Source organism: Leptodactylus fuscus, chromosome 1, assembly GCF_031893055.1.
Source record: "Leptodactylus fuscus isolate aLepFus1 chromosome 1, aLepFus1.hap2, whole genome shotgun sequence".
NCBI lineage: Eukaryota > Metazoa > Chordata > Amphibia > Anura > Leptodactylidae > Leptodactylus > Leptodactylus fuscus.
The window spans coordinates 224,603,913-224,672,914 of NC_134265.1; the positions used below are offsets into that span (position 1 = coordinate 224,603,913).

The window sequence follows — 69,002 nt, forward strand, 5'->3', positions numbered from 1 at the left end:
GAAAATGGTAGAACTACAAAGTACACCCGGTCCCGCAAAAAAAGACGCCCTATACATCCCCGTACACGCACGTATAAAAAAGTTACGGCTGTCGGAATATGGCGACTTTTCAAAAAAAAATTTTTTTAACACAGTTTTACCTTTTTTTAAGGGGTCAAAATGTAAATAAAACCATAGAAATTTGGTATCCCCAGCATCGTAATGAAACACAGAATACAGGGGACATGTCATTTTGGTTGCACAGTGAACGCCGTAAAACCAAAGCCCGTAAGAAAGTCGCAGAACTACATTTTTACTTCAAATCCACCCCATTCAGAATTTTTTCCCTGCTTCCCAGTACATTATATAGAATAAATAATGGCGGCATCATGAAGAAAAATTTGTCCCAGGAAAAATTAAGACCTCATATGGCTCTGCGAGCAGAGAAACTTATACACACTACGAAAACCTTACCCACGCCTGTATATACCCACTTCTACAATCACCGCAGACGAAGTCGCGGGTACCAGCTAGTATATATATATATATATATATATATATATACTGTGTAATGCTGTGGAAAAACCCCGGCGGCAACACATCAGTTTTTCCCACAGCGCTTATTGCAGAAACTCTGCAGAGGTTTCCTCTGAGGACTTTGCTGCATCTTTTATACCTATAAGGACACCGCCAATGTGTCTGTAGGTATAAATGACATGCTGCGATTTCCAGAACCACAACAGTTTTGGAAATTGCAGTGTGTCCACTGCGTGTATTTTTCTGCAATGTGTGGATGGGATTACACACACTATATACCAACACACTTAGGCCTGGTTCACATCTGCGTTCAGTAATACATTTGGGGAGTCCGCATGGTGACCCCTTGAACAGACTACTGAACGCATTAGCAAGCGGTGTTCAGTGAAAGCACACTGACCCCATAGATTATAAAGGAGTCCGTGTACTTAATGCGCGGTGTCCATACGGAACATGCGGACAGAAAAGTACTTAATGATCTACTTTCCTGTCCGCATGTTCCGTACAGAGACCGCGCGGAAAGCACATGGACTCCATTATAATCTATGGGGTTCTTGTGCTTTCACTGCACACCGCTTGCTAATGCTTTCGTAGTTCATTCGGGGGGGGGGGCCCAAGCAGACTCCCCGAATGGATTACCAAATGCAGATGTGAACCAGGCCTTATACATATACCACTCACACCTACACATTATTATAGCATATTGTATATACATACCTGTATACAAACATGCAGTACTCACACAATATACAAGACACAAACTTTAAACAAATGTACACATATATACATATTAAATAGACAGATTTTACCAAAATAATATACTCACATTTTCCAGAAGAGTGAACCATCACAGCAGACTGTTTCCAGTCTTCCCCACACGCTCCGATGTGAGAGACGACTCACTGTGAGGAGGAGGGGGAGGGAGGAAGTCCGGGCAGCACAGCAGGTCCTCACAGGAAAGCAGCTATAGCTGCAGCAGGTCAGTGAGAGGATTACAAGCAGCCATTATAGCTCATTCTGAAGCTGCTCGTGGTGTCCTCTGATATGTACTTTCCCTATATATCAGGAGGACATTATGTACAGCTTCAGCATCAGCTAATGGGGGCCCCGACCAATGTATCTGCATTAGTAAAATGAGGACTTAACAGTCGGGGATCAGGGCCCACCAGGGAATTCACCGGTTCCCCAGTGGGCCAGTCCAACCCTGCCTTCAAGTATGCCAGTAAAACCTTTTCATACTACAGCTTATATCCTGATGTTTTGTCTGGACTGTTTGGCTATACCAGTACTTGCTGTAGGGACAGGACCAGAATGTGTTTTGGTACTTAAGTATATTTATAATTTGGTATTGTGTTTTGTCAGTATTGGCAATTTATTGGTAAAGTTATCAATTTATACTGATTGATTTGTGTTATGTGTCTTTGAACTGGTTTAAGCCCCTTTTTAATCTATTTCATCAGTTTTTTTTAAATATTTGTTTATGTAGCTATGTTGCAGCTTTAGAATATTGAACATTACTGGATCAGTATTTAAACTCACATCAAGTTTTTGTGTTGTTCTAACTGTTTACTATTTTTAATATAGAATAGAGATGAGCGAACAGTGAAATATTCAATATTTGTTATTCGTGTTGAATAGCCCCTCAATATTCAACTATTCGAACCAATATCGAACCCCATTATAGTCTATGGGGAAAAACGTTCGTTTCAGGGGAACCCACAATTCAACTCAGGAGGGTCACCAAGTCCACTATGACACCTCAGCAAATGATGCCAACACCTCTGGAATGCAACTGGGACAGCAGGGGAAGCATGCCTGGGGGCATCTAACAAGCCCAAGTCACAATTTTACCCCACCATCACAGCATATCAACTATACACTTTCCACACTCAAAAAAAACTATCAAAGTGGGAAAATACCTGGAAACCTTCTTTCCTCCCCAATTGGATGGACAGAAACCCAAATTTTACGCTAAAGAAACATTACTAAGCACCCCTTTAAATCACGTTGCTCATGATAACCACAGATGGAATAGGCAATGGGAAATCCAATAGTACCCACCCTTAACTGTCAGTGTGTGTGTGTGTGTGTGTGTGTGTGTGTGTGTGTGTGTGTGTGTGTGAGATGTGGTAAGACCTTCAAAAATTCACTTTTCTGGCCCTTAACGTGAGCCCTTCCAAATTAAGTTAGAGGCCCTTAAGCTGAGCTACCAGCAGAGATTGAGGCCTTTTAGGTGACTTCTGCCTTTTACCAGCAGAGTTTTAGGCCTTTTAACTTAGTTCAGCCTTGCACCAGCAGAGTTTTTTGCCCTTTGGGTGAGTTGAGCCTTGCACCAGTAGAGTGTTAGCCCCTTTTAAATTGTTAGCCCCTAAAACGGTGGTTCCAGAACCATCACTCTTGTGTGGGATTGATGCAGTGGATTGGAGTGAGGAACCAGACATTGACCTTGATTTCGATTGGGAAATTGATAACATTTTGGCATCAAGTCTTGGGGGTAACTTTTATTTAGAGGACCGCAAAGGTGGAGAATTGGCTGCAACCACTACTACCGGTAATGGTCCTCTAATATCGGACTCTACATTACCTCTACAGGGTTCTGATCAGGTGTTAATGGTCCAAACAACACTGGACTATGTAGATGTAGATCAGAAACCACTTTCCCTTTCGCTACCAGATTTAACCAAGCTTAATCCTGCTGAGAGGGAACCCCTAAAGAAAACCTTGTCTTCCAAGACATGTTCTGGAGCTGTGATTGAGCCGAATCTAAACACAGAGTCCTTTGGAACTGAAAAAAATCACCAGCAGTATTTTCTTTTTTTAATGTAGATTGTGAGCCCCATATAGGGATCACAATGTACATTTTTCCCTATCAGTACGTCTTTTTTGGAATATGGGAAGAAAATCCATGCAAACACAGGGAGAACATACAAGCTCCTTGCAGATGGATTTTTGCCCTTGGCAGGATTTGAACACCAGGACTTCAGCTCTGCAGTGCTAACCACTGAGCCATCGTGTGACCCCTACCAGCAGTGATTTTGGCCCTTAGGGTGAGTTGAGCCTTGCACCAGCATGTGTCCCGTAACATCAAGCGGTCCCTAAGTTCTGCGCTTTGCACAAAGTTCCACTTGACCACCGACACGTGGACAAGTGCATGCGGCCAGGGATGCTACATCTCAATCACGGCACACTGGCTGAATGTAGTTGAGGCTGGGACTGGGTCGCAAACTGTGGTGGCCTGCCTTGTCTCCCCGCCCAATATTCCTGGCAGGAGTGCTGAAACACTCCTGCCAGGAATATTCCGCCATTAAATTGACCCCAGCTACGAGCTGGAAACGTTGCAACACTGGCGTGGGGAGACATCAGCAGGCCGTGCTGAAGCTCATCAGCTTGGGGGACAGACAGCACACCGCTTCCGAGGTGAGGGATGCCATCCTGGATGATATGGCAATGTGGTTTCCACTGCTGCACCTGGGCCCGGGCATTTTTTCGTGTGTGATAATGGCCGTAACCTGGTAGTGGCTCTGGAGCTTGCCAGCCTCCAACACAGTCCATGCCTGGCCCACATTTTCAACTTATTGGTGCAACGGTTTTTAAAAACAAACCCCAATTTACACGAACTACTGGTTAAAGTGCGGCGCTTGTGCGCCCACTTTGGCAAGTCTACAGTAGCTGCTGCTAGCCTCAATACACTCCAGAAATGCCTACATCTGTCTGAAGCACCAGCTGTTGTGCGAGGTCACCACACGCTGAAACCCTAGATACCATGTGTTGAGTAGGGTGTGTGAGCAGCAGAGACCTTTGATGGAGTTCCATCTCCAAAACCCAAGGGTTCATCAGTCAGCTCCCTCAGTTTCTGCACCATGAGTGCCCATGGGTGGCAGACTTATGAGAAAACCTATCCCATCCTTTCCACTGGACACTTTACAAACTCACTAGAACCTCTGTGAAAGTGGATAAATCATTTGAAAACTTCTTTCCTCTACATTAATATGGGCAGAAACATAACTTTAAACCGAAAGAAACATGCGCTCATCACAATTCCTGATATGATAGCTGCGTTAAGCAGGGTGCAGGGTACAACGCAGACCAGGCCCAAACACCAGGAACAGGTGCTACAATGGCTAGCGGATAATGCTTCCAGCTGCTTTTCCACCAGCCAGTCAGCCACTACCTGCAGTCGTGTTTATACCCAAGAGTCTGCCCCTCCTTCCTCCCAACATGCCCAGTCTTCCTAACGAGTCATCCTACCCTTGCCCCCTCCCAGGATCTATTTTCAGGTCCTTTTACTGTCTCTCCCTCTGTTGAACCACTTCCCGAATCGCAGGAGCTACCAGACAACTTTGTGTGTCCTGATGCCCAAATACTGGAGCATCAGCCATTTCCTACCAATTTTGTGGTTGTGGACCCGCAACCAGCGTTTCTCGGCCTCAGTGATGATGACAAGACACTGTTGCCATCAGGGCAAGCTGTGGTTATGTGCGATTTGCAGTAAGAGGAGAGTGAGCAATTGGAAGATAAGTTGGTGGACGGCGAGGCCATGGACAGGTGTGATGTCTAGTGGGGAAAGCAGTGTAGATGTGGAGGTAAGCTAAGCAGGAAAAAAGGTGGCTAAAGGCAGAGGCATGGACAGGGGTGAGGTCTAGGGGGAAAGCAGTGTAGATGTGGAGGCAAGCGCAGCAGCAAAAAAGGTAGCTAGAGGCAGAGGCATGTCCAGAGGCAGCAAGGCAAAAGATTTTCAGTGTACTAGCCACTTGCGCAAAACTACTCGCCCATGTTGGCAGAGATCTTGCGTGTCTTTGAGGAGTCCATGAAGAGGGTCAGCTGTGACGACACATTAGTGAGTATAACAATCACAGTCCTGTGTGTGATGCAAGAATCCCTCATCACCATCAGGGATAACGCATTGTACGCTGAGGAGTTGGGCATAGGAGCAGAACCATTCCAGCAGGATAGTCAGTGCACACTCCTGTCCACTTCACAGCATATATTGATGGAGGAAGAGGAGGATGACAAAGTGGCAGATGATCTCATTGTCACACAGGAGGCTAGCGGCATCCCCTGGCTAAACTACTGCCATTGAGGGGCCTAGTGTCACCAGGAGGGACACCGGGAGTACCTGGCCGACCACAGCCCTGTCCTCTCTGATCCCTCTGCACCCTACACTTAGTGGTTCTACAAGTTGGATTTGTGGCTGGAACTTGCGCTAGATGCCTTGGAGGTCCTTTCCTGCCCTGCCGCCAGCGTGCTATTGGAAAAGTTCTTCAGCGCAGCTGGTCGCATCATCACGGATAAGCACAGCCGGCTGTCAGCTGACAGTGCTGACCAGCTGACTTTCATAAAAATGAAAAGCCAATGGATAGACCCATCATTTACTTGTCCACCAGTGTTAAGCACCCCGACATGAAGTTTCATGTGTGTGCTCACCCTCTATAATTCCTCCTCCTCCTCATACTCCTCCACCATGAGCGGTGCACAATTCTGCTCCTACTAGGCTCAATCCACCCTGATTCCCCCCAACTCTGCTGGTTAGAAGCTCATTAGAAGTCAGGCCAAGTAAGACACTGGCACACATGGCTGACTTGAAGTCAGTGACTTCATGTTGGGTTGCTTTTCAAGAGATAAAGGCATAGTTCACATCATGGAGAGCAAACAATACTGGATTTTTGCAAACCTTGGCCCCCGGTATAAGTAAAAAATCTCGTCCTTTGTTCTGGTAGGGGAGAGGAAAAAATCTTATCTTCTCTTACATCAGCGTGATACACACAAATGACAATTGGTTGGCTGTGGTTGGTTCTTTATTTCTGTGTCTCTAAGATAGGGCACCCTCTTGCTCATTTGCTTCAGGCCTCTGTTTCTCAGCTTTGCTGCCCTTACATACACACTCTGTTACTATTGAGAGGAAAGCTCGACTCCTCTCCCTGCAGTATAGCACTGAAAAGAGCTGTTGTTTTTCTTCAGTTTTTCCCTGCCTACTAGAAGCTAATCCCTCTCTAGCCCTCAGAAGCTCTCTCTCTCCGTCTCTCACCGCAAATGTGACAAAGATGGCGGCCACTATTCTTATAAATCCGAGGTCACACGTTTTCGGCAACCAATGGATTTTTTCAAATTTTTTTCAATGCCTACGTTGTCGTGGTTCCTGTCCCACCTCCCCTTCACAGTTATTGGTGCAAAAAATGCGCCAGGGAAGGTGGGAGGGGATACAAATTTTTACTGTGTTTGCCGCGTGGTGTTAGGAGTATTTAGGTTCATTACTTTCTATTTTTCTTACCTGGGGAGTTTTTGGCTGCGCAGTGTCTGGGGTGGCATCCTGGCGCTGCGGGGTTGTCCTGTCGTGGGTATTGGTGCACACCTTCTGACTTGCACGCGCGCACTGCTGGTAGGCAGCTTTATTTCCTGGTTGATTAGTCTGTCCTCCCATTTGCACCTGGGAGGAGTGGTCTCTACTCTGTATTTAAACCCATGCCTCCCATGGTTCTGTGCTGAGTGTCGCTTTTACAGAGCTAGGCCTTAGCAGGAGGAGTAGGTGGTTATCTTGGATAGAGGAAGTTCCGTGGTTGGTTTTTGGGAGGTTTGGGTGAACGAGTTGGTTTGTGTGTTTTCCCTTCTGTGTTCACCAATCCTCCCTCTGTGTATAATTGACTGTGTGAGTGAATTGCCTTATCCTTTGATTTCTACTCAGTTTCCCTGTGTTTGTTTCCTAGTGTAAGGTTCCTTCCCATATTGGTTTGGGGGAATCCTTTCCCACATTTTTCCTGTGTGCTGCTTGTGTTGTTAGTCAGCGCACACCCTTGTCAGTCCCTGTCAGTAGCAGCTTCACTTGTTCGTTAGGGGTGACCCCCTTTAGTCTCCAGTCCCTAGAGATCTTATAGGGCATTCCTTCTCCCACTTCCCTCTAGGCCTACGGTATCAGTGAGAGAGGAGCTGTCGGGGTCAGGCTTAGCCTGAGTACAGCCGACCCACACCCGTGGGTAGCTAGTGGGAGTAGTGCAGGGCGAGATTCCCTACTGCTATTCCTTAGCCCCGTTGCAGCTACCTGGACTGACATAACAGTACACTCAGCCGGTAAAAAAAAAAAAAAAAGGTTCGTTTGCATTATGACGGACCTGAAACAGTTGTACCAGGCGGTGCAGCAGATTTCCACTGAGATGGAGGGGATCAAGCTATGAGTGGATGCCATCCAAGCTTCTAGCGTATCTCAGTTACAGCAGTTGGCTCAACACACAGCCTCTCAGGTGGAGGGCATACAGAGGCAGGTGAGTAGCGCCCCTGTGGGTCGGCCTCTGGAGCCAAAAGTCAGCTTACCTGAACCCTTCCGAGGTAAGAGGTCAGATTTTTTCCGATTTCAAAAGGACTGTCTTTTGTATTTCCGGCCGTTTTCCTCCGGTTCTGAGGTACAGAGAGTTGGGATTATTATTACTTTATTGAGAGATGATCCCCTCATCTGGGCACATTCGTTACCAGCCGACTCAGCTTGCTTACTAACTGTAGAGGCGTTTTTCTCCACAATGGGGTTACTGTATGACGACCCAGACAGGGTACGCACGGCTGAGTATAACCTACGACGTGTGGTGCAAGGGGATCACGCTATAGAGAAATATTGCACAGAGTTTCGTAGGTGGGCAGCAGAAGTACACTGGAATGACCCCGCTCTACTTAGTCAGTTTGAGACAGGGCTCTCGGACCAGGTTAAAGACCATCTAGTTTCTCACCCTGTTCCGGGAGATCTAGATGAGGCCATGCAGCTGGCAATTAGAGTTGGACGGCGCCTCCGGGAGCGTGGAGACAAGAGTCCTGGGGGGCTTAGCCCTCCTCAATTCTCTGTTTTTAGAGAGGACCCGGGGGACCAACCCATGCAGATTGGGGCCACTGTGCGAAGTGCTAGACCCAAGAGTGAAGGGTCCCGCACAGTACGCTGTTTTGTGTGTGGAGGGATGGGACATGTAGCAAGGGTATGCCCCTCCAGAGAATGGTTCGCCAAGGAGAGTAATAACCCCAGGTCTATTGAGGGTAAAGGGAGAAAACCTACTAAGGAGGGAGGTGTGCATATTTCCTGTACTCAGACTGCTGGGTTGACCCTTGAAGGATGGGTAAATGGGCAGAAGTGCCGGATTTTGGTTGATTGTGGTTCGGCAGTCAACCTTATTGACTCAGAGTTTTGTGAGCAATTAAGGGTGAGTCCTTTGGTCTTGAAGTCTCAGATACCGGTGTGGGCTATTGATAAGACCCCTCTACAGCAAGCTGTCATCTCCAAACAGGTGGAGGGTCTGGAGTTTATTGTGGGTGGCCACAGGGAAGAGATTGACTTGTTTTTGTTGTCTAAGTTACCAGCACAAGTAGTGTTGGGGTGGCCCTGGCTGAAGCAGCATAACCCTATTATCAATTGGGAGACCGAGTCAGTAGTTTCTTGGGGGCAGGGGTGTAATGGTCGATGTCTGCCCATATCCGTTATGTCTTTGTCTATAGACAATTTGCCTCAAGAAATATGTGAGTTCAGGGAGGTCTTTGAGGAAAGGGCAGCCAAGACATTACCACCACATCGCACCTATGATTGCTCGATTAAATTTATACCAAATGCAGTGCTACCCAAGACAAGGTTGTACAATCTCACTATTCCGGAGAGGGAGGCGCTCAAGGAGTATATTGAGGGGAGTCTAGAGGTGGGGCATATTCGCCCATCTAAGTCCCCAGTAGCAGTGGTGTTTTTCTTTGTAAAGAAGAAAGATGGAGGGTTGCGCCCTTGTTTGGATTTTAGGGAGATTAACAAAATCACGGTGCGGAATCCCTATCCCATTCCGTTGATCTCGGATCTATTCAGCCAGATTACGGGAGCCCGCTGGTTTAGTAAAATAGATTTACGTGGGGCGTATAACTTGCTGAGAATCAAGAAGGGGGATAAGTGGAAAACAGCGTTTAACACACCCCTAGGACACTTTGAGAATCTTGTGATGCCTTTCGGTCTAACCAATGCGCCTGCTTTTTTTCAGAATTTTATTAATGATGTACTAAGTGCCGTCATAGGGAGGGGGGTTGTGGTCTATCTGGACGATATACTCATTTACACCCCGGATTTGGAGACTCATTGGGAGAAAGTGAGAGAGGTTTTAGATCTCCTGAGGGTTAACCAATTAAGTGCTAAGCTGGAGAAATGTGTGTTCGCGGTCAATAAATTATGTTTCCTTGGCTATATCCTATCGGAAAAGGGATTCGAGATGGACCCTGAGAAGGTCAGGGCAGTCTTGGAGTGGCCGCGACCCGAGAACCTAAAGGCGGTCCAACGGTTCTTGGGGTTCTCCAACTATTATCGCCAGTTTATCAAGGGATTTTCTGAGGTTGTGAAACCTATCTCGGACTTGACTAAGAAGGGGACTGACTGTGCTAAGTGGTCGCCAGAGGTGCTAGCTGCGTTTGAAGAACTGAAGAAGCGATTCTCGTCCGCTCCCATTTTGAGACAGCCGGATGAGAGGTTGGCCTTCCGAGTGGAGGTGGATGCCTCCTCGGTGGGGGTGGGAGCAGTACTTTCTCAGGAGTTCGAGGAGGGCACGCATCCCTGTGCCTTCTTTTCTAAGAAATTCTCTGCCTCTGAACGGAATTATGACATCGGAGATAGGGAACTACTGGCAATAAAACTAGCGTTCGAACATTGGCGTCATTTCCTGGAGGGGGCCAGAAGGCCAGTCCAGGTATTTACTGACCACAAGAATTTGGTTTATCTTGGGTCGGCGAAGAGATTAAATGCACGGCAGGCCAGATGGGCTCTATTTTTTGCGCGGTTCCATTTTACCGTGACTTATGTGCCGGGTTCAAAGAATGTTAAGGCTGATGCTTTATCCCGGTATATGTCGACTGAGGAGGAACGAGAGGCGCCTGCCACTATCCTTGGGGATGGAGTGGTGGTAGCAGTATTGGGCGCGAAATTGGAGAAGGCCTTGATCGAAGCGCAACACGCTGCACCTTCCAAGATACCTAGAAACAAGCTTTTTGTCCCAACTACTTTCCGACAAAGTCTCCTGAGGGAGTGTCACGAGTCGGTTCTTGCTGGTCACCCGGGGGTTTCAGAGACCATGAGATTGGTGTCTAAGAATTTTTGGTGGCCAGGGTGGAGTAAGGATGTCTTGCAGTTTGTTCAAAATTGTTCGGTCTGTGCAAGAGCCAAGGCGTCGCATACCCGTCCCCACGGTCTTCTACATCCATTGGAACCTCCTAAGGCACCTTGGACTCATCTGTCTATGGATTTCATCACGGGCCTTCTGGTGTCTAAGGGTTTCACGGTCATTTGGGTAGTCGTTGACCGCTTCACGAAAATGTGCCATTTGATCCCGTTTTCCAGGCTGCCATGTGCCAAGACACTATCAGAGGCGTTTATTAAAGAAATTGTAAGGTTGTATGGTCTTCCTGAGGAGATCGTTTCGGACAGGGGACCGCAATTTGTGGCTAAATTCTGGCGGGCTTTTTGCAGCAGGTTGGGAGTTACACTGTCGTTTTCCTCCGGGTTTCACCCAGAGTCTAACGGACAAACAGAGAGGAAGAATCAGGATGTGGAACAGTTTTTGAGGTGTTTTGTTCGAGAGAACCAGAATAATTGGGCTGCCTTTCTTCCCCTGGCAGAATTTTCCCTAAACAACCATGATTCCAATGCCACAGGTACCACACCTTTTTTTTGCTCCGGTGGTAGACATCCTGTTTTCGGAGTATTTTCTTCCATTTCTTCCCCAGTTCCGGAGGAGGAGCTATTTTCTAAAAAGCTGCAAGGGCTATGGTCCCGTATCCGAGAGAATCTGGTGTGGGCGTCGCACCAGGCTAAGGTCCAGGCGGATCGGAAGAGAGGAGAGTTGCAGTTCTTCCCTGGTGAGATGGTTTGGTTGTCCACCAAGAATATCAGGTTGAAGGTTCCTAGCAAGAAGCTGGGTCCCAGGTTTGTGGGTCCTTTTAAGATCATCAAGATGGTAAATGAAGTGGCGGCGCAGCTGCAACTACCTAAAAGGTGGAAGATAAACCAGGTGTTCCATGTCTTCTTGTTAAAGAAGGCCAAGAAGGGAACGTCTCCAGTTAAGGTTCCACCAGTTTCTGAGTCCGGGGAGTATGAGATATCCCGAGTTCTGGATAGCAAATATGTTCGGGGGAAGCTACAGTATCTGGTGTCATGGAAGGGATACGGTCCTGAGGATAATTCTTGGGTCCTGGAGTCGGATATGTCAGCCCCCAGACTCGTGGAGAAATTCCACAAGGAGTTCCCGAAGAAGGATGCTCCTAGAGAATCCAGAGTCTTCTCCTTGAGGGGAGGATCCTGTTAGGAGTATTTAGGTTCATTACTTTCTATTTTTCTTACCTGGGGAGTTTTTGGTTGCGCAGTGTCTGGGGTGGCATCCTGGCGCTGCGGGGTTGTCCTGTCGTGGGTATTGGTGCACACCTTCTGACTTGCACGCGCGCACTGCTGGTAGGCAGCTTTATTTCCTGGTTGATTAGTCTGTCCTCCCATTTGCACCTGGGAGGAATGGTCTCTACTCTGTATTTAAACCCATGCCTCCCATGGTTCTGTGCTGAGTGTCGCTTTTACAGAGCTAGGCCTTAGCAGGAGGAGTAGGTGGTTATCTTGGATAGAGGAAGTTCCGTGGTTGGTTTTTGGGAGGTTTGGGTGAACGAGTTGGTTTGTGTGTTTTCCCTTCTGTGTTCACCAATCCTCCCTCTGTGTATAACTGACTGTGTGAGTGAATTGCCTTATCCTTTGATTTCTACTCAGTTTCCCTGTGTTTGTGTCCTAGTGTAAGGTTCCTTCCCATATTGGTTTGGGGGAATCCTTTCCCACATTTTTCCTGTGTGCTGCTTGTGTTGTTAGTCAGCGCACACCCTTGTCAGTCCCTGTCAGTAGCAGCTTCACTTGTTCGTTAGGGGTGACCCCCTTTAGTCTCCAGTCCCTAGAGATCTTATAGGGCATTCCTTCTCCCACTTCCCTCTAGGCCTACGGTATCAGTGAGAGAGGAGCTGTCGGGGTCAGGCTTAGCCTGAGTACAGCCGACCCACACCCGTGAGGCAGGGACCGGGATAGCTAGTGGGAGTAGTGCAGGGCGAGATTCCCTACTGCTATTCCTTAGCCCCGTTGCAACTACCTGGACTGACATAACAGCGTGGTATTCGATTGGAATCGAATACCTCGAACGGCCTGATATTCCATCGAATACCAATTCAATCGAACAGCGTTCGCTCATCTCTAATATAGAATATACTTGATTATACAAATACTTTAATATTTTGTTTCAGTATTTGAACGCCAAAACTAGAAGAAGATAAAGAAATCTTTTCAATATACTTGTTCTCTTTCACAGTATATTCCATGCCTGACAAATAATGACCTAAGTACTGCATTGTGAGAGGGTCTGGAAGTGGTGTTCCGAGAACGGCTACATAGTGTACACCTCAATGTCATGTTGTCACACTTAATGACGGTAATCATTTGCTAGTGACTCTTGTGATTGTCATGTGATTTAAAGAAAGGAATTTCTCCGCTAATGACCTATGTGAAAGGTACGGTAATAGAAGCCAGCACAATAAAGACATTTACATTGTTCCACAGTAAATGCAAATGTAATTTAACTGTGGTGTTTGCATTGTACTGTACATAAATATTATTCTCACTATGTCATGTTCTGTCCAATGAAATTATACCGTGAGACCAACACCCACACAGCTCTTATATAACGGTGGAAAACAGCAGGGATATACAGGGATAATAGTGATGCCAAACAACTTGTATTACAGATATATGTCCTAGAACTTAGAGACTCAACCTGTGGTACATGTGTAACCGAGCAAGTCACAAGACAGTAGTTCTGGGAAATGGGAGAACTTTAGTTGAGGCTCAAGTTATTTCCACATGCATGGTTATGGGAAATTTCCAAAAAACATATCTTACATCAGCGTGATACACACAAATGACAATTGGTTGGCTGTGGTTGGTTCTTTATTTCTGTGTCTCTAAGATAGGGCAACCTCTTGCTCATTTGCTTCAGGCCTCTGTTTCTCAGCTTTGCTGCCCTTACATACTCACTCTGTTACTATTGAGACTGTTCCTTGTGGTGGCTTGGTTTTTTTTTTGTCAATTATTTCAGTGGGGTTCATCATATGTGAAATTATATGTATATTTTCCTAATGTAAATATAAATCTGATAATGTTGCAGAGGGTCAGCAATGCACTTCAACAAAACAACTTTCTCTAAAAGCACCTTCTTGGTAAACAACCATCCAAATAGCCTTTTTTTATTTGATGCCATAAATAATTTCTCTGGCACCTAAATCAATTTACAGACCAGAGGGTATTGCCCATTGCAAATGGATTTAGGCCAGAATAAAGGTATCTTATTTATCTATGGTTCCTCCTGCAACAATACAGTATATTTATAACAACCAATCCTTGTTTCAACTCCAATTCCCAGTTTAGCTGTCAGATATCCACATGATCCTGTCAGAAGACACATACTAGGAAAAAGAAGCAGTGCATTCACTGACTACTTCAATACATTGGCATGTAGCCTCATATCAAATGTCCATCTATCTTAAAGACAAGGCCCTGACTGTTCCCTAAGGAGAATGAAGTGAGGCCAGACACGTGCAGATCTCTCCATTAACTTGTACAGGAGTTGGGGAAATAGCCAAGCAGACAGCTTTAGGTTATTTCCACAACTCCCATAAATTGAATTGAGAGATGCCCACATGTACGGCCCCTCACTATTCCTCCCGGGAAAATGTGAGGCCTGATTCTCAAGTCAGATATGGGTCCCATAGGTGGGATCTGTATCTATTCAACTATTTATGGCATATGCTATGTATATAGTCATAAATACCGAGGTGGGTAGACCGTTTTAAATCTAGCAAGGTTAAAATTAACAATGAGGTTACAAGATATTTCCATAGGTATTTTGGCTTTTTGCAGTTGGAAAGATATATTGTGAAAACTGCATTCATGTTTGGCTGCGTTTATTGGTGTAGCACAATAATGTATGACGCAAAAATAAATAAAACATTTTAATAATGTACAGTATATATCATTGAACTTGTTAATTCATTTTTTGGCTCAATGTCTCTCAGGATATTCTATTTCTTAGAGAGCGCTCACACTACTGTTGGTGTCCGCTCAGCAGTGTCTGTGGCTATTGTCCGTACAAGATTTTAGCAATGGACACTAGCTGGTCCATTTGCAATTCCATTCATTTCAATGGGATTTTATCATGTGTTCTTTAGTGTCCGTTTACAACCATGTACATTTTTTGAAACGGACAAAAGAATCCTACATGCAGGACTTTTCTGTCCATTTGAAAAAAACGGACAGTAAGTGTCCATTTTTTTTTTTAACATTGAGGTCTATGGTCAATGGACATATAACAGACAGTAACTGATAGCCATCAGGTACTGTCCATTTGTGTCCGTTACGATAGGTGTCCATTTTTGTTTTTTTTAAACGAACACCTTCATAACAGAATCCCATGGTAATGTGAACCCTTCCTTATTTACCATTGTGTGGTAATAGTTGTGTGCTCTGTTAGGGCCCCTTCACATGGCTGATACGCTGGCTGCTTTAGAACGTGTAAACGTTCCGTAGCAGCGGTGTCTAAAGCAGTTCCCATTGTTTTCTATGGGAGCCGGCATACGTGCGCTCCCCATAGAAATTAATGGAAAAAGCAGCCCATTCATTTCTATGGCGAGCGGGCGTCTGCCGGCTCCCATAGAAAACAATGGGAACTGCTTTAGACGCCGCTGCTACGAAATGTTTACACGTTCTAAAGCAGCCAGCGTATCAGGCATGTGAAGGGGCCCTTAGTGTCCCTCGCCTAGTATAGGATTGACCTCTACTTGTGTATTAGTCCAAGAAAGGACAAAAGGCATATGATATGTACTGTATATGAAGTAGTAGGCATGGAGATTGGGTGTCAAAGGAAAGTGCAGGGAAACATATTAATAATAATGGCAGCAGCAGACCATGCCATATGTTCTAGGACAACAGCCTGCTATAAGTGGTAGTGTGGACGTTGATGATTTGCCTCTGCTCTTAATCCTCTTTTATGGCATCTTTGTTATGTACTGTAAATACATGCTGTGTATTTCTGTATAGGAAAATTGGTAAAGTTTTTTTTTTTTTTTTTGTATGAGCAGTCATGCCCCCATTGATCAAAAACAACAAAAAAGAATGCTGAGCGGCACAATAGTGTGATACTATTACCAAAAATAAGAATTGGATATGTGTGAATGAGGGTAAGGCCCAATTGGCCTCTTACCTTAGTGGGTTGTAAGTAGTCCCAACCACTGATAACACCTAATTGCCCACTCAGGGTGGCAGCATCCTTGTCCTTGTACGTCAGCAAGACGTCAATGAAATGAAGATACCAGATAAACAAAGACCTCCTTTAGCTTTGATCGGAAAAAACGCGCTCTTACAGGTCAATGGGCGTCAATTAAATCAGTGGTTACGATAAAATTGGTTTTATTAATGGATAAAAGCACAACACGTTTGGGGACTTACATTCCCTTTCGCAAGTGCAATAAATCGAGGATATGACTCATATAAACTTATAGAGTGCTTATTACAGGAGCTCTGTAAGTTTATATGAGTCATATCCTTGATTTATTGCATTTGAGAAAGGGAATGTAAGTCCCGAAACACATTGTTCTTTTATCCATTATTAAAACCAATTTTATCGTAACCACCGATTCAGTTGACGTCCATTGACCTGTAAGAGCGCGGTTTGTCCGATTAAAGCTAAAGGAGGTCTTTGTTTAGCTACCCCTGGTATTTCTGTAGCCCCATTGATGAGCAAAACAGGGGCCCTTAGTCTCCCATTGTGTCCATTCATTTCATTAACAGTGTCAAAGATAGCCAAGTGCTGTATTTCAGCTATCTCTGCCACTCTCATTGAAATTAGCTTGGAGCAGTGCCAATCACCACTCTACTCAGAATGAAGGACTAAAGTCCCCCGTTCTTTTAAATATCCTATGGATAGGGTATACTTTGTTTAGTGGGAAAAGCCCTTTAATATTCGTATGCAGAGGCACAACTTAAAGCTCCTGTGCCCTAATGAAAAATCTGTATTGGTGGCCCCAGCTAACCATGTGTTTTAATACTGGTGTCTTCTTATGCTGTAGATAATCTTTTGGAGCCCATCAGGCTGAAGGATTCAGTAATGACTGATACCTCTGCACCTCAATAGCTACACCCCTGCTTATTTGTACATGCAACGTAGCAGTTTGATGCAAGCATTGATAGTATTAATAGTTGTATCGTTCTTGGCAGTCTCTGATACAAGTTCAGATATCTAATAATTGCAGGCCCTGCCTCTCAATAGTTATAACTAGAGATGAGCGAACAGTGTTCTATCGAACTCATGTTCGATCGGATATTAGGCTGTTCGGCATGTTCGAATCGAATCGAACACCGCGTGGTAAAGTGCGCCATTACTCGATTCCCCTCCCACCTTCCCTGGCGCCTTTTTTGCTCCAATAACAGCGCAGGGTAGGTGGGACAGGAACTACGACACCGGTGACGTTGAGAAAAGTAGGCAAAACCCATTGGCTGCCGAAAACATGTGACCTCTAATTTAAAAGAACAGCGCCGCCCAGGTTCGCGTCATTCTGAGCTTGCAATTCACCGAGGACGGAGGTTTCCGTCCAGCTAGCTAGGGCTTAGATTCTGGGTAGGCAGGGACAGGCTAGGATAGGAAGGAGAAGACAACCACAACAGCTCTTGTAAGAGCTAAATTCCAGGGAGAAGCTTGTCAGTGTAACGTGGCACTGACGGGCTCAATCGCCGCAACCCAGCTTTCCCAGGATCCTGAATGGAATACACTGTCAGTGTATTCCCGTATACCCGATATATACCCCCGATACCCGTTCCAATGGTGTGCCCCCCACCTTCACCCCAGAAATACCCTGCAAGTCCCCTAGCAATAGAATTGGGGCTATATACACCCACTATTTTTGCTACTGCCATATAGTGCCATTGTCTGACTGGGAATTCAAAGAATATATTGGGGTTACGTGCACCCACAATTTTTACTACTGGTATACAGTGCCAGTTTCTGACTGGGAATTCAAAGAATATATTGGGGTTATAAATACCCTCATTTCTTGCTACTGCCATATAGTACGAGTTTCTGACTGGTAATTCAAAGAATATATTGGGGTTATAAATACCCTCATTTCTTGCTACTGGTATATAGTGCCATTGTCTGACTGGGAATTCAAAGAATATATTGGGGTTACGTGCACCCACAATTTTTACTACTGGTATACAGTGCCATTGTCTGACTGGGAATTCAAAGAATATATTGGGGTTATAAATACCCTCATTTCTTGCTACTGCCATATAGTGCCAGTTTCTGACTGGGAATTCAAAGAATATATTGGGGTTACGTGCACCCACAATTTTTACTACTGGTATACAGTGCCAGTTTCTGACTGGGAATTCAAAGAATATATTGGGGTTACAAATACCCTCATTTCTTGCTACTGCCATATAGTGCCAGTTTCTGACTGGTAATTCAAAGAATATATTGGGGTTACGTGCACCCACAATTTTTACTACTGGTATACAGTGCCATTGTCTGACTGGGAATTCAAAGAATATATTGGGGTTATAAATACCCTCATTTCTTGCTACTGCCATATAGTGCCAGTTTCTGACTGGGAATTCAAAGAATATATTGGGGTTACGTGCACCCACAATTTTTACTACTGGTATACAGTGCCATTGTCTGACTGGGAATTCAAAGAATATATTGGGGTTATAAATACCCTCATTTCTTGCTACTGGTATATAGTGCCATTGTCTGACTGGGAATTCAAAGAATATATTGGGGTTACGTGCACCCACAATTTTTACTACTGGTATACAGTGCCAGTTTCTGACTGGGAATTCAAAGAATATATTGGGGTTACAAATACCCTCATTTCTTGCTACTGCCATATAGTGCCAGTTTCTGACTGGTAATTCAAAGAATATATTGGGGTTACGTGCACCCACAATTTTTACTACTGGTATACAGTGCCATTGTCTAACTGGGAATTCAAAGAATATATTGGGGTTATAAATACCCTCATTTCTTGCTACTGGTATATAGTGCCATTGTCTGACTGGGAATTCAAAGAATATATTGGGGTTACGTGCACCCACAATTTTTACTACTGGTATACAGTGCCAGTTTCTGACTGGGAATTCAAAGAATATATTGGGGTTACAAATACCCTCATTTCTTGCTACTGCCATATAGTGCCAGTTTCTGACTGGTAATTCAAAGAATATATTGGGGTTACGTGCACCCACAATTTTTACTACTGGTATACAGTGCCATTGTCTGACTGGGAATTCAAAGAATATATTGGGGTTATAAATACCCTCATTTCTTGCTACTGGTATATAGTGCCATTGTCTGACTGGGAATTCAAAGAATATATTGGGGTTACGTGCACCCACAATTTTTACTACTGGTATACAGTGCCAGTTTCTGACTGGGAATTCAAAGAATATATTGAGGTTACAAATACCCTCATTTCTTGCTACTGCCATATAGTGCCAGTTTCTGACTGGTAATTCAAAGAATATATTGGGGTTACGTGCACCCACAATTTTTACTACTGGTATACAGTGCTATTGTCTGACTGGGAATTCAAAGAATATATTGGGGTTATAAATACCCTCATTTCTTGCTACTGGTATATAGTGCCATTGTCTGACTGGGAATTCAAAGAATATATTGGGGTTACGTGCACCCACAATTTTTACTACTGGTATACAGTGCCAGTTTCTGACTGGGAATTCAAAGAATATATTGGGGTTACAAATACCCTCATTTCTTGCTACTGCCATATAGTGCCAGTTTCTGACTGGTAATTCAAAGAATATATTGGGGTTACGTGCACCCACAATTTTTACTACTGGTATACAGTGCCATTGTCTGACTGGGAATTCAAAGAATATATTGGGGTTATAAATACCCTCATTTCTTGCTACTGGTATATAGTGCCATTGTCTGACTGGGAATTCAAAGAATATATTGGGGTTACGTGCACCCACAATTTTTACTACTGGTATACAGTGCCAGTTTCTGACTGGGAATTCAAAGAATATATTGGGGTTACAAATACCCTCATTTCTTGCTACTGCCATATAGTGCCAGTTTCTGACTGGTAATTCAAAGAATATATTGGGGATACGTGCACCCACAATTTTTACTACTGGTATACAGTGCCATTGTCTGACTGGGAATTCAAAGAATATATTGGGGTTATAAATACCCTCATTTCTTGCTACTGCCATATAGTGCCAGTTTCTGACTGGGAATTCAAAGAATATATTGGGGTTATAAATACCCTCATTTCTTGCTACTGGTATATAGTGCCATTGTCTGACTGGGAATTCAAAGAATATATTGGGGTTACGTGCACCCACAATTTTTACTACTGGTATACAGTGCCAGTTTCTGACTGGGAATTCAAAGAATATATTGGGGTTACAAATACCCTCATTTCTTGCTACTGCCATATAGTGCCAGTTTCTGACTGGTAATTCAAAGAATATATTGGGGATACGTGCACCCACAATTTTTACTACTGGTATACAGTGCCATTGTCTGACTGGGAATTCAAAGAATATATTGGGGTTATAAATACCCTCATTTCTTGCTACTGCCATATAGTGCCAGTTTCTGACTGGGAATTCAAAGAATATATTGGGGTTATAAATACCCTCATTTCTTGCTACTGGTATATAGTGCCATTGTCTGACTGGGAATTCAAAGAATATATTGGGGTTACGTGCACCCACAATTTTTACTACTGGTATACAGTGCCAGTTTCTGACTGGGAATTCAAAGAATATATTGGGGTTACAAATACCCTCATTTCTTGCTACTGCCATATAGTGCCAGTTTCTGACTGGTAATTCAAAGAATATATTGGGTTTACGTGCACCCACAATTTTTACTACTGGTATACAGTGCCATTGTCTGACTGGGAATTCAAAGAATATATTGGGGTTATAAATACCCTCATTTCTTGCTACTGCCATATAGTGCCAGTTTCTGACTGGGAATTCAAAGAATATATTGGGGTTACGTGCACCCACAATTTTTACTACTGGTATACAGTGCCATTGTCTGACTGGGAATTCAAAGAATATATTGGGGTTATAAATACCCTCATTTCTTGCTACTGGTATATAGTGCCATTGTCTGACTGGGAATTCAAAGAATATATTGGGGTTACGTGCACCCACAATTTTTACTACTGGTATACAGTGCCAGTTTCTGACTGGGAATTCAAAGAATATATTGGGGTTACAAATACCCTCATTTCTTGCTACTGCCATATAGTGCCAGTTTCTGACTGGTAATTCAAAGAATATATTGGGGTTACGTGCACCCACAATTTTTACTACTGGTATACAGTGCCAGTTTCTGACTGGGAATTCAAAGAATATATTGGGGTTACAAATACCCTCATTTCTTGCTACTGCCATATAGTGCCAGTTTCTGACTGGTAATTCAAAGAATATATTGGGGTTACGTGCACCCACAATTTTTACTACTGGTATACAGTGCCATTGTCTGACTGGGAATTCAAAGAATATATTGGGGTTATAAATACCCTCATTTCTTGCTACTGCCATATAGTGCCAGTTTCTGACTGGGAATTCAAAGAATATATTGGGGTTACGTGCACCCACAATTTTTACTACTGGTATACAGTGCCATTGTCTGACTGGGAATTCAAAGAATATATTGGGGTTATAAATACCCTCATTTCTTGCTACTGGTATATAGTGCCATTGTCTGACTGGGAATTCAAAGAATATATTGGGGTTACGTGCACCCACAATTTTTACTACTGGTATACAGTGCCAGTTTCTGACTGGGAATTCAAAGAATATATTGGGGTTACAAATACCCTCATTTCTTGCTACTGCCATATAGTGCCAGTTTCTGACTGGTAATTCAAAGAATATATTGGGGTTACGTGCACCCACAATTTTTACTACTGGTATACAGTGCCAGTTTCTGACTGGGAATTCAAAGAATATATTGGGGTTACAAATACCCTCATTTCTTGCTACTGCCATATAGTGCCAGTTTCTGACTGGTAATTCAAAGAATATATTGGGGTTACGTGCACCCACAATTTTTACTACTGGTATACAGTGCCATTGTCTGACTGGGAATTCAAAGAATATATTGGGGTTATAAATACCCTCATTTCTTGCTACTGCCATATAGTGCCAGTTTCTGACTGGGAATTCAAAGAATATATTGGGGTTACGTGCACCCACAATTTTTACTACTGGTATACAGTGCCATTGTCTGACTGGGAATTCAAAGAATATATTGGGGTTATAAATACCCTCATTTCTTGCTACTGGTATATAGTGCCATTGTCTGACTGGGAATTCAAAGAATATATTGGGGTTACGTGCACCCACAATTTTTACTACTGGTATACAGTGCCAGTTTCTGACTGGGAATTCAAAGAATATATTGGGGTTACAAATACCCTCATTTCTTGCTACTGCCATATAGTGCCAGTTTCTGACTGGTAATTCAAAGAATATATTGGGGTTACGTGCACCCACAATTTTTACTACTGGTATACAGTGCCAGTTTCTGACTGGGAATTCAAAGAATATATTGGGGTTACAAATACCCTCATTTCTTGCTACTGCCATATAGTGCCAGTTTCTGACTGGTAATTCAAAGAATATATTGGGGTTATAAATACCCTCATTTCTTGCTACTGGTATACAGTGCCATTGTCTGACTGGGAATTCAAAGAATATATTGGGGTTATAAATACCCTCATTTCTTGCTACTGCCATATAGTGCCAGTTTCTGACTGGGAATTCAAAGAATATATTGGGGTTACGTGCACCCACAATTTTTACTACTGGTATACAGTGCCATTGTCTGACTGGGAATTCAAAGAATATATTGGGGTTATAAATACCCTCATTTCTTGCTACTGGTATATAGTGCCATTGTCTGACTGGGAATTCAAAGAATATATTGGGGTTACGTGCACCCACAATTTTTGCTGCTGGTATATAGTGCCAATTTCTAACTGGGAATTCAAAATGCGCAAGGCTCCCGGAAAGGGACGTGGACGAGGCCGTGGGCGAGGTCGGGGGAATGGTTCTGGGGAGCAAGGTAGCAGTGAAGCCACAGGGCGTCCCGTGCCTACTCCTGTGGGACAGCAAGCATTGCGCCACTCCACAGTGCCAGGGTTGCTTGCCACATTAACTAAACTGCAGGGTACAAACCTTAGTAGGCCCGAGAACCAGGAACAGGTCTTGCAATGGCTGTCAGAGAACGCTTACAGCACATTGTCCAGCAGCCAGTCAGACTCTGCTTCTTCTTCTCCTATTACCCAACAGTCTTGTCCTCCTTCCTCCCAAAATTCCCAAGCTTCACAGAACAATAACCCCAACTGTCCCTGCTCCCCAGAGCTGTTCTCCGCTCCTTTCATTGTCCCTCAACCTGCCTCTCCACGTCACGATTCCACGAACCTAACAGAGGAGCATCTGTGTCCAGATGCTCAAACACTAGAGTCTCCTCCATCTCCGTTCGATTTGGTGGTGGATGACCAGCAACCCACCCTCATCGACGATGATGTGACGCAGTTGCCGTCAGGGCATCCAGTTGACCGGCGCATTGTGCGGGAGGAGGAGATGAGACAGGAGTTGGAAGAGGAAGTGGTGGATGATGAGGACACTGACCCGACCTGGACAGGGGGGATGTCAAGCGGGGAAAGTAGTGTGGATGTTGAGGCAAGTGCAGCACCAAAAAGGGTAGCTAGAGGCAGAGGCAGAGGTCAGCAGCTTAGGCGAAGCCAGGCCACACCCGGAATCTCCCAAGATGTTCCAGTTCGTACCCAGCCCCGAAAAACTCCCACCTCGAGGGCACGTTTCTCGAAGGTGTGGAGTTTTTTCAAGGAATGCGCCGAGGACAGATATAGTGTTGTCTGCACAATTTGCCTCTCGAAATTGATTAGGGGCTCTGAGAAGAGCAACCTGTCCACCACTTCAATGCGCCGTCATTTGGAATCCAAGCACTGGAATCAGTGGCAGGCAGCAACGGCAGGACAAAGGCCGCCTGCCGTTCACGCCACTGCCACTGCCTCTGCCACTGCCTCTGCCTCTGCCACTGCCACTGCTGACTGTGCTGGCGATGCACTCCAGAGGACGAGCCAGGACACCACTTCATCTGCCTCCGCCACTTTGTTGACTTCTCCCTCATCCTCCCCTGTTCCTGTCTTATCTCCTTCTCCTGCACCATCAAAGGCACCATCAGGCGCTTCTTTACAACAACCCACCATCTCTCAGACATTGGAGCGGCGGCAGAAATACACTGCTAACCACCCACACGCGCAAGCCTTGAACGCCAACATCGCTAAACTGCTGGCCCAGGAGATGTTGGCGTTCCGGCTTGTTGAAACTCCCGCCTTCCTGGACCTGATGGCAACTGCGGCACCTCGCTATGCCGTCCCTAGCCGTCACTACTTCTCCCGGTGTGCCGTCCCCGCCTTGCACCAGCACGTGTCACTCAACATCAGGCGGGCCCTTAGTTCCGCTCTTTGCACAAAGGTCCACTTGACCACCGACGCGTGGACAAGTGCATGCGGACAGGGACGCTACATTTCACTGACGGCACACTGGGTGAATGTAGTTGAGGCTGGGACTGCTTCCCAAACTGGCCCGGTGTACCTCGTCTCCCCGCCTAACATTCCTGGCAGGGACACGAGAAGAACACCCCCCTCCTCCTCCTCCTCTACCGCCTCCTCCTCCGCCACCGCCTCCTCCTCCGCCACCGCCTCCTCCTCCGCTGTTAGATTGACCCCAGCTACGAGTTGGAAACGTTGCAGCACTGGCGTTGGTAGACGTCAGCAGGCTGTGCTGAAGCTGATCAGCTTGGGGGACAGACAGCACACTGCCTCCGAGGTGAGGGATGCCCTCCTCGATAAGACGGCAATATGGTTTGAGCCGCTGCACCTGGGCCCAGGCATGGTCGTTTGTGATAACGGCCGGAACCTGGTAGCAGCTCTGGAGCTTGCCGGACTCCAACATGTTCCATGCCTGGCCCACGTCTTCAACCTAGTGGTGCAACGTTTCCTAAAGAGCTACCCCAATGTTCCAGAGCTACTGGTGAAAGTGCGGCGCATGTGCGCCCACTTTCGCAAGTCGACAGTAGCCGCTGCTAGCTTAAAATCTCTCCAGCAACGCCTGCATGTGCCACAACACCGGCTTTTGTGCGACGTCCCCACACGCTGGAACTCAACGTTTCAGATGTTGAATAGAGTGGTTGAGCAGCAGAGACCTTTGATGGAATACCAGCTACAAAACCCTAGGGTGCCACAAAGTCAGCTGCCTCAGTTTCACATCCATGAGTGGCCATGGATGAGAGACCTTTGTGACATCCTACGGGTCTTTGAGGAGTCCACAAGGAGGGTGAGCTCTGAGGATGCGATGGTGAGCCTTACAATCTCGCTCTTGTGTGTTCTGAGAGAATCCCTGATTGACATCAGGGATAACTCAGATCACACAGAGGAGTTAGGGATAGCATCCGATCCATCACAGCTGGAGAGTAGGTCCACACATCTGTCCGCTTCACTGCGTTTAATGGAGGAGGAGGAGGAGGAGGAGGAGGAAGAAGAGTTGTCCGATGATGTGATGGTGATACAGGAGGCTTCCGGGCAACTTCGAATCGTCCCATTGTTGCAGCGCGGATGGGTAGACATGGAGGATGAGGAGGAAATGGAGATTGAACTTTCCGGTGGGGCCAGAGGAGTCATGCCAACTAACACTGTGGCAGACATGGCTGAGTTCATGTTGGGGTGCTTTACAACCGACAAGCGTATTGTCAAAATCATGGAGGACAACCAGTACTGGATCTTTGCTATCCTTGACCCCCGGTATAAAAACAACATCTCGTCTTTTATTCCGGTAGAGGGGAGGGCCAATCGCATCAATGCTTGCCACAGGCAATTGGTGCAGAATATGATGGAGATGTTTCCAGCATGTGACGTTGGCGGCAGGGAGGGCAGTTCCTCCAGTAGGCAACCAAGTTCTCACCGGTCCACACAAACGAGGGGCACACTGTCTAAGGTCTGGGACACCTTGATGGCACCCCCTCGCCAAAGTGCCGCCACGGAGGGTCCTAGTGTCACCAGGCGTGAGAAGTATAGGCGCATGTTGCGGGAATACCTTTCCGACCACAGCCCTGTCCTCTCCGACCCCTCTGCGCCCTACACGTATTGGGTGTCGAAGTTGGACCTGTGGCTTGAACTTGCCCTATATGCCTTGGAGGTGCTGTCCTGTCCTGCCGCCAGCGTCCTATCTGAGAGGGTGTTCAGTGCAGCCGGTGGCATCATCACTGACAAGCGCACCCGTCTGTCAGCTGAGAGTGCCGACCGGCTCACTTTGATAAAAATGAACCACCACTGGATAGAGCCTTCATTTTTGTGCCCACCTGTGTAAAGCACCCCAACATGAAACTCCATGTCTGTACTCAACCTCTCCAATTCCTCCGCATCCTCATACTCATCCACCATAAGCGTTGCACAATTCTGCTAATACTAGGCTCCCTCCACCCTGATTTCCCCCAACTCTGCTGGTTAGAGGCATCCTCCACCCTGATTTCCACCAACTCTGCTGGTTAGAGGCTCCCTCCACCCTGCTTTCCCACAACTCTGCTGGTTAGAGGCTCCCTCCACCCTGCTTTCCCACAACTCTGCTGGTTAGAGGCTCCCTCCACCCTGATTTCCACCAACTCTGCTGGTTAGAGGCTCCCTCCACCCTGCTTTCCCACAACTCTGCTGGTTAGAGGCTCCCTCCACCCTGATTTCCACCAACTCTGCTGGTTAGAGGCTCCCTCCACCATGAATTGGTCCAAACTGGGCTGTTTAGCGGCTCCCTCCACCATGAATTGGTCCAAACTGGGGTTTTTAGAGGCTCCCTCCACCATGAATTGGTCCAAACTGGGCTGTTTAGAGGCTCCCTCCACCATGAATTGGTCCAAACTGGGGTTTTTAGAGGCTCCCTCCACCATGAATTGGTCCAAACTGGGCTGTTTAGAGGCTCCCTCCACCATGAATTGGTCCAAACTGGGGTTTTTAGAGGCTCCCTCCACCATGAATTGGTCCAAACTGGGCTGGTTAGAGGCTCCCTCCACCATGAATTTGCCCAAACTGGCCTGTTTAGAGGCTCCCTCCACCATGAATTTGCCCAAACTGGCCTGTTTAGAGGCTCCCTCCACCATGAATTGGTCCAAACTGGGGTTTTTAGAGGCTCTCTCCACCATGAATTGGTCCAAACTGGGCTGTTTAGAGGCTCCCTCCACCATGAATTTGCCCAAACTGGGCTGTTTAGAGGCTCCCTCCACCATGAATTGGTCCAAACTGGGGTTTTTAGAGGCTCCCTCCACCATGAATTGGTCCAAACTGGGCTGTTTAGAGGCTCCCTCCACCATGAATTGGTCCAAACTGGGGTTTTTAGAGGCTCCCTCCACCATGAATTGGTCCAAACTGGGCTGGTTAGAGGCTCCCTCCACCATGAATTTGCCCAAACTGGGCTGTTTAGAGGCTCCCTCCACCATGAATTTGCCCAAACTGTCCTGTTTAGAGGCTCCCTCCACCATGAATTGGTCCAAACTGGGGTTTTTAGAGGCTCTCTCCACCATGAATTGGTCCAAACTGGGCTGTTTAGAGGCTCCCTCCATCATGAATTGGTCCAAACTGGGGTTTTTAGAGGCTCCCTCCACCATGAATTGGTCCAAACTGGGGTTTTTAGAGGCTCCCTCCACCATGAATTGGTCCAAACTGGGCTGTTTAGAGGCTCCCTCCACCATGAATTGGTCCAAACTGGGGTTTTTAGAGGCTCCCTCCACCATGAATTGGTCCAAACTGGGCTGTTTAGAGGCTCCCTCCACCATGAATTGGTCCAAACTGGGGTTTTTAGAGGCTCCCTCCACCATGAATTTGCCCAAACTGTCCTGTTTAGAGGCTCCCTCCACCATGAATTGGTCCAAACTGGGGTTTTTAGAGGCTCTCTCCACCATGAATTGGTCCAAACTGGGCTGTTTAGAGGCTCCCTCCATCATGAATTGGTCCAAACTGGGGTTTTTAGAGGCTCCCTCCACCATGAATTGGTCCAAACTGGGGTTTTTAGAGGCTCCCTCCACCATGAATTGGTCCAAACTGGGCTGTTTAGAGGCTCCCTCCACCATGAATTGGTCCAAACTGGGGTTTTTAGAGGCTCCCTCCACCATGAATTGGTCCAAACTGGGCTGTTTAGAGGCTCCCTCCACCATGAATTGGTCCAAACTGGGGTTTTTAGAGGCTCCCTCCACCATGAATTGGTCCAAACTGGGGTTTTTAGAGGCTCCCTCCACCATGAATTGGTCCAAACTGGGGTTCTTAGAGGCTCCCTCCACCATGAATTTGCCCAAACTCTGCTGGTTAGAGGCTCAATCCACCCTGATTTTCAAAACAAATGTTGGTGCCAACCTCAACTTACTACAAGGGCCAAATTCACTGCTGGTGACAAGCTCTCCTCACTGCAAGTGCCAAATACACATGTTTCAAGGTGTTTTCCTACTGTCAGAGAGGTGGTATTGAGTGTGTAAAGTGTGTAGTTGTTAGGCTGTGATGTTGGGGTAATAGAGGGTCTTTGGTGTGTTAGATGCCCCCAGACATGCTTCCCCTGCTGTCCCAGTGTCATTCCAGAGGTGTTGGCATCATTTCCTGGGTTGTCATAGTGGACTTGGTGACCCTCCAGACACGGATTTGGGTTTCCCCCTTAACGAGTATCTGTTCCCCATAGACTATAATGGGGTTCGAAACCCGTTCGAACACACGAACATTGAGCGGCTGTTCGAATCGAATTTCGAACCTCGAACATTTTAGTGTTCGCTCATCTCTAGTTATAACGGCTATTTACAATTTTGTGTAGGTTAGGGAGATGTAAATTCAATACTTTATATATAATGTAAAGATGTAGCAGTGTTACCCAACTATTGCTATTGGTTAAACTGCTTCCGCATGATATCTTATCACACAAGACAACAAAAACCAATGAAGCTTGGAAAACCATTTTTTCAATGACTTCATTGTCTTTTGTGATATCACACTACAGTTTAACCAATTTCAGAAGTTCAGATTAACTCTGCTTCATCTGTAAATACTAAAAAAATAAAAATGCTTTAGCTTTGCAGAACAAACATGTAGTACATTGTGTTCAAATTCCAGAAAAATAGTCTTATATTGAATAGCTGATAGTACTCAGACTCGATAGCATTTCAGGTTCACATTCTACATCATAATGTGCCACCAGACAAGCCAAAGGCCATTATTGAGCATACAGTACAATACTATGTAGGGGCCACTATGGGGCATATTATACTGTATGGGGCCCTTTCACTATTCACATCATACGCCATCTGTTTTATAGCAGCCGTGCACTATTACAGACTGTAATTACATTACATGGTGATTATAAAACTGCCCTATGTAAATAGTGAAGGAGTCATAGCGATATCTTCAAAGAGTTGATAACCACAGTTGTGGGTACTATTGTTGTACATCTTTCAAGGATCTGAGATACCACTGCAGCACCCTTAACTGTTACTATCAAGAATTTGCTATAGGGAAGGGGAAGAGGGCAAGACTATAGTTATGCCATTGAAAGAAGGTTATATTTTCATTGACAAAGACATCAGTTGAGTCCAGTTGAAGTCAACGCACTCTACTCAGGAATGGTGACAAGCAACCTGAAATTTGTTAGAAATTCCCCCTTTTAGGTATAATGGCCAGTTTTAGGTCAGATTGCTCCCTGTGCAGGATATCTTTTTGACACCTCCGCCCATCAACCATAGGGTTGAAAAATCATGGCATTTAGCTTACATTGCATATACAATACATAGGCCTTATCTCCTCTAATGGCTCACACAAAGAGCAAAAGCAATTTTTGATGTCCTTCATGTGGATACTAATATCTGCATCCTGCTATTTGGCCCATGTGTTTTTTAAAAACTGCATAAGTGGCGGTTCACACTTGCGCTCAGTGTCCAGTTTGTGCATTCCGTCAGGTTTCCATCTTCAGCCCTGGCGAAACTGGACAGGGGACAGAAACCCGGCTTTCCGTTTTAAAACCCATTCACTTGAATGGGTTTGTAAAGGTGACTGCCCGTGTCCGCCTGTGGCCTGTCCGCGGGGAAACCCAGCTACCTACAGTATTTCAGCCCTTTACACTTTGAATACATCGCCATTTATAGGTAGTAAGCACTCGCAGGCAGGGCTTTTTACCCCACTGTGTCAGTTGGTCACTGTTAGTATTATATGTGTTTTGTATATTTTGTGTACCGTATGTAAACCCTCAAATGTACAGCACCATGGAATTAATGGTGCTATATAAATAAATAATAACAATTCAAACGGTGGACAGAGCACTGTTCTTCAAGCAAACCTGAGAGCCCATTGGTCAGTCACTCATTAATTAGGAGACTGCATAAGGGGTCCATCTAGTGGAGTAACTACCGCCATAGCATCAGAGGCAGCTGCCACAGGGCCCGGGACATTAGGGGCCCGGCGACAGACGCTACCGCTGCGTTTTTCTTTCTTAATAGGCAGGGCCGGGATCGATAAGTGACACTGCGGGCCCCACAAGCACTATCATTATACTCTGGCCCCGAGTATAATGATCGGAGGCCTGGGAGAGGTAAGAAACATAAAAAACACTGTTACTTACCTCTCCACAATCCGGGCAGGCTTCAGGCCTAGTCATCTGACGTCTCATGACCCTGGCCTGCGTCCCGGGTCATGTGACGTCTGACATCATTGAAGATGGACTACAGCGGAGGCCGACAGCGGAGGACTGCAGCAGAACCGGGAGATAGGTGAGTAACAGTGTTTTGTTATGTTTTTCTCCCCCTGGGTCTCCGATTATTATACTCTGGGGTCTGAAAAGACCCCAGAGTATAATAATTGTTTATGGGTGTCCACAGTGGGGCATAATACTGTGTGCAGAGGCAACTATGGGGGATTATACTGTGTGTAGGGGCCACTGAGGGACATAATACTGTGTGCAGGGGCCACTATTGGACATAATACTGTGTGCAGGGGCCACTATGGGACATAATACTGTGTGCAGGGACCACTAAGGGACATAATACTGTGTGCAGGGGCCACTATGGGACATAATACTGTGTGCAGGGGCCACTATGGGGTATAATACTGTGTGCAGGGGCCACTATGGGGCATAATAGAGCGCGCAGGAATGCGTAGGAGGGGGTCTTTAGCGTCAGTGTTGATGGGGGGGGGGGGGCATGTCAAAAGTTTGCCATGGGGCCCCGCCATTCCTAGTTTCACCACTGGGTCCATCTACTACTTCTCAGTCGTCTGACTGAGACCATATTGTAAGGTGAACTTTTTAAGATCTGTTCATGTGATGCGGTGTCTACCATTGCTGTAATGCTGTGACTGTGGGATGGCCCTGTGGGATTAGCCTGATAGTAGGGGTGTTCCTGAGATGCTGGGTTACTCTCCTTGGGGTTCCTGTGCAGCACTGCACTCAGTATAGTAAGTAACTACTATACAGATGTTGGATAGTGAAGTGGTTAGTGAGATTATACACCTTGATCGGTATGTATACTAAGACCCTTGTGCTCAGGATGGATGTACAGTCCAAGTTTTGGGGGGGGTTTTTGTTTCTTTTTTTTTTCTTCCTGAAATGTTGCATGTGCATAGGTGGTCATTTTTGATATTTAAACCGCTTTATCAGGTTCTTGCCCCATGGCATACTATTACATCAGGGACGGGTGCTTATTCCATTGAACTAACATAATAGTATGTCATGAAGCTGGTGTTGGCTCCAGAGATGAGCCATCTGGAGAGGATGTCAGTTGTAAGACACACTTGACATCCTGTTTTAATGGCTTTGATATCACCTTTAATAATGAATGTGACTTCTAAAGGTTTTCTTTGTGTCTGGCAACCCAAAATTGCATGGCTGTCATGGTGACAAGGGGTCAACTATAAGACCCATACTCACAGATTTACTTACCTTCACTTAGTAAAGTGTCATTATGACAGCGAGCCCCACGGGGTGTGAAGAGGACACTGAGGGCTGGCGGACACCACAAGGATGCCCAGGACAGGGGAGGCAAGGTGAGTATAACAATATTACTTTTACTCTCCTCTGATGGGCCTCCGCTTATTATATTCTGTGGTCTGAGGAGTTTTATAATACTACTTCCAATTAGCCCATATCTAATTATGTAATTATGTATCTGGTGCAGGTGCTGATGGATAGTCAATTATGAGAATGTTCCTACAAAGTTAAGAAGCTGTTCAAAATCTTGTATCTTGATACTACAGCTGGCCCTCCCATGGAGAGAAAGGGGAGACATCAATTTATCTGCCTTGCTGAGAATGAGAAGGACCTTTGGCCTACACCCTCTCTTGCATCCAACTAATGGTGTGATGACCTTACTGTATAAGCCAGAAGCGAGAGTGTACACCATACTGTGAAGCCTGATACCACCTTGGAATTGTCATAAATCAGGTCATGGATCAGTTCATAAATAAGATTTCTTTCACCAAGCAGCTGACCCAAGTCTTTACCGTGCGCCACTGCAGAGGTCACACATAGCTAAAGCCGGCCATGCCTACAGTAAACAGGACTGTTGGCCGGTATGACGTTATAGCACAGTTCTGGCTATAAGGAAAGCAAGTAGACAACATCATTCCAACTACTTCATTGTAAGGTATATGGTTGTTGGACACCGGATAGCTAGCGATCAGTCTCTCTCCTATAATGCAGCTAATCTGTTTAATAGTGGAAATGTTCTGCCAGCAGTTTATTTATTTATTTCTTTATTATGCTTACTTATATAGCAGTTACACAAGTGATATTCTTACAGCCCACACCATTGAATGTCGGCATGATGGATGGATGTTCTTGGTCACTGTTCCTCCCACAAAATTGTGAACATTGTTAGTTATCATACTACATATTTCCTTCCTCCCCTGTGCACTCCCCTTGTGAGTGGTTCTCAGTGTATCACCAGCTAACCCAAATAACTTACTTATATTAATGTCCACTGTCTTCTACAGCTATTTTTCTAGCTTCTCTCTTCTGCCTCTGTTATAGAAACATTTTATCCGTAACCGTTATTGCCTATTATATATAACCAAACTTTGTCGTTTTCTTGTTTTGTTTGTTTTCAACTAATAGACCCCCTTCAGTTTAGGGAAAGTCTTTAAATAAATTCTGTTCAACATGTCTCAATAGAGTTGTGTGAATGTTGCAGTCTCCCTGATGCATTTTCTATACATTCCTTGGACATATCCAATAAGATAGTGGCACGCATTTTCTCTAAGTTAAATAGTAATATACTTACATTGATTCCATATCCTTAGGACAAGTTATCAATATTAGATCTGTGAGGGTCCGAGAGATATCATCCCCACAGAAACTAAGGATTCGCTCTTGCTATAGACTATCTTTAACCCCTTAATGACCCAGGACGTAACAGTACATACTTGGTCATATGAGGATGTATGGAGAGGGTTCAGGAGCAGAGATTTCTCTATACACAGCGGATGCCAGCTGTATAATACAGCCAGCACCCGCTGCTAACAGCGGTGATTGGTGCCGACATCAATCACAGCTGTTAACACGACAGTGGCATCTAAAGTGGCATCTAAAGTGTGCAGTTACTATGGACACCACCATTTTTTGTCTAATTAGGTACACTATACAAAAGTGTCCCATTGCCTAAGTGACAGATGTGCACCCAGAAATATGCCTTCTAATTGGCCTATTCAGAGGTTGCGAGCAGTGATGTGAGCCACGATATCTGTGATGTCTAATGATGTGAAGTTTGTGGATTGGCCAGCCCTCTTCTGTGGGCAGGGGCTTAGGAGGGCATACCCTATTTAGCCCAGCAGCCTCAGTGCAGTGATGCTGTTACCATCGATGCAACCATAATCTATCTGTTCACTCTGGATTTAGTATCAGACCCTTGATGCAGGGGCGTAACTACCGTAGAGGCAGCGGAGGCGGCTGCCACAGGGACCGGGCCATTAGGGGGCCCGGTGACAGCCGATACCGCTGCGTTTTTGGGGGTTTTTTTTCGAATGGGCCGTTACGGGCACTATTCACTTGCCAATCCTGGCTGGGCCAGGATTGGCAAGTGACACCGCGGGCCCCACAAATACTATCATTATACTTGGGGGTTTTTGCAGGTCCATGTCAAAAGTTCGTCACGGGGCCCCGCCATTCCTAGTTACGCCACTGCCTTGATGATTACTAATAAGGAAACACATTAGGTCTTTTTTTAGGGCTACCGCCAGCCTCCTGCTGTATAGTAAGGAATCTCCCTTTGGCTTGCCGTATAAAGCCTAGGGAGCCAGCCCGGACACTAATAGCAGGATAGAGCATTATGGGCTGACATTTTATTGCTGCCCTGGCTTATCACATTCAGACTTGGTTCTTTTTTGCATTACCATGAACCAAACCTTTTGTGTTACTCAATTTCAGATTACATGAACATGAACTATAATCCTTTGTGGGTTTGTTTGTTTATTTATTTTTATCAGCTTATTAATAATTGATGTTTTGTTTTCTTTTTGGACTTTTGTTATAAACGTCAATGTGGTCTAGCTGAAAATACAGGTCTAGTCATCTATACTAGTGAATTGGTTACCCTATAAAAATGCAAATACATCCAGAATTTTGTATTAGCAATCTTTATTTTTTATAAACATACAATGTTACATAATAAATGATTCCAAATATTCAGAAGAAACTATATTTACATAAAGGGTAAAAAACATATATACAAAGTATAATTTACATTATTCATACATACACAGTGAATAAATAGTATGCAATATGTTTGCTATATGTAACAGTCTTTAAATTCTCAAGTGGTGCTGTGTATGTTTTAGCTCCATGCCTTTTCACTTACTTTTAGAAGTAAAGATTTACTTCGATGTCTAGTTTTATGCAGAATCTCTTTCCATGTAATTTTTTACTATATATTGTATATATTTTAGTTACTGGACATTATTTTTTTTTCAGGGATGCGGGTGCTAAATGCTAGGATAGAAGTACATTTTATCAAAGTTCAGGACTTAAATACTGTGCTTGGTAACAGGAGAACCTCTAATTTGTTGAATTATAAAGCAGGACTTGTCTTTTAACAAAATGTCACATGTATTACTTGTGTATTTGGTAAAGGTTGAAAATGTTTTTTGTTTTTTTTAATTTTGACTTTTTATCCATTCAGAATCTGATGTTTGTCAGTAGAAAATCAGATTATTTAGAAGCAGTGAAAAGCTCTCGGGCTGCAATGTAAAATCTGTAAGACAGTCTGCGTCATTTAACATTGTTAGTACAAATTTGCTGTGGTCTTATGCAGCAATTTTGGCCACAGGGACTGGATGTGATTGTAACCTCTGTACTGCCTATAGATATGTCCTTGACTCTGTTCACTTGGCTGTCAGACATTAGGCCTAAAGATTTAAGAAACCTTCATCTGAGATCTCATAATGCACTAACACAATATAAAAGCACACTAGACTTCACTATTACAGAATATTAGTACACTTAATGCCCTTCAGATTTTTTGTGATGGGCATCCTGTGATTATTTATGTCCCCATCCATTGGATGTAGCAAGGACTGCTGCAAGCAAACCTAACTATACAAACTCAACGTTATCACCTCTGAAGGTGTCTAAGCCTTGTCTTGAAAACAAGTGTCTTATTGTCTCATCTACTTCAACAGGTGTTTTTGTTTTTTTTGGTTTTTTTTTTTTACAAAAACACAATTTGAGCTTTATGCAGATGTATTATCCACAACCAATGAGCTGTACAGTGTGTTATGCTTTCCTTTATGATTGTATGTCCATACTGTAAGGTGTGCAGTACTGTTACCTTACTTCATTAATTAAATTAGTTGTAATCTCTTACTCTGAGTCCATTTGACATATTTTAATGGATTCATTGGTTAATACATTAAAAGTCAAGTTAATTTATTAATTTTGTAAAGTGCTACAAAAACTAATATCATATTATAAAGATTTAGGAATGTTTAATATTCAAATTGTGATTACTCTTCATTTTGCCAATATGTTCTGCAATAAATATGTAACAACATTGACCATATCATCAATGTAAAAAATAATCTAAGCCCCCTACCCATTCTATACATTAATGATAAATTATTTAGAAGAATACACTATACTAAGGCAAAGGAAACTGCAAAACAATCTAACTAATGTGTTGTTTGTACAACACCATGGTTTATGTTAAAGCATACCTCCAATTATAAAACCACTTTTCATGAATTAGTAGTACATGCAAATATAATACACCTTATCAAAAAATAAATATCTTTCCTTCTCCACTTATTAGGCTGCCTCCCTTCATTTAGACTCTTAATTCTAATAGCACTTGTATCCATATCCAGACCCTCACACAGAAGTCTATGGAAAAGATAAAAGGAGTCGGGGGTTGCTGCCAGCTTTTAAATGACTTTTATTGCCTCACTCTGTACAATGTTAGAGTATTATTGTACACGACTTAGTGAAATTAATACAGCTCTCTTTAAGTTTTGTAGAGTTTTGCAGCTTCCTCATTCCCTCTCCATAAACTTTTATGTTAGAAGTAAGTCAGCCTGATAAACTTTATAATATACTTCTATCTCTATTTCTTATATTCCCTGTACTTTTCATTTCTGAAATGTTGTTTTATCATTGGAGGAGGGGTTTAAGCATACAGTTGAACTTGTGAGAACCAATTCTGTATTTTTTTAACAGCATTGAAAAAGCCTAATACATAAACAAACATATGTCTATAATGGCACATAACCTTTTAATTGTGCTTGTACCCACATAGAGGTAAGATGGATTTACACGGCAGAGATGCTACTTGTTTAGCCAAGAATGCATATTTGTTGGTACAGTTTCAGTGGACACCACGTTGACAGGTCTCCTTTTAATACAAATATTGCATTCAAGTCATTTTAAGTTTGTAGCCTGGACTCCTCGCTACAAGGACTATACAAGAAACATACCCTGCACGCTAATACTTTTGGCTGTAAAGAAAATTTTTACCAAAATAAATATTCGCAATACACTATGAGCTTGGAATGGCTGGTTGATGACCATAAGTTGACTTTTGTTGTTTAGTCCTTGATCCTGTTATTGCTCTAGGAAGAAACAGTTTAACTGTTGTCTATGTAACATTGTCTATAATATCCTTCGTTTGAACTTCATTGTAGGTTGGTATAAAGGGTTTGTGTAATAAATGTTCTTCACAACATCAATAGCATTAGACGTGTGGTTCAAAGTGCATATTCATTTCCACATCTGAAACAAATAATATTGGTTATTAGAAGAAGAACAGAACATACTAATATTTAAAGAGTACCTTGCATCACTTCCACCAACTCCAACTTTTTAGGTGCCACTTCAATGAGTCCAGCACCACTAGATTTTTTTTTCTCTAGCCCCTACCATTCCACAGTAATTAGTGCTGTTGTTTTCAGCACATTTATTCTCTGTCAAGTGGGAGGTCCTTGTATGTCTGCTTCAGCCCAGAACCGCCCACCAGATAGCAGAGAGCATAGATGTGCTGACACTAACAGCACTGATTACGTCGGAATGGTGGAGCTAGAGAAAAAACTCCAACTGCGCTACAATCAGTGAAGTGTCTCCTATTAAAGGATGCAAAGAACTGGACTTAGTGAAAGAAGTGACAGGTCCTCTTTAAAGTGAGAATAAGTCTTATTCTATACAATTAATACTGATAAATTATGATGGAATTAAAAATAAAAACTGTACGTTACTGAATTGATCATCATTGTGTGACTTTCATGTGATTCTCAACAACAGGTGTTTTCTGCAGGGGTTCTGTTTATTCACATGCAAAAAGATTGTTGCAATCTAAAACCTGTTAAATTCATCTGAATGATGTTATTTCACCAGCAAGCACTTGGAATTCTGTACGCCCCCATGGAGATGAATGAGACCATCTGGCCATATCCATTTCTTCCCTACTGTCCTCAGATCCCACCCACTGGCTCTGACAAGAAACATCACCTGCCTATGACTACCTTCTATACTTGTGTTTACCACTGGGACAACTACACTAAAATAAGAATTACCTGGATCTCTCACAGGTCAAAGGCTCTCAATGCAATACCAATAATCTTCCTAATCCGTCCAAAATAACCCATAAAAATGGGTGTGTAAATGGTCTATTGATCCCATGAAAAGGTGATTGGATATATTTGATTGTTTGTAGCCTCCTGTATGATATTGTCAGGGGATTATCGCTATTGTCAGTGAGCATGAGGTTTTTCTACCTACAATTTTGACAAAATATGGCAATTGAGACCTAAATCTGCTCTTACCAGTCTCCTTTCAGCATCTTGGAGTGCTCATTACATCTCACGAATACCACAGAATCTTTTCCTCGAGTTATAGTAGCACGTTCTCCATTTTGCGGACAGAATATTAGCCTATAAAACATAAATGCCTGTTACATTTTTGCTGATTTGCATATCCATAAAAAAAGATAATCACCTGTACATGTTAAAAGCCTCTAAATGGCACTGTTGTTCTCAGATGCATTTCGGAACAATACTTTTCAATACTGATGCCAATCTCAATCTTTTTAACCTGTGAATTGGTTTCATAAAGTCATATCAAATGGTATAGCTTACTTTTTCTGCAGTTCTCCCGATTTTATCCTGATTTTTTGGACGTCAAAAGCATATGTTTTAAACCAGTTTGTCCAGCTCAAGTATGACTCGTTCTCCCATTTAATCTTCAGCATCAGCAGCTCTCCTACATCCAGTTCAGTGTAAATCAAGTAGGAATAGGTCTTGTTGGTGGACATTTCCGCTCTAATACAAAAAAAACAATTGGTTAAAATTCTTATTTTGTACTTAATATTTCTATGTCAGTACTGTTAATTTTTCCATAGTAAGACCTGAATAAAATATTGTAAAATAAATATTTAAAGGATTTGTATAAAAAAATTAATACAGTTTTCTTCCAGAACCAGCAGCAAATTGCTGTACATTCAAGTGAATGCAATACTAGACAAAGCCAGTGGGCAAGAGGGGCATTGTTTCTGGACGAACAAAAATCCATGTTTTTCTAATCTTGTACATATCCTTTAAAATACTTTTTTTCTGACATATAATGTAGGCCATGGGGGATGTTGGGCAAGGGGTATGGAGAAGGCCCAAGATCTGAGCCTATTACATTTACGAAGGGTGGCAGGTGTATTATACAGCAGGCATCTGCTAACAGCCATGGTCGATGACAGTATGTGACATGACTTAACTACGAAGATTCCCAATACAGCATTTTCTGATAACACATATGCAAATAAACAAAAACATAAAAAACATTTTAGATGTCTCTGCATCCAAAAATGACCGAAATATCAAAATATAAAAGTGTCTATCCTGCATGGTGAATGCCATAATGAAAAAATATGAAAATTAAATCTTAAAATATATGTTTTTACCCACTTCAACCCACCCCCCCCAAAAAAAAAATGAAGAATAGAAAATTAAAGTGTGATTAAAAAGTAGTATGTATACCAGAAATTATATAATGTTATGTTAGTCAGAATATGCCAACGCCAATAAAAATTGTGTTTTGAAAATAGTTTTTTCTTATTTAAATGCATTAAAACTTAAACTATATTTTTTTTCCTATCAGTATGTCTTCGAAGTATTGGAGGAAATCCATGCAAACACGGGGAGAACGTACAAACTCCTTGCAGATTTTGTCCTTTGCAGGATTCGAGCCGAGGACCCCAACGCTACAAGGCTGCAGTGCTAACCACTGAGCCACCATGTTGCCCCCATATAAATTTAGCATGGTACTAATCTACAAATTAAAGGTAATCTGTCATTTTTATTAATCAGCAAATGACATAAAAAATAATAATATGCTCTGCTTCCAAATATTTTAATTAGATTAAACAATCTACTGGTGTACTAATAACTGAGGTTACTATAGATTAAAATATATAGCAGCATTAAAGTGGTATTTTAGTTGCCAGCATTTATAACCTTTACATGAGATATATGATAAGTGTTAGTTCAGTAGACCCCACCACAACTAACTGTGAAGAAATGGAAAACTTAATACCCCACTCATTCCATTTAGCAAGCACAACCACAATGAGGAGTTGTAGTCAAGCATTATCTGTTGGCCTTCTTTGAATTTTAGCTAGAGTTCTACAAGTTACCATACCTACTCCTTACCATGGACTTGATGGTGAGGGGAAATGGGGTATTTGGGTTCCTGATTATAGTGACAGCTGATGCAGGTAATCATCTTTACAACTTATATCAATTGAATAATTGAAAACTATGATAAAAATGTATTTATACAGACAATTTACGGATAAAGCACAGCAGAATATAATGGCGCTATAAGCAAAATAAATACATATTACACCATCCAGTGCCCTTGAGGACAACTAACCTCTGTATGCACACTATCCATAAATTTTTTCATAGAGTGATACCTCTCCTACCATTTTAGGGATGAGAATTCTTTAAATAGTCCTTGTATCCTCTAGTGTGTGGAGGAGACGATACAGATGGACATATAATGTGTAGAGACGAGGTGTGCTCTTGTTACGCTGTGTGCACACTCTGATGCAGACACAACATGTGACAATTTACGGTTTATTTGATCATTTGAAGACTAGTTTAATAGAGTCAGAAAGAAATAAAAACCCGTACTGAGGTAGACTTGTATTCACACTGGGTGTACGCATATGTTTGTCTATATACGATTTACTACTTTTTTATTGTTGTACTTAGAATAAAAATTTAGTTTTACATATACATATATATATATATATATATATATATATATATATATATATACACCTATTAAAGTCCTATACGAATCTCAGCTATACTATACTATACTCAAACATATAGTGTCCTCTTATATATCTATTTTTCTTGATATATTCTCATATTACACCATACTTACAAAATGAGAGGCCGGTTTTCACTTTCTCCCTTTGTTCCATACAATGAAACCAAGAAAGGTTGGTTGGTCACGGTGAAGTTCCTCTTTGCAAAGAAATGAACTTTCACTTGATAGTGAAAAACTACAAATTCACAAAAGAGAAAAACAAACATAAGAACTTTAACACGGCTAGCATCTTAGAACAAGAACAAGTATTATAGTCCATGATCATGTTGTCCTGAGTTACAGAATTATGGAGTTATTTACATATGTTCCAGACTAAGTAAACTTTTCTAGGAATCGGTGTGTTTAAAATAGACCTGTCCTTATACAGAATATTTGTTTTTTAACAATGTACCCCTCATGAAATAAGAATTATGAAGAACCTTTTTCTTGGAACTCTGAATTGTGTGTCTCCTATAAATGTATTGACAAATTAGCAGGGAGTCTCCCTCCACGGTCGGACATTGTCCAATCACAGTTAACCATATCAGACTGTGTAGGAATACACCCCTTGATAAGTAGAATGGTAGCACCCAGTTGTCTATTTAGGCATTTCTAGGAAGAATAAAAGGAATGGATCAACAGAGTTATAAGAAAAGCTATTCCAGAATTATTTCATGGGGCATACAATTTTTACCATAATAGACATATCAGGAGGAGTGAGAGGTCTACTCTAAATACTCTGCATCAATGAACATCTGATCCCTTGTAGATTGATAGTTTTAACTTAACTTGCACCCACTGAACTAATATTTATCATCAATGTGGTATATTCATATTACCTTTAAATGGCATCTGAGCGTTTGTTTTTAAGTACATCTTTACACTTCTTCTTCCTCGGACCTTGTTGACTTTGTAGCCCAAAGTATTGCAGCGGTTTTTTCGGCAACTTAAACAAAGTCCTTTATCAAAGGCTTCCTTTGAATTGCAGCGATAGGCCATGCTTGGTTTTTCTTCGTGAAGTAGAGAGTCAATGAAGAGATGAATGGAACGTTCATGGGAGCATTTCACAATCTGGTCCATGTCTTGTTAGAAAAAATAAGGAATAAGTTTATTCTAACCATTATTGTACTAATAACTATAAAACTTAAAAGGCACATGACAAATGCAAAGAAATACGACTGCTGGATATACCTGTACAGAGTATATTGGTAGTGTATAGGAACTATATGCACAAAATGCTGGTGAATTTTAATTTTTGTAAAGGTTACCATAGTAAAAAAAAAAAAAAAAAAAACACTTGTCCTGCGTGTTCTGGTGCCTCACAAGGTGGTACAGTCCTGCAGCTCCGATTCTTCTTCTGGCAGAAGTCCCCATCACATATTACTGCCTCAGAATAAGGAGAGGGACATGGGACGTCACAGCCGGTGAGGACTTCTGGCAAAAGAAGACAGAAGAGCAGCAGGCTTGGACCACGTCGAGAGGCACCGGAGCATCTTCCCTGACGTAATTTTAAAAAATTGTTTTTTATCCTGCAGGACCTCTTTAAGTATATATTATAAGTCATTTTTAATGTTAATCTTAATGTAACAATAACACCAAGTAACACCCTATATAATATATGGAAATTAAGTTACATATGTCTAAAAAAATGATATACCTATAATTCCACGAATCCCATTTTCTGCTATAAGTCGTATGGTGTCTCCAATACTGCACCCTGGTTGAAAGCTTCCACCATTAGGATAAATGTCAATATGTCCCACTGGCCTTTGAATACCAATGCTGCGGTCAGGAGTTCCTACACTGTAGGTATGTACAACATCTACAAACTCTGCATCATCAGGAGACAAAGTAACGGATGTCCCGGCATATTCAAAGGTGGGACCAGCTGGATCCAAACCTGCAGAGAAAAACACAGTGAGCTTGGGAACCTTAGCTGATTTGTTTTATGTTCTGTTTAGTTGGCTATTATTATCCTACAGGAAATTTGTTCATAGCATGTTCCTCAAGGTGTCCCCTTCCAGACTTTAAATTGTTCTATGTAGAACAATATTGACTATTCCCCGCACAACAGGGATGCCATATCCACCTCCTGCAGCTTTCTATGATGTAAATTAAATATACACACAGAATACAGATGTTTCTCTTGCACATAACAGAATAAATAAGTCCTTAGAACTAAGGGAAGTTAGAAGGTAGCAGATGAAGTAAAACTTGCAGATTTTAACTTGTGATTCCACATGTTCAGATCAATTTGTGATTAGAATCCACATTGCAGTACCGCATGTCAGGAACCTACTGCAGGTTTAAGAACAATATGTGGTTTCTGAAATGTGGTACTGTAGTATTTAGCCACAAAGCCTGAACATGTGAACCCAGCCTTATGATTAGTCTTAAAGCTACAATTCTGAGTCATTCCTTCTTTCCAATAAGAAGTACCTGGATTGACTGCCAAGTTTATGTAATGGATTTAAAACTATTCGGCTATAAGGCTGGCGCGTTTTGACCATGGAGGAAACGCAGCATTATGGCTAATCCAATCCACATGTTGCAGAAAAAAATCTGCAGCAGAAAAACTGCGATTTCAAAAAAACTTGCGTTTTCCGTATAAATATAATAGGATTGTAAGTCTGCAAAGAAAAACTCTGTGGACTTTCAGTAAAAAACGCTGTGGAGAAAAAATGCAATGTGTTTCTGTCGGGGTCCTTTCCACAGCAATTCACTGAGAGGGGCCCTAGCTTTTGGGAAATCAACACCACCTAATGCTATGTAGCTGATACACAATAATCCTTCTACCTTATAATGCTTGCCATTGACAGTACATGGCACAGTACAAACTTATTCTGTAATAATGTACTGGGAACATTACTTCCTTCATTGGCTATAGCAGTGTATCTTCCTAGATTTTGAGTCTTTCTACTTTAAATGTGGAGTTACCCAGGACATTGGCCAAACTACACATATAACTGTGTCACCCATTATGTTTCTCTTCCTTAAACTGGCTGTGTTCCTTAAACTGGCCACACCAATAAAAAGTATTAAGAAAGTTACAGTTACTCTTACCTGTTATCCTGTTGACTTTGTTAGTTGTCAGACTTCCAGCAACACCTGCTGCATGAGCACCAAGACTGTATCCCAAAATGTGTATGTTATCCAATGGGTAATTGAACATTTCCTATTGGAAAAATTTAGTAAAGATAATAAGTGTAAAATAAAGAAAGAAAATAAAGTCTATCCATTCTCTCTGATTCTATTGTAGATCTCCAATAATGCAGGCTAATAACTAGATAGTCTTGAGAACACTAACATTTTGTGCGTTAATAATAAAATAGTTAAATATTAATCTTATTTTAAGTATCTCTTCTATAACTACATGATCAGTCCTTCATTCTAAGCTTCTCTTTAAGATACTAACAACACAATTACAGTTATTGTAGACCATACATATTTGCCATTACTTACCTCCATCCAGTCTATGAAACTTGCCACATCCTGTCCCACCAGTTGGGTATAACCAGCTGACACTGGATAATGCTGTTGAGCTCGTTGCAGCCAGTCTACAACAATTACGTTTGAGTGTGGTTCTCTCTTATATAACGCATCTACCAACTTGGGAACCCAGCTTTCATACATGCCAGTTACCTATATGAGAGAGAATACTAGAGATGAGCGAACACTAAAATGTTCGAGGTTCGAAATTCGATTCGAACAGCCGCTCACTGTTCGAGTGTTCGAATGGGTTTCGAACCCCATTATAGTCTATGGGGAACATAAACTCGTTAAGGGGGAAACCCAAATTCGTGTCTGGAGGGTCACCAAGTCCACTATGACACCCCAGGAAATGATACCAACACCCTGGAATGACACTGGGACAGCAGGGGAAGCATGTCTGGGGGCATAAAAGTCACTTTATTTCATGGAAATCCCTGTCAGTTTGCGATTTTCGCAAGCTAACTTTTCCCCATAGAAATGCATTGGCCAGTGCTGATTGGCCAGAGTACGGAACTCGACCAATCAGCGCTGGCTCTGCTGGAGGAGGCGGAGTCTAAGATCGCTCCACACCAGTCTCCATTCAGGTCCGACCTTAGACTCCGCCTCCTCCGGCAGAGCCAGCGCTGATTGGCCGAAGGCTGGCCAATGCATTCCTATGCGAATGCAGAGACTTAGCAGTGCTGAGTCAGTTTTGCTCAACTACACATCTGATGCACACTCGGCACTGCTACATCAGATGTAGCAATCTGATGTAGCAGAGCCGAGGGTGCACTAGAACCCCTGTGCAAACTCAGTTCACGCTAATAGAATGCATTGGCCAGCGCTGATTGGCCAATGCATTCTATTAGCCCGATGAAGTAGAGCTGAATGTGTGTGCTAAGCACACTCATTCAGCACTGCTTCATCACGCCAATACAATGCATTAGCCAGTGCTAATTGGCCAGAGTACGGAATTCGGCCAATCAGCGCTAGCCAATGCATTCTATTAGCCCGATGAAGTAGAGCTGAATGTGTGTGCTAAGCACACACATTCAGCACTGCTTCATCACGCCAATACAATGCATTAGCCAGTGCTGATTGGCCAGAGTACGGAATTCGGCCAATCAGCGCTGGCTCTGCTGGAGGAGGCGGAGTCTAAGGTCGGACCTGAATGGAGACTGGTGTGGAGCGATCTTAGACTCCGCCTCCTCCAGCAGAGCCAGCGCTGATTGGCCGAATTCCGTACTCTGGCCAATCAGCGCTGGCCAATGCATTCTATTAGCCCGATGAAGTAGAGCTGAATGTGTGTGCTAAGCACACACATTCAGCACTGCTTCATCACGCCAATACAATGCATTAGCCAGTGCTGATTGGCCAGAGTACGGAATTCGGCCAATCAGCGCTGGCCAATGCATTCTATTAGCCCGATGAAGTAGAGCTGAATGTGTGTGCTAAGCACACACATTCAGCACTGCTTCATCACGCCAATACAATGCATTAGCCAGTGCTGATTGGCCAGAGTACGGAATTCGGCCAATCAGCGCTGGCCAATGCATTCTATTAGCCCGATGAAGTAGAGCTGAATGTGTGTGCTACATTCAGCACTGCTTCATCGGGCTAATAGAATGCATTGGCCAGCGCTGATTGGCCGAATTCCGTACTCTGGCCAATCAGCACTGGCCAATGCATTCTATTAGCCCGATGAAGTAGAGCTGAATGTGTGTGCTAAGCACACACATTCAGCACTGCTTCATCACGCCAATACAATGCATTAGCCAGTGCTGATTGGCCAGAGTACGGAATTCGGCCAATCAGCGCTGGCTCTGCTGGAGGAGGCGGAGTCTAAGATCGCTCCACACCAGTCTCCATTCAGGTCCGACCTTAGACTCCGCCTCCTCCAGCAGAGTCAGCGCTGATTGGCCGAATTCCGTACTCTGGCCAATCAGCACTGGCTAATGCATTGTATTGGCGTGATGAAGCAGTGCTGAATGTGTGTGCTTAGCACACACATTCAGCTCTACTTCATCGGGCTAATAGAATGCATTGGCCAGCGCTGATTGGCCGAATTCCGTACTCTGGCCAATCAGCACTGGCTAATGCATTGTATTGGCGTGATGAAGCAGTGCTGAATGTGTGTGCTTAGCACACACATTCAGCTCTACTTCATCGGGCTAATAGAATGCATTGGCCAATCAGCGCTGGCCAATGCATTCTATTAGCGTGAACTGAGTTTGCACAGGGGTTCTAGTGCACCCTCGGCTCTGCTACATCAGATTGCTACATCTGATGTAGCAGTGCCGAGTGTGCATCAGATGTGTAGTTGAGCAAAACTGACTCAGCACTGCTAAGTCTCTGCATTCGCATAGGAATGCATTGGCCAGCCTTCGGCCAATCAGCGCTGGCTCTGCCGGAGGAGGCGGAGTCTAAGGTCGGACCTGAATGGAGACTGGTGTGGAGCGATCTTAGACTCCGCCTCCTCCAGCAGAGCCAGCGCTGATTGGTCGAGTTCCGTACTCTGGCCAATCAGCACTGGCTAATGCATTGTATTGGCGTGATGAAGCAGTGCTGAATGTGTGTGCTTAGCACACACATTCAGCTCTACTTCATCAGGCTAATAGAATACATTGGCCAATCAGCGCTGGCCAATGCATTCTATTAGCTTGATGAAGCAGAGTGTGCACAAGGGTTCAAGCGCACCCTCGGCTCTGATGTAGCAGAGCTGAGGGTGCACAAGGGTTCAAGTGCACCCTCGGCTCTCCTACATCAGAGCCGAGGGTGCGCTTGAACCCTTGTGCAGCCTCGGCTCTGCTACATCAGAGCCGAGGGTGCGCTTGAACCCTTGTGCACACTCTGCTTCATCAAGCTAATAGAATGCATTGGCCAGCGCTGATTGGCCAGAGTACGGAATTCGGCCAATCAGCGCTGGCCAATGCATCCCTATGGGAAAAAGTTTATCTCACAAAAATCACAATTACACACCCGATAGAGCCCCAAAAAGTTATTTTTAATAACATTCCCCCCTAAATAAAGGTTATCCCTAGCTATCCCTGCCTGTACAGCTATCCCTGTCTCTTAGTCACAAAGTTCACATTCTCATATGACCCGGATTTGAAATCCACTATTCGTCTAAAATGGAGGTCACCTGATTTCGGCAGCCAATGACTTTTTCCAATTTTTTTCAATGCCCCCGGTGTCGTAGTTCCTGTCCCACCTCCCCTGCGCTGTTATTGGTGCAAAAAAGGCGCCAGGGAAGGTGGGAGGGGAATCGAATTTTGGCGCACTTTACCACGCGGTGTTCGATTCGATTCGAACATGGCGAACACCCTGATATCCGATCGAACATGTGTTCGATAGAACACTGTTCGCTCATCTCTAGAGAATACTAAACATTAAAGTATATAGCTACAAATTTAGCAAGTGGATACGTAAAATATTGTTGGCACAATCAATCATTGGACACATACACGCACAATTTAAAGGATTGTCTCACGAAGACAACTGTTATCCATATGCCACATAAGGACCTGTGAAATTGGATGTGCTATTCAAGCTCTGTAATGTCAGAAGGGCAGTGTCAGGCAGGGTGGGTAATTTAGAGCTCTTATCAGTGTCAGCCAGTGATAGAGCTGAGAATTGTTCCCCTTGCCTGCTTTCTGCCTTACTCTGCCTTCCTGGCAGTACAGAGCCTAAATAGTACATCAAAACAAACAGCATTGAATGCTCGGGAATGGTGGGGCTAGAGAAAAAAATTACAACTGTTCCAGAATCTGTGGAGCAGCACCTATTAACTGATGTAAATAGCTGGAATTATTGGATGTGGTGAAAGAGCTTCTTTAAATAGCACATCATGCTCAAAATCTAACCACTTGTTGCTCAGGAACTTCCAACTGTGCTGGAATCAGTTGAGTGGCAACTATTCACAGATCGTAAGAACTTGGTGGAGGTGGTACAGGGTCCTCTTTAAGTTGGTAGCCTGGGATGGTTACATTGCAGTCCATAACATAATTCCAGTATTTACTCATTTTTATACACATTCTAAGTACTGTGTCTCCAAATAATTTTATTACACTACTGCTTTTATTTCTACTAGATAAAATAAGATAAGATAATCCTTTAATAGTCCCACAGTGGGGAAATTTCAGTAGATAGATGGTGAAAGCTAAAAAGTAACAACTAAAGGCTAATAAATGTAAGGTTAACAAAAACTATTACTTAGGATGCCATGATTATCGTAATCTTTCGTATCTATAGGTGTAGGTGCAGGACTTTATGGACTGTCACAGTGAATAGCTGTACAGTTCTACTGATTGTTTAATAGAAAAAAGGGATTTAAAACATTTGGAATTCCTTAGCATATATTATTTTTAGAGACCATCGCTTCATCATGGTGTTCAATTATATACCTAGTTTATAGCCATATGTGGGTGTCTGCCCCATTTGACATTATATACTGTATATTTGTTTGCCTGTATTGATATAAGCTTGTATATATGCTTGTATCTTCTCTGACTTCTGGTATTTGTTTCTGTGATGTTTTTTTCCTATTTATTTTGATTTTTGTGCGACAATTAATAAAGATTTTTGATAATTCTTATAATATTTCAAATTGGATTTCTTTTTTTTCTCTAGGTTTTAATAGAATGAATGCTAATTTACTAATTTGTACACATATCCTAATTATTATGGCTTCAAATGCTTATTTTGTACTGCAGCTTTTATTTTTCCTAGTTATAGATGAAAGCTACAAAGTAATCACAAAATGCTAATAACTAAATACATTTAGGATAGTATTCACTAAGTATTCAAGAATTCAATTTTTTTTTAACTAGAATGTAGATTTAGGTGCGCATATGTAACTACACGGTCTATGATCTACCCACAAGTAGTACTAATCTTGTTACCTGATGATTTCTGAAAGTTTGTAATTCTCCCATCTATGGCAGGTAAAATCTTCCATGTAATGATGTCAACAAATGATTTGTAGGCCAATGCTTGCAAAACTAATATCTATTTTCTATTAGTTTAAATTATAATGGTGAATTTTTCTCAAATATGTAAAATATCAGTGTTATTTAGATAGCTTGGTGTGCCACATAGGTAATAGCAGCACTACAGAATAACCTTATCTGCTACAATGAGAAGCACATGTAGTGTGGAGCTATTACATAACTGGAAATGTTTCCGAGAACCATAAGGATCACAGCCAAATTCTGTTCTAAAATTTCCAGGCAGTTGACTTTCCCAGGCTGCTATTTTTCAGAACTGTTCCATTGCTGACACCACTGGCTATAATATGTAGACGATTCTCTTATGACTCCAATCTACACTAAACAAAATGTTCAGATTGCCCCGCCGACAATGTGGGGAGCGAGACACGGATAGCAGCTTGTAGGACACATTGGACTAAAGAAAGGGCACTTTGCACTAACTGTGCGCCACAATATCATCCCTGTACCCCAGAAAACAGGCGTAGAGGGATTGTTGAATTCCCCCCTGTATGTTCCTTTAGAATATAAAGTTTAGATGCAAATTGTTGGCACATTCGTGCATGAAAATGGATGCAGTAAATTAGGTCCTTATGAAACTCACAGGCTGTAATAAAAAGAAGCTCAAATGCTGACACGTGGCATGGATATGTGATATTGCACAAGCCTCTATAGTCATACACTTTGTATTAGCAATCTGAAGTGGATTATATAGTTATAGAATTAAAAGTCCAATCTGTGGGCAGGATGTTATAGAGCAGAAGGAGCTGACCAGATGTATATACATAATGTATTTGTAGGAAAAGAATCAGCATAATTTTGTAATCTGAACTCCTACTTTCTGGGTTTAGGAATAATTTGGGCAGTTGCCAGTCATCTCTGGCATACAGAGAAGGTTGCTAACTACTGTAGGCCCACCCATGGAACTGCTAAAGCAAAAATGACCAGACAGTTAAGCGTGATGGGTTCCTTTACTTTGCATTTTCTTATCTATGTTATCTAATCATAGATATATAATTAACCAATGATGCCATAAAATCACTGCAATATATGTCATAGACCTTGATGCAAAACCATAAATGTGGAAGGAAGCAATGGATTGGCTTTCAAATGAAGGCTAAGCTTACACGCATAGATTCTGACCAATAAGTGGTGGCATTAGCTTTTTTAGTTTATGTAATGTGAAATTGTGCTCTTATTTTGGAATTATACAAGAATGGAGAGAGCACATAAGTTGCTTAAGAAATATAGATGATGGTGTTATCATCTACAGAGCACACAGAAGATTATGGAGCAATAAAATTCATTACTGACTGCTTATGTCATAAATGTAAGGAGCCTGTGAATTCAGGAAATGGAGATACCTTAAGTGAGGTACTGAGCTTTCCACATGGTTAAGTGTATCCCAAGCCTTGCAAACACCAATGTATTATGAGGGATTTTGGCTTGTACAGGTATCCATATCAGGTGGGGGGCTGAAACCTGGCACCCGCAGTGCTAAGCTTTTTCAGCAGCTGATACAGAGAATGGGACAGGAAGCAGACTCTGTACTCTGTGTAGTGACCAGACCAGGTACTACAGATCAGCTTCCATTCACTTGAATGGCACCTGAGCTGCAGTGATTCAGTTTAGTCAACACTCAGAAAACAGAGCTGTCCATTTCCTTCTCCATTCTCGGTGTTTCTGTTGCTGATAACAGCTGATCAGTGGAGGCCCCCAACAATTCGGTACTGATAATCTATCCAATATATTTAGTCCAGACAACCCTGTTAACCATTTAAATTCCATAAGACTTTGCACTAGCTAGACACTTACCGTCCATCCATGGATTACCACAAAGGTTTTGCTTGTGTGGTTGAAAAAGCAGTTTCCAACAGTTTGCTCTTGGCCAGGTATAAGATAACAAGTGTCCTCATCTGGTTCTTCTGGAGTGCGAAGGGAAAATTTACTCTCAATGTCTTTGAAATCAGATTTCTTCCAGACAGAATTGACCGCTGTGAAATAAACAGATGTGTGAATGTGTGATATAACACCATCCAGCTTATCTGTATAAGGATAGAGCTACCACATATATATATACCTTGTTATGTGCATGCTTCTGTAATCTAAGTGTCTGACAATGTCACATTATCTTATGTGCTCTGTGATAACTGACTTAGTGTTGTACATTTATCTGTATTACCACTGAACACCAAAGATAACACATCATGCCACTAAAGTGAATTATGCCGCTTCCAGAAAATTCTTAGTACTATATCTTTTATACCTTTACTGCAAACTATGTCAAACATGCCATTCTTCATAAGAGTAAACAAATAAAAACCATTGTTAAACTGCTTTAGATTTTCTATGGACTTTACCCTTTGCATTGTGTTCTGCCCGAAAATCTGCATCAATCATCCCACTTATATTCATTACCACTGCAAACACATCAGCTCGAAAATTTGCTGCAGAATATGTTTTAGTTAAATGCATATACATATAGCGACTGCTACATGCTATACTGTTTCATAAGCACAGATGGCTGTGACATTTGTGCAGATCTGTTAATATTTGACAGAGTGAAGCAATTTCTATACTAAAACGTCAATGAGGCGATCTAGATGCAAAAGTGAACAGCCATTGTCATTCTTCTCAATGTTCACTGTGAGCACAATGTGAAACACTGACTATATACAGTATGTTCTAGATCTCTACAATACACGCATGCATTTGCAGTAGACTTGTGCCTCTCACTATCTGTATATATACATAGTACATTTAACAGGACATCCTGGTAATGAACTTTTTTCTTGGAAAAAGTCAAGACTTTTCAGCATAGAGGTTCTTTGTCCTGTCTGTTAACATTTCCACCAAAAAGTACACAAGATTTTTAAAGGGGGATCCTATGTACCACGTACTATAGTACTTTAAACACATGTGGCAGAGCGATATTTGTGTTCATTTAGACACAGGGTTCTGGATACAACAACTACAGAACCTCTGCATCACCTATAGCTATGCCTGTTAATAAACAAACTATAGCCATTAAGGCAATGGTGGTACTTATCTATGAACAAAACATATTAATATGCAAATATCCCACATGGTTAGTTACCAGATTTCCTTTCTATCTGATTTTAGGACCACGTGTAGCTATGAACCATTGGCAAAGTTTCTTCATTTTGTGGAAGTTGCTGTTCTTATCTCTTGACCCTTGTGAACTTCCCTGAGCTGATTCAGCAGTACACATCCAGAGCAGGTAATGAGTACATGCACCTTCATGTAACCTCTATCATGCTGATCTGGCAGGGGTACTCAAGTATATCCCCAGCACAGGTAAGATGAAGACCGCACAATGCTAATTAATAACTTGTGTCATAAGGCTGAGTTTCCACCTTCAAGTTTTACGTACAGGTTACCATCTGTCCTCTATCCTTTCTTTCTATTATAACATACACTTGGTTTTGGTTTCAAAAACTGCACATAAAAACCTGAAGGTGGAAACACAATCTTAGTGGGGTGTGAAGATCACATCATGCATGATTACTTTGCAATCGGCCCATAAAGGGTTAACTTTTAATAACTGCAAAGCACTTCACGTATGGATATTTGTCAGAATGTATTTCTATGTAAATACAATAAAAAAAAAACATTGAGTGGCAAATATTGTAAATCTGCTCAGTTGTGCAAGACTAGATCCAGACGAGCAACTTTTATCTGTGAAATCTGGTCTGTGTATGTGCTGGATTTACAGGCCTAAATATCATGCTGGGAGCGGGACTCTTAGGGTAACTTCACATGGGATTTTTTGGCCAGGATTTTGAGGCCGTATACGCCTCAAAATCCTGATCAAAAAGACAGCTCCCATTGAAATCAATGGGAGCCGGTCAGTTCTTTTTTCTGGGAGCCGGTTTGTTCTGGCTCCTGGAAAAAGAAGTGACATGCTCATTCTTCAGGCCGTTTCACCTCCCGATTCAGCCTAAAGACACTCCCTCCTCCCAACTAGGCCCATTCATTGGGCCTAATCCGTAGCGGAGTGCGCGACTGGATGCGGGTGCAGTGCAACGGCATTCAGTTGCGGTTACCCGTTTTTTTGGTCCGGAACCTGAGGCAGCCTCCGGTTTTATTTACACACAGAGTCGGACATGCAGTACATGGTGTCCGGTTTCGCCGCGGAACGCATAAAACGCTCACCGGCGCTCATGGCCGCACTCGGCATGACAGGTTTCCGTCTTCTGCATGCAAACCTGAAAACGGAGTTCAGGCGCTGGTGTGAACCCAGCGTAAATCTGGTGCATACATGGAATGAGTTTCACGATCATGTGAATCTAAAATAAGGAAGTTGGAGAGTTCATGAGTCTATAATAGTTTGGTAACATGAATAGCTGCAAATGGTAAAAGCAGCCATTTTGGTTGTCACCCAGCTTTCCTAGGAATTTTAACAATAGATGATAACTCATTATTTCAGTTCATGCAAGGCAAATACAGGCAAGTTACAGCTGAAATACCCCCATGTACAATTGACAATATTTTCTGGTTCATTTTCAGATTTTAGGCTGGGGCCTCACGGGACGTAAACGCCGCGATTTGCCTGCAGCGGAGACGCTGCAGGAAAAATTGCGGCATTGTACAGTGCAAGCAAAGGGGATGGGGTTCATGCGAATCCCATGCCCACTTTGCGGGGAAAAAAACGCAGTGTAGACACGCTGCGATTTGCAAAGCCGTTGCAGCTTTGCAAATTGCAGCATGTCAATTATATCTGCGGAAACGCCGGTGGCTTTCCCGTAGATAAAATGGGAAGAAAAAGTCAGCGGAGGAAAACTCTGAACTTTCTCTTCAAAGCGCTGCGGAAAGAACTGCAATGCATTCACGCGGCGGTTCTTCCCGCAGCGCTTTATCACTGTGTTTACGGCCCGTGGGGCCTTACCCTTAGAAGGAAAAGTTTGTTGCGTAGAAAGTTTGGGGAACTCAGTTTTTGTATTTGCATGTATGTAGTCTTTTAATAATACAGTATATATGTAGTCTTTTTTATAATAAATGAGTGTTGCATCTGCATCGCAACAAGTGGTAATTCCCATGGAATTGGATTTGTCACATTTGACTTTCATGATCAGTTTCGGAAATGTCCACCTCCTATATGATAAGAAAAGAAAAGGCAAACACTCATACAGGACTGTTGCTACAACACACATCTACAAAGAGCTAGAAGATGTTATTTAGTTGTGGTTACTACACGAGAGCAGGCAACCATCTCCCATGCAGCTAGACAAGCAGGAAATAGCAGAAAGCAAGAGATTTTCAGGCTGAGGTTTAGAACATTATTGTACACCAAACTGTTTTCTGTTCCCTCAGTCTTCACTCACAGTTTTAACATTCCTTTCCACTGTTTTTATCTCCACACTTGAAGTGTGCATAGCTCTGTAGTATGAATGGCTTTTGGAGATACGGCTCTCAGCGTTTAACTTGGCAGACCTATTTCTCCTGAGGCGTACTTTCCAAGAACTGCTGTCTGTTCTGCATTACAGTGGAATGGGCCTGTTAATCAAACATTGCTGACAGTATCTAAGAACCGCCAAACATTAGCACGTGAATATGTGGAGAACACGGACGCAGCCTTCACTCCTGGTGGCACCATCTTATATTCCATGAACACATCATTGAGAAACAAGCAGATCAGTCTATGATATAGTAGCTCACTTCTCAATTTCAGCATGTGTATGCAGCTGTAACACTGAAACAGCCATTAAACTGTTGTCTACTATACAAGAGAGAATATATCGCCTCTAATAAATTCATTAGCACTCCATTTGACCTCTAACCCAAGCTCTGCACTTCTATGAAATGAAAGCCTCCTTTAATAACCTGAAAAAGCACAGACTAAGATTTATAAAGTGTGAACATATTTCTGTATCATGAGGCTATGAGTGAAAGGGAATGCAGCAGCAGTATCTGTAGTGCGATCACCAATAGAGTCTAATGTAATCCTATGGTATTGACAGTGCAGTAGGGTGGAAGTGTATTGCATAGTAGATCATATTAGACAATATTCGGATAGGATGGAAAACCTCAGCTATGAAACTTCCAGAATGTTCTAAAATCAATAGTAGTTGCAGGTTATTGGTGCTGAATTCTGCATTGAAAATCTACAACAAAAACAGTATAGGAAAGCACCCAAGGATAAGGACAAACATTGTGGAAACGCTTCTAGCATAGAAGAATGCTGCCTTTCACAGTTCCAGAAAAGTGAATGAGATTTCATCTTCGCATTACAGAAAAAAAAGAATACTTTTTGCTACTGCGTTTCCACTGTGTTTTTTCTACAGCATTTTTAGCTGGGTTTCTCTACATGTGGTCCTAGCCTAAGGTCAGGGCCTCACGTTGCTACGACCATAGTTTTGGTAGTGGCAGAAATGCTGTGGTAAAAAGAGTTGCGTTTTACAGTACCTACAAAGTGGATGAGATTCAGGCTAATCCCATCCACACATTGCAGAAAAAATTCTGAATCAGAAAAGCTGTGTTTTCAAAAATCACAGCATGTCAATTATACCTAGGAAAATGCTGGCCTATTCTGTGTAGGTGTAAAAGGGGTAGAAAGTCCACAGAAGAAAACTCTGCAGACTGTGTGGAAAATGTGGGGGTTTTTTTCTACACTTTGCTACGTTGTGCCTTAGCCCAAGCCTAAAATGTTCATTAAGGCTGGGGCCCCACGGGCCGGAAACGCCGCGATTTGCCCATGGTGGTAACGCCGCGGGAAAAATCGTGGCGTTTTACAGTATTGCAAAGTGAATGGGATTCATGCAAATTCCATGCCGACTTTGCAGAAAAAAATTCAGCGCGGACACACTGCGATTTCCAAAAACGTTGCAGTTTTGAAAATGTCAATTATATCTACGGAAATGCTGGTGGCTTTCCCATAGAAATAATTGTAACAGAAAGTCCACGGAGGAAAACTGAATGAATTTTCTATTCAAAGCGCTGCGGGAAGAACCATAATGCGTTCCCGCCGCGGTTCTTCCTACAGTGCTTTAGCGCTGGGTTTCTGGCCCTTGGGGCCATAGCCTAAATATTTCACTTGTATGAAAGCACCATCAAAGCTACATCATCATATACTTCCTATTCAAATGCCCCCACCCAGCACATAGCAAAATTTAGCTTTCACCATCACCCACAGTAAATTCACCTTTACTCACTGGATTATACAGAAAGTTGAATTTGAGACTTGCAGACATCTTACCACAAGGGTGTCATGGCATCCCGATTACAGACCCTATGTGCTGCATATTGTACATAGCCTTTGGTCTCTTTTACATATTGGTCTCTTTTACATAGCAGCATTCTAGTCAGTATTTTTACAAAATACTGTACAAAGAAAAAGTGTAACCCCGCATTCACTTGACTGAGTTTTACCCGTGAAACTGAGTATGTGTATTGGCCTGAACAGTATGTCCCATAGTGTGATTATAGCATGCTCAGTACATCACTGGGAGGCAAGGACTCATACCATCATAGATACCTAGGACATTAGGAATCCTCCTCCCAGCATACTGTTCAAGATGGTCAGCTCACGGATTGAGTTTCATGGGTGAAAACCCTGTTGTGTGAATGCGGGGTAATGTTTATGTTATGTTTTCTTTTTGTTATGTTGTGTTTTTAATACTAATGCTGCCATGTAAACAGAGGCTTATACTCTGTGAGGTCCTGCTCAGATTTCAATTATAGTACTACTTTGCAATCACAAGTTCAGTCATGGGTCCCCATAAGACCAAGATTAAGTCCCACCAGCATCCCTAATCTGTTTCTGTAATTCCAATAGCTCCCTGGAGAATGTGAATTACCTTCAAGTGCTCCTGAATGTGGATAAATATTTGCCTTGTTGAAATGCTTTAAAAGTAACTGCCTTGATTAGTTTTAATGTTTTATTCATTACTAGCAGGGCTTGTTTAGGCTTGTATGTCCATGTGCAGTTCAGCTTTATTTACATGCAGAATTTTACGCTAGTATGTTCCTACAACAAATGTTTTTTCTTTGCTATGCCTTAGATCAGGTTCACATCTGCGTTCGGGTTTCCGTTTGAGGAGTCCACTTGGGGACCCCCCGAAAGGAAATCTATATGCATTAAAAAGCGGTTGCCTAAGGAAACTGGTGTACCCCATAAGCCTATGGAAACCTGTGGACCCCATAGACTATAACGGGGTCCGTGTGGTTTCCGCTCGGTTTCCACACAAAACATGTGGAGAGAAAAGTTCTGCTTGTAGGACTTTTCTCTCTGCATGTTTCATGCAGAAACTGAGCAGAAACCACACGGACCCCGTGTATGGGGTCCACAGGTTTCCAAGGTAACCACTTTTTTATGCATACATGTTTCCATTCAGGGGGTCCCCAAGAAGACTCCCAAACGGAATCCCAAACGCAGATGTGAACCAGGCCTTAGCTTCATTAAGTGGCTCTGTTCACATCTGCCTTATTGTTGGCATTTACATCAGTTACCTCTGCCCAGTGCTCCCTGTAATATAACTACGGTTGGGTGTTGGTGTCTATAATGATGTGGAGAAGCATGCTGCATGCAGTATTATTCGTTCTATCAAATCTGGCATTATCTATGAAACAGATATGAATAGGGCTAGAGCAGTTGCTGGATATTTATTGTACTTTTAACTACTGTAATTGAAATACACGATCTAGATTTTGGAAACTGTATTACTATACTTGAATAGAGTACAAGTAAAATATTTGCCAATTAATGACACCTAGAAACGGATGTCTTACAAAAGCATGAATGTAAGTCTGCTGATAGAGGAAGTGACTGGCTGACAGGCTGTAGTACTGGAGCAGCTCTGTAACAGTTGCTGATATGACAATAGATGCCAAGAGCAGCGGGGATAGGAGATTCTTGGGCTAGCCCACTCATGCTGCTCCATAGGAGCCAATCATAGAGCGAGTAGAGGGGGTGTGTGGCCGGGTGGAGTCACAATGACCTTGCATTGAGTTAGAAGCATTTCAAGACTGAGCTTGGGAAAGGTAACCATCGGTCAAATTCCTCTTTTTTTTTTTTTTTTTGCTTTCCGCCTGTCATTCAAACAGCCGGGCCTCCAAAACTCCTGTTGTGTTTCCTATATTGCAGCCAAAAGGGAATTATCACAGGAATTAGTGTGATTCATCTGTACAGAGTGATAGAAAACTAGCCTGAAGTAAAAAATACTAAACTTGAGCTCACAGGACTATGTAAAAAAAAATCTTAACAATATTAACAAGAAAGATTACAGATTATAAACTGTTTGTCAGGGTCTTCTCTGCCTTTGTCTCATTCATTTAATAATATTTAGCACTTTTATATGTTTGTTCCATCTGCACTAGTCATATTAATAATAATAATAATAGTAATAAATTTGTATGTTTTTTTTTCTATTTCTACATTACACTAAAAAATAGTGACTTTGGAGGAAAGATTATTTTACAAACACCCCTGGAATAAGCGTCTACTGTTTAACCCTTTGTCTGCCAGCATGTTACATACATCAGTAGTTTAATGAAACCATACATGGCCCAAATCAGAGTTTCTGAAAAACCCTTTCCATGCTTATAGATTCGGTTGTTTCTACCACATGTGCATGGAGTTTGACAGACGTGTTTCACATGAACAGGATACTTGAAGAAATTACTGCTACAGAGATGTCATGTGTTAATATACATTACTGTAACCTCAGACACATAATAAACTCTTCGTAAGTCAGAAATACACAAGACTGCAGCACTATCAGTATATGTCACTATCTTCAGATATACTCAGCAATAACTACAAAGTCCCCTTTCTGTATGCGCTCCATATGTTAGCATCAGTCTGCCAAGAATTCTGGCACATTCTGTTCATTTTGAAGGTACAAATAGCAATGTAATGCAGTCATTTCCACCGGCAGTATAGGGAGGCAGTGTATACAGCTGTACAGCTGCATGCATGAAGAACTTTTTATGCTTGCAAAGACATGAATAACATACCATAAATGTTAATAAAGAATATATAAAAAAAAAAATATTGGCAACATTTCTAGTAGTAAATATATATTCAGTGCCACGGAATTAAGCATATTTCTGCCTAGAAGTAATAAAGATTAAATCCCTTAACAGGTAAGGAACCCATGTAGTAAAATATACTGTATAGTAGCAGTCACACTTACTTGTAGTAGGAGGCGATTCAGTTGTGGCTAAGACTTTGTAGCAAGTCAATAGACAGTGGATCCATATAAGCAGTGCAAGGAATTCTCCACTTCTCATGGTTTTCCAAACCTTTACCTAGAATAAGATAATAATGCCCTATTCTTTCTCAGTTCCTAACTCTATATAGGCTTTTATTCAACTTTTGATTAATGTTTCAGTAACTACAGAGCATTGAATGGAAAAAGCTTTTCACTAGCAGGAGGAGTCATGAACTGCTATTGGCAGCCTGGAGTCTCCTTATGTTGTGAGAGATATGCAAATCATCACCATCCCACAAGAAGGAGGGTCTCAGGGTAACTTCTAGAGATTAAAGCAGTGATGTGAAAGATTGCTGGAGGGTGGACTTTTATGAACAACAGCCATGCATTCAAGTGGAATAGAAATCTCCATATATCTGCATTTTATATGTTTGCTAAAAGACAGAAAGATAGATGGAAGGAGACAAATAAATAGAGAGAGAGATGGAAATAGGTAGATGGATCTAAATAGATATAGGTTTACAGGTATGCAGCATACAGATATTGAGAGATATATACATATAGTATAGATGTTCTGTAAACATATATGTAGATATATGCAATAAGGGTTTCACAGTGCATATTTTCTACTGAAAAAATGGGTTTCACAGAGGGCAGTTTCCATTATACAGTCTGTGTGTGTGTGTATATATATATATATATATATATATATATATATATATATATATATATATATAGTGTGTGTGTATCTATCTATCTATATAGTGTGTGTGTATCTATCTATCTATAGTGTGTGTATATATATATATATATATATATATATATATATAGTGTGTGTATCTATCTATCTAGTGTTTGTGTATCTCTCTCTCTCTCTCTCTCTATCTATCTATCTATCTATCTATCTATCTATCTATATATATATATATATATATATATATATATATAGTGTGTGTGTGTGTGTGTGTAAAATATTTGTATAGCATTTCATACACAATGACTTCAGGTAACACGACCACCTGCGTGACAATGAACAAGAGTAACCTGGAAGAGTATGACGAAAAATCAGTGGAATGTTTCAGGCAAGGTCGTACTCATCATTGTCAAGACTAAACTTATTTAAACAACAGTATCTGGGCTTCCATTGTAACTGAAGGAAAGTCATTTCAGCAAAGAAAAAAATATAACAATTTTAGTGACGTAACTAAAAGTCCATGAAATAAGTTGGAGAAGTGAATAAAGTGTCCGCCTGCTGCCCTATCACGCCTATATGTGACACCCTGCTCTACAGGTTTTCATATCAGTCACCATTCTGCAGAAGGTTCTCAATGTTTCACTGCAGAAGCTTTAGTTACTGCCGCAGACTGTCAGCCCATGTGAAACAGTAATTGCACCTATTAATACTTTCAGTCCCACATCTTTTAGGAGCATCACATTACTAGTATATTAGGTCGAGCCGAGCTGCCAATCACTGCTTTGTCTGTTATTCATTGATGCTTTTCTGAGTTTATTGAGCAATAAAACAAGCGATACATTCAATTTCACACTGCCTGTGAAATGTAATAGAATAATTACAGCTTCTTAGTAATATAAGAAGCTGTACGGATAATAGGAAGATTTATGCTGCAATATAATGCCTGGAACATTTCTAATAGCAGGGTTTGTATTTAACTTCATTGTAGCACAATAAACACACTACTATTCTAGATTAAAAGCAATAGTAGTGCCGGAAGTGTAGTGACAACTGCTTTAAGGAAATGTCTGGTTCACACAAGTGGTTGTCAGTACCCGCCATATTCTGATAATACTGCCATATATTATGACTCTGTACAACCAGGTAGGAAAGAGCTTTAATATGACACTCAGAGCACTTTATGATGGGGGTCCGATACATGTGAAAAATAGGATATGCTTTATTGTTTCATGGATCAGACTCTCTGGCCCGTTTTCATGGAATTGATTTGTCCATTGAGATAAATATGTCTATGAAAAAATGGATCCTACAGGAATTGTCATGTGAATATAGCATAAATATGAGAACTTCTAAATGCATTTTCTCTATTGTAAAGATTGTCATTTTGCAAGACTTTGAGGAGGCAGCCTAAGCAGAATTCACTACTGAAGTATTGGGCTTCCTGTACAGGTCCGTAAAAGACAGAACGGACATCACATGAAAGTCATCCATGTACTGTCTGTGTTTTCCACTGTGTTACACTTCAATGAATGAGCCCAGACGGCAAATTGGACATAAATAGGACCTGTGTTGAGATTTGCAGTTGACGCTCACAATTCCCATATGTACTCATGAAAAGCATGGTTATGTGTATGGGACCATAGTAAAGAGTGGATCTGTGCAATATCCTTTTATCAAAAAGCTCACTGACCATAAATACATCTTGTGCATAAAGCCTAAGGCTAAAGCCCCACGTAGCGGGCCGCAGCAAAAAAAGCGCTGCAGGAAAAACTGCGGCGGCAACGCTTTTTTTTAGCATCCAGGTATAAACTGAATATCTGTATTGATTTTTTTAAGCCACCTATATCGTGCTAATAGGCAGATGCACATGGCATTAGGGGGGGCGATATTTTGGTTGGAAGATCCCAGCTTCAATAACAAATCTTTGCAGTCTTGCCCATTGTAAGCTGACAATATATTACAGGAAATAAAGGAACAAATATAAAATGCTGAGTTTATTTTTTTTATGTCAGCTTACACAATTATGCTTGTGGTCATATTTTTTCCATTTCCTGCCTACATCTATATTTGTTGTTTGGCAGAGATGTAGGTCAGATGGTTCCTGGCATAGAGATTGTCGGCCTGTTTGAAGTAACACAGCAATTGTGTACATGGATTCTTCAAAAGACAGGACACAGAGTAGCATTCATAGAGAGAAGAACATGTTCCCCGTCTCTGATTTACGCTTATACAGTGCTTCCACCTGTTTGCTTAGATTGTCCAGTACATATAAATACATGTTACCTTTTCTTATGTTAAATCATAGTTAAAGCTTAACTCCAACTCTATACATTTTATGAATAGTGCAGGTGAATATAAGAAACTTTGTCTCCTTTTCCATGTATTAGGTTGCTCACTTTTCTTCACTCAGACTGCGTATTTACATAAGATTCTTTCTTATCTCTGTATTCACATCACACTTAGGCAGGGGCATAACTACCAGGGCAGCAGCAGTAGTGACTGCCACAGGGCCCAGAACATTAGAGGACACGGACGGCCTTTTTTTTTTTTTTTTTTTAAATAGGCTGTTACCTGCTAACAGTCGTATTTACTTAACGATCCTTGCTCCTGTTCACGGCCGTCTGCGCTTCTCCTTCTGCAGATGTGGCTGTGAACAGGATCAGGGATCAATAAGTGAGGCCGCAGGCCTGCAAACCTCACAAACACTGCTATCATTATACTCCAAGGTCTTTTCAGATCTCGGAATATAATGATTGTTGGGCCAGGAGAGGTGAGGGAACATAAAAAACACTGTTACTTACCTCTCCTGCATTCCGACAGGCTTCTGGCCTCTTTGGTGACGTCACAACACCAGTCTGAGTCAGGTGACATCCGGTCCAACTACGAAGAGATCTGTGGGGAGTATGCCAGAGCGCAGGAGAGGTAAGTAACAGTGTTTTTTATGTTTGCATCCTCCCCTGGGTCTCCGATCATTATACTCTGGGGACTGAAAAGTATAATAGTATAAAAGTATAATAATTGTTCATGGGTGGTCCCCTATGGGGCATAATACTGTGTGAAGGGGCCACTATGGGGCTTAATAGTGTGTGCAGGGATCACTATGGGGCATAATAGTGTGTGCAGGGGCCACTATGGGGCATAATAGTGTGTGCAGGGGCCACTATGGGGCATAATAGTGTGTGCAGGGGCCACTATGGGCCATAATACTGTTTGCAAGAATCCGGTTTGTGCGGGGTGGGAGGGTCAGGGGGCGTCCCATGTCAAACATTCACCTTGGGCCGACACTGCACATAGGACAGGGGAGGAGGAGAACGTGGTTGTTAATGTATGCCTCATTTTGTAGAGTGGTAGGCTCTTATCTTAAAGCATAGCGGTGTTGAGTGTTGCCTATCTCACAGAGTTGAAGAATGCAGCAGCAGTTATTTGTATGTCTTTCTCCAGCAGTCTCTTTTGTATAAACTAATATGTAAAAAGGAACTTGACTTGATAAATGAAGAGGGAAACTTAAATAAGATTTATTACAAAGTTTATTTTCTTCACTTATACTATTCATTTCTGAAAAGTTGTTTTACAATTGGAGGCACGCCGAATAAACAGCAGAAATTTTATTTTAAGTGCCTACTTTTGGGGAAACAGTCTGCGTGCCTACACAGTATTTTCTAGACCAGTATCTAAGTCATTTACGACCACAGGCGCTGGGGGAGATTTGCCGATTCTTTTTCTAAAGCATTAGTTTTACAATCCAGATTAAAAATCTTAAATGTTTCCACTCACTATGAGGTATCATCAGACTAATCTAATTTAAGAAATATTGTAACAGGAAAGCACAAGATCAAAAAAGTAAAAAATGATTCATAATGAACTTTGCCAAAGATTAAATAAGTATTAATAGAAAATTGGATTTTTACTTCTTAATCGGCTTAAATTAGACATGTGCTGTATGTACAGTATATCTGTATTTGTCACAAACATATGCTCTTATCCAAAAATAGAGCTATTTATGAAACATTGTCACAAGATATATTATCCAACATCATTTATATAAATGTAAGTGCATAAAGTTAGTTCATCGGTAGGATAGATGGTAAAAAACAAAATTTGAGAAAGAGTGGCTAAATTTTATGAACGAACACAAAAAGTTACAACAACACTTTGCTAGCACCAAGAGCACTACTGCTAAAATCCTACAGTATATAGTAACATATTAAAATGAGTTTCTTGGTCTGCATGATGATCAAGTTATATAAGCCCACCTGCAGTGAGAAAGGTCTCATTTCTCTAAGGGCCTACAAATATACTAATAATAGTCTTCTCTCTCTGGATCTGAGCCTCTGAATAAATGGATTTTGTAGTTCTCTTTAAAAGGATGGTGGAGACAGGGGCGAACCTGCCCCTTTACGCTGAGCTCGCTCCATACACGGCAGATGCCGGCTGTATAATACAGCCAGGACCTGCCACTAACAGCAGCGGTCGGTGCCCGAGCCGATCGCTGCTGTTAACCCTTTACACACTGCGGTCAAACGTGACCGCAGTGTGTAAACGGCGCCGGCGGCATGGGCGCCGCCATGTTTTGCCGATCGCCGCCCTCCTGAACGTCACAAGAGGGCGGTGATCGGTTGCTATGACAGCCGGAAGCCTATTGAAGGCTTCCAGGCTTGTCTCTGCACTAGATCTATTAGACGATGCCAGAGGCATCGTCTAATAGAAGTGCTGCGATTCTGCTATTCACTGCAGTACTGTAGTATTGCAGTGAATAGTATGAGCGATCAGACTCCCTAGGTTTCAAGGTACCTAAGGGGTCTGATCATAAATGTAACAGAAGAAAAAAAAAAGTTTTTAAAAGTATTAAAAAAATAAAAAAATATAAAAGTTCAAATCACCCCCCTTTCCCTAGATCAGCTATAAAAGTAATTAAAGAACATTAAACATAAACATATTAGGTATCCCTGCGCTCCAAAATGCCCGAACTATTAGAATATTAAAACATTTATCCCGTACTGCGAACGGCGTAGCGGCAAAAAAAATAAAAACAGCCAAAAAGCGTTTTTTTCAACACTTTGTCTCCTATAAAAAATTGAATAAAAAGTGATCAAACCATCTGATCTTTCCCCAAATGGTATCAATAGAAATGTCATCTTGTCCCGCATAAAAAGACACCACAACCAGCTCCATACATGGAAATATGAAAAAGTTACAGGTGTTAGAACATGATGACACAAAATTTTTTTTCTATTTTGCAAAGTTTATCATTTTTTTAAAAGTATCAAAAAATTTCAAATACTATATAAATTTGGTATCACCGCGTTTGTACTGACACGTAGAACACAGGTAACATGTCATTTGTACCAAACAGTGAATGCTGTAAAAATTAAACCCATAAGAAAATGGCGCAAATGCATTTTTTCTCCAATTGCGCCTCATTCTGAATTTTTTTCCAGCTTCCCAGTACATTGCACAGCATATTGAATGGTGCCATTACAAAGTACAATTTGTCCCGCAAACAATAAGCTATCATGTGACTCTGTGAACTGAAAAATGAAAAAGTTATGGCTCTTGAAATGTGAGGAGGGAAAAACGAAAATGCGAAACCAAAAAATGGCCTGGTCCTTAAGGGGTTAAAAAATTTAAAAACATAGTATAAAACACCACACCATGGGGATCACCGCATCCATAACAAACTGTACCACAAAACTAAACCATTAGTTAACGGGGAAAAAAGTGTCAGAAGTAATGATTTTTTTGCCATGTTGCCTCACAAAACATGGTATAAAAAAGTTTCAAAAGTCATATAGAGCCCAATATAGTACCAATAAAAAGCGCACCTCATCCTAAGCCCTCAATCAGCTATGCCAATAGAAAAAAAAAGGTCATGCCTCTCAGAAAATGGACGCAAAAATGTATTTATTATTTCCCCGAGTACATTTTTATTCTGCAAAATTAGTAATGTATAACAAACTACATAAATTAGGTATTGCTGTAGTCTAACCTAACCATAGAATAAAATTTACATATTATTAATGTTATATGGCAAAGGGCAAAAATGTAAAATGTTCAAAAACAATGCCAAAGTTGATGCTTCTTTTCAGTCCTTCCCAGAAATAATTAAGAAAATGTTTTCAGTAGGTTAAAAACCCATAGAATACATTTGACATGTCATTTTGTCAGTGAATGCCGTAAAAACAAAGCCTGTGCAGTTTTCTCCAATAATACCCCATTCTGAATTTTTTTTCCAGCTTCCCAGTGCATTGTATTGGACCATTACAAAGTACAATTTGTTTCACAAACATTAAGCCCTTATATGGCTTTGTGAAAGGAAAAATAACAAAGTTATGGGGTTTGGAAGGCACAGAGTCAAAAAGAAAAATCAAAAACTGAAAAATGCCTCTGGGGTGAAGGGGGTTAAAGGACGATTAAAAGATGATCTCAATATAAATCAGAGATATGGTAGATAATATATATTAACTAATTTATCTGAAAAAGCAGAGGGCCACTCAGATGTCTTTCACTGCGGACCAGGTCAATTACCACTGTAGTCAATACGGTAATTGACTCAACCGTATTGACTCGGCAGCAGCGGGCCTCCACTCTAGTCCCAGCCCCCTCCCCCGGCTATATCACACCAGGCGTGTGTCGATGACATCTTACTGCGTCTCAGCATAGGCGGCGTCATCACGCCCCCTACGCTGAGATGCAGGAGCAGCCGCCGAAGAAGACGAGCAGCCGCAGGAGAAGATGAGCGGTGGCGGCAGAAGATGAGCAGTGGCAGGAGCAGCAGCACGAGGTCAGTAAGTATGAGAACTTAATGTTTGTTTGTAATAGGCCGCTACCTGCTGGAGTACTCCCAGCAGGTATCGGCCTATTTACCAACCTCCCCGGACCTTCTCACTGCCGCGGATGCCGGCAGTGAGTAGGCCCGAGCCCCGGCCGTGATCCCACTACCGCTATTATTATACTCGGGGGTCTTTTCAGACACCCGAGCATAATAATCAGAGCCCCAGGGGAGGTGAGAGAAAATAATAAACAGTTTTACTCACTTCTACGGGATCCGATGTTAATCCTAGCCGACTTCAGGCCTATATGGCAATATCTCAGACGTCACGTGGTCTGGGATATTACCATATAGGCCCAAATCCTGTGGTAGTAGTAAAAGCCTGTTACTGCTAGCACAGGCTTTGAAACTGTATGACAACAGGCTGCTACAGCTACCATAAGGCTTTGGGCCTGTATGATAATGCCCAAAACGTCTGGGGCATTATCATACAGGCCCAAAGCCTTATGGTAGCTGTAGCAGCCTGTTGCCATACAGGCCCAAAGCCTGTGCTAGCAGTAAAAGGCTATTACGACTACCACAGGCTTTGGGCCTATATGGTAATATCCCAGACCACGTGACGTCTGGGATATTACCATAAAGGTCTGAAGCCGGCTAGGATTAACATGAGCACAAACAGAATGTCATGCATTTTTCCCCCTCGGCTTATACTCAAGTCAATAAGTTTTCCCCGTTTTTTTGTGGTAAAATTAGGGGGTCGGCTTATATTATGGTCGACTTATACTCGAGTATATACCGTGCATATTTTTTTGAAATTCCCATCAAAAACTATTTTTATATTTACAAATAAATGCAAATAATATTGATCAATGTTTACCACTAACATGAAGTACTCAAAATCACTTGTGTAAGTTAAGGCATTTCAAAATTTTTGCCACATAAAGTGACACTTGTCAGTTTTTAAAAATAGGTGGTTTTTGTCTGTGTCCTTAAAGGGGTTTAAGGGGTTGTGCCTTAACAGACACCTATCAACAGGATATGGAACAAGTGGGGATCCAGTCTGCTGGTAACCTCAGCAATCAGGATAACAGAGCGCGGAAAGTCCTCCTAAAGTCTCCATGAGAATGAAGCATAATATATTATGTACAAGTCAGTAACCATTCCCTCACTGCATAACCACTGCGTTCCAAGCAGCATCCTGTCCCGCACTGCCATTGGCAGTGAACCTTATAAAATGTGTGTCTAATATTCATGAGGTTCATCCACCTAGTTCGCTTTGGTTCTATTGTTGTACTCCAGGGTCTCCTCAGACCACAGAGTATAAGAAGTGGAGGCGCAGGGGAGGTGAGTAGCAAATAACAAACCTCTCCTGAGCAATTCCCAAGAAATGCAGGGAATGGCCAGTGCCGGAGCAGTAGAACAAGCAACCTAAATCTCAAACTGCGCTGGGAAATAGATCTAAAGCACCCCAGACATTCTTCACCACAATCTGCCACAAATTCGGTTGGACTTCTGCTGACTTGGACCCAGGTTATCACCCAGTAGCTAGGTGCAAGAAATAGATGCTCTGCAATTTGAATACAACCAAGACCCACAATACTACTCACTCAGGAGAGCTGATTTAGAAGAGTGAATGCTTGCCGGTCGGGGACAAGCCAGGACGTCAAAGTCAGCGCCAAAATTCAAAGACAAAAGAATATCCACTAAGGTCAGTATAACAGCAACAAACAGATATTATTGGAGTTCTGGAGCCAAATTTAGTAATAGTTAACTAGTAGCAGGTCCATGGGACATTGAGAACAGGCCTTAAATATCTCTCCTCAACTGCTGATAGAGCTTTGCTATGCTGAACCTGAAAGTTACTAGACTGAAACAAATAGCTAAGAAATAAGTTACCCATGCTATTGTGACTCACAATAAACTTTTACTTAAAGAGGACTTTTCAGGTCGATGTGTGGTATTGACTAGTATGTGCGGCACCAATATCTCCAGAACCAGGTCATATAACGGGAAAGCCAAGACTACGCTGAATTCAGTGCACTGTCGGCTTTCTAGCAGTGTTTAATACCGCACATTGCAAAGGACGTGAAAGGTCCACTTTAAGGGTATAATCTGACACTGGCTAGACTGGACTTTGGAGTTTAAGGGTAAGTTCACACAGGGTATTTTCGTCAGGATTTTGAGGCCGTATCAAAATCCTGATCAAAAAGACACATTGAAATCAAGTGACATGCTCATTCTTTCAGACGGATTTGCCTCGTGACATCCGCCTGAAGACACTCCCAACTAGACCCATTCATTTTGGCCTAATCTGTAGCGGAGTGCCCGACTGGATACTGGTGCACTGCACCAGCATCCAGTTGCAGCTATCTGTATTTTGGTCCGGAACCTCCGCCTCAGGTTCCGG

The 69,002-nt window shown here is 42.4% G+C and overlaps 1 protein-coding gene across 1 annotated transcript; it reads right to left on the reverse strand.

Annotated features, from left to right (window-relative positions):
• Positions 1-34,286: 34,286 nt before the first annotated feature.
• LPL (lipoprotein lipase) lies at positions 34,287-59,376 on the reverse strand. Its single transcript, XM_075283712.1, has 10 exons — positions 59,115-59,376; positions 50,776-50,954; positions 43,967-44,146; positions 43,568-43,679; positions 42,162-42,404; positions 41,344-41,586; positions 40,580-40,700; positions 38,272-38,454; positions 37,960-38,067; positions 34,287-36,913 (listed from the first exon to the last, which is right to left on the reverse strand). Coding segments are annotated over exons 1-10 (1,467 nt in total). The 5' UTR covers positions 59,212-59,376; the 3' UTR covers positions 34,287-36,912.
• Between the last annotated feature and the right edge of the window lie 9,626 nt (positions 59,377-69,002).

Coding starts and splice junctions, on each gene's coding strand:
- LPL (XM_075283712.1), bottom strand. CDS start 59,211: ATGAGAAGTGGAGAATTCCTTGCACTGCTTATATGGATCCACTGTCTA. Junction 50,955..59,114: donor TGAATCGCCTCCTACTACAA/GTAAGTGTGACT, acceptor TTTATTTCACAG/CGGTCAATTCTGTCTGGAAG. Junction 38,455..40,579: donor GAAAACCGGCCTCTCATTTT/GTAAGTATGGTG, acceptor TTTTTGTATTAG/AGCGGAAATGTCCACCAACA.